The sequence below is a fragment of the Triticum urartu genome, chromosome 4A (genome assembly GCF_056163025.1).
Source record: "Triticum urartu cultivar PI428250 chromosome 4A, HENAU_Tu73, whole genome shotgun sequence".
NCBI classification, from domain to species: Eukaryota; Viridiplantae; Streptophyta; class Magnoliopsida; order Poales; family Poaceae; genus Triticum; species Triticum urartu.
In genome coordinates, this window is record NC_141876.1 from 47939838 (window position 1) to 48000785 (window position 60948).

A 60948-nucleotide genomic window follows, 5' to 3' on the forward strand; every position below is an offset into this window, starting at 1 on the left:
TTCCTAGTCGGACTACATTTCCTGTTGAAAGGGATGAGAATTGCCGTTCGATCTGGGAGCACCCAACGGTGCAGACGTATGATCCATGGGGTTTGGGTTCTGGCCAATCAGAACGCACGACTCAGATCGCACGCGCAATGAGGGGGGGCATCGGCCACGGTTTGGTAGGCACACGGCTTTCGTGTGTGAACCTTGTGCTATTTGAAAACAATTTTTTGGAGGGGCTATTTGAAAACATGTGCATGTGTTGTCGAAAGGGATGAGGATCGCCGTTGGATCAAGGAGAATCCAATGGTGCAGACGTAAGATCCGTGGGGCTTGGGTCCTAGCCAATCAGAACGCACGACTCAGATCGCGCATGTGGCAGAGGGGTGGGGGTGCATCAGCCACGGTTTAGTGGACACACTGCTTTCGTGAGTGAACCATGTGCTCTTTGAAAACATTTACATTACCTAACATCATATTTTTGTTCGATTGAAAACATGACTTCATCGTTTCGCCTTAAAAAAATTTCCATGGTAAGAAATCATGAGTATAGTGGAGAGTGTCATATACTAGTATCATGAATATACAGTACATATGATACTACCTTTAATTAATTATAGCTCATAGTATAATACATAGAGTATAGTATATCATATATATATCATATTTATTGCCATGCATGACACAAATTAGCATCGCATTTAACATGATACGGTATCTACCTACTATATGTTACTCTAACCCTCTTTATATATATTTAATTCTTTGCCACATTAGCATATATACTTGCTATTTCCGAGTGCATGACATCGTCGACTATGGTACCACCACTATGGCCAGCTTTATATAGGGAGTATCATATAGTACTATATATATAGTATCATGCATATGATACTGGTGTATGATACTATGTATGTACCTTTATAGTGCATATATAGTATCATAGTGTAGTACTAGCTCCCTCTGTAAACTAATATAAGAGCGTTTAGATTACTAAATAGTGACCTAAACTCTCTTATATTAGTTTATGGAGGGAGTATATATTATAGATGACCGTATTTATGGCCATGCATGACACAAAGTAGTATAGCATTTATTATGTTACGGTATCTACCTATGTTGCTGCTTCTTTGTCACATCATCATATTTTCCATTCCCGGGTGCATGATACCGGCTATGATACCCCCACTATGGCCATCCTAATAAGGTTGGTCGTAATATGGGAGTATCAAGCGGTATGATGCATGCCAGCTAGACTTTTTGGATGATGTGGCACACAGTTAGGGCCTCTTTGATTCACAGGATTGTCAAAATGAAGGACTAGGAAAAATGCAGGAATAGGATGCCATGTCTTATAGTATCCTACAGGATTTGAAAGAATGTTTGATGGCGCAGGAAAAACAAAGGAATTCTACAAAGAGGTTTGAGTGGATGGAAATATTCCTCCAGAATGTAGTACAAATGGATCCTATGGGAAAATTCCTAAGGATGTCAATCCTACGAATCAAACGAGCATCACAGGAAAAAATCCTAAGGGTCCAAATCCTCCAAAAATCCTATGCAATTCCTTTGAATCAAAGGATCCCTTAAATGATGAAAGAGAGGATGTGTGGTATCATATCATGATATCGTATCATATTAAATGTTGTGCTACTTTGTGTCATGCATGATAATTAATAAGGAACCTAAGATACTAACTCATGATACTATGCATGCACGCATTATGGAGATATTGCCGATCATATATACTCGTATCATGCATATATACTCCCTCCTTTCCGGTTTATAGACTTACCTCAAAATTTTAGTTTTTCATTTTATAAAGCTCAATTTGGTTGTTTTCCATCACATGTCCAGATTCCAAGGTGCATTAAATCATTGCATGCAAGTATTAAGAGAAAGTTGACAATACATGTACTTTATATATGCATGCATGTATTGCAATTAATACATTGGAAAACATAAATTTTTTAGGAAAACAAAAGCATTAATTGGGTGTTCTTGCAAACTATAAAAGGTATTCCACCACTCACCATCTACCTTGGTTGGTGAGATTTTTGAATTGAGCCCTATAAGGCTGGTTGTAATAGGGAGTATCATATATATATATATACACACACATCTGGGCTATTTTGTTACGCGTAACAGAATAACGCGTAACAGAATATTATTCTGTTACCCTACTTGAACTGATGAATTCAAGAGACTGAACTGATGAAATTCGACTGCATGAACTGATGCTTTATGTTTCTGTTAAAAATCGTCTTCTTTAGTTTTTTTTTTTTGCAATTTTTTTGTCGGAACGGGGCGTGTAATATATTGTTGGAAAACTCTTGACATCCACATTACAATTTTATGATTTGTTTTTGCAAAAAAATTATGGTTTAAGAGCAGTTTTGGAAAAAAGGTTTTGTTCAAAACCGAAAACGCAAATCGTATTTTGGACTTAATTTTCAAATGGTTTGTCGGAATTGAGCAAATGAGATGGCATTGGAAGGCTTGTGAAAATACGCATCTTCCATATATCTACTATTTTTTCAAATTCTCTATGATTTAAAAGTAATTTTAAAAATGGTGAAATTCTAGTCGAAACGTATTTTCGTTGTTTTTTCAAACGTTTTGTCAGATTGACGCAAATGATACGGTGTTGGAAAGCTATGAAAAATGTGCAACTTTTGCGTATAGAAAGTTTTTTCTAATTCCTTACGGTTTAAATACGAATTCAAATACGGTTAAAGTTGGTTTTGAATGTGATTTTGTTAAAAAGTTTATTGAAATGGTGCAAATAATATACCATTGAAAAGCTACCAAAAATGCGTAACTTAGTCATGTTAAACATTTTCTCAAATTCGCAATTGTTTAAGAGTAATTTTGAATACGGCAAGACGGATCCTGCTGTTTTCCCGTCTGAAAAACAGAGTACTCATACTGATATATGTGTGTGTTTGTACTGAGCTATTTTTTGTAGAGTAATTTTGAATTATTCTGAAAAAAGAGTACTTGTACTGATGTTTGCATGGGTTTGTACAAAGCATGTTTTCACTAACTAGACTTTGCTCTGTTTTTGGGTAATATTTTTGCTCGTAAAATTTCAACGATTTTTACTGTATCGTCGCCCCTGTACTTGCATGGTTTGTATCATCGAACTGAATGATATTTTATTCAAAAATAAAATGTTTTGTTTTGTTTCTTTTTTTGAACTCAACATTTTTTTACAATGATGTTCTGAACTTCTCTCATTTTACGACTTGTACTGAGGTACTTACTAAGCAGGATTTTCATGGGGTTTCTTTTTTTTGCTTGAACTTCTACAATTTGAATTTCTGCCATTTCTTTTATTCTGAACGAACCACCGTTTTTAACTCGTACTGAGGTACTTACTACACCCGAACTGGGGTGGCTGTTGCGTGTCTCGGCCAGGAAGAAGACGAAGCTTGGGGGCGAGGCTGGATTCGGCCGGCGGCTGGTCCGGTCGGTAGGATGCTGCGCAAGACGGGGGGTGACAAGCGCAGGGCGGCGGGGCTCGGAGTGCGGCGCATGGCGGAGGGACTCGAGGTGGCGGCGCGGGGCAGGGATGGCGGTGCACGGCGCCGGAGGGAAGCTGGGACGGCGCGCGGCAGCCGCCAGAGGCGAGGACGGGCCAGCGAGCTCGTCGGAGGGGAGGCGCGCGGGGAGGATCCGGCACCCATCGACGAGGAGGTGCGCGGGGAGGGGTCGGTGCCCGTCGAAGGTAAGGCGCGCAAGGAGGGGCCGGCAAGCCCGTCGGCGGGGAGGCGTGCGGACGGCTGGCCGGCGGCAGCACGTGGGTCGGAGAAGCGACCCGTCACGGCGCCGCGGGCTCCCTCGCTCTAGCTACCGCCGTCGCTCGCTCGCCCGCGGCGGCTGCCTCTGGCGGTAGGAGGCGGGTTAGGTTGGGGTCGGGTCGAGGAGTTTCTGATATGGCCTGCGCGTCGCGCCCTTATAGGGCCGAGGGGTAACAAAATAATATTATGTTACCGGTAACAGAATAGTCCAGTCCTATATATATACATACTCCCTCCGTTCCTTTATGTAAGGTGTATTATTTTTGACACAGTGACCAAGGCACATAAATATAGATGTGTTAGGACAGAATTACCCTTGGCAAATTTATTGATTAGTGGCAAGTAAATCAATGAGTGCAGGAAAGTAATAGATACATGAAATCGAGAGAGAGAGAGAGATTCTTTCCTTATTTTGCAACAAGGAGAGATACATGCAATCAAGAGGAAGATACATTTCTTTTTCTGGAGGACTAAAAAGGGAATTAGGAGGATTTAGAAGAAATGCACCTTACATTGTGGAATTTCATCAAAAAAACAAATACACCTTATATAAAGGAACGGAGGGAGTATATACTAGTAGTATCATGCATATATATGATAGTGTAGCTAGGAAACTAGCTACTTCCATAATGCATAGTATCATAAGTTAAAATCTTAGGTTGCCTTACTAATCACACAAAGTACGTAGTAGTACAACATTTAATATGACACGGTATCATGATATGATATCACATCCTCTTTGATGTGGCACATCATCCAGAAAGTCTAGTTGGCATGCATGATACCATTTATGATAATACCATTACAACCAACCTAGATAAACTCGAAAGGAGGGAGTATGAGACTAGCTAGCCACAATGGAGAGTAGTAGTACACTGGTAACATACACATATCCCTAGACTATATATGTTACTACCTTCATAGTGGGTAGTAACATAAGTGTAGTGTGATGCAAAGCTTCATTTCTTAGGTTACAGACTCATATTGCATTGGGACATGTGATGCTACAATAACTATCTAAGTTACTGAAACTATCTCTCTCCTCATTAACTTATTGCCACATAAGCAAGTTTGCTGAATTGGAGTCGGTGTTACTGCCAAAGTTACTCCCACTGTGGCTAGTCTGATACTAGCTAGTCATCTATGATATACTAGCTACCTCACTAAGAGCATGGTTAATAATATAACCAAGGTCGGCTATAAGAAGTTGACATGTCATATACAACCAACCTCTTAGCGGGTATGTACAATAATAAGTTTTATATACGTACTAGTTTATCAACAGTTGGCCCACCTTACATCCTCACAAAGTGTCTTGGGTCTCCTGTTGCAGCTGACTCTACTAACCAAGAGCCCGCTTCTCTTCTCTTTCCTCGAACTAATAAGCACATATATATTATTCTATTCCTTAGAGCCAGACTACCCACAGTGGGAGTAACATAGGTAGTAATATCACACATATCTAGATAAAATAGATGATGTGGCAAGCAATAAATGAAGAAATGGAGGAAGGTGGATATGTGTGATGTTACTACCTATGTTACTCCCACTATGGGTATAATCTTATACTATAGTATGAGACTACCCACAATGGGAGTAAGTAACATAGATAGTAACATCACACATATCTAGATAAAGTAGATGATGTGGCAAGCAATAAATGAAGAAAGAGAGGAAAGTAGTAACATAGCTAGTTACTAGTAGTATGAGTAATATCACATGTACATATCAAGGCAAGATGTGTCTATAGCCTAATAAATGAAGTGTTGCATGTTACCACACATATATGTTACTCCCCACTATAGAGGTAGTAACATAGACTAGTGTAATACATGGGCATGTTACTAGTCTATGTTACTACCCATTGTGGCTAGTCTGAATAACATCACACATCTCAAGGAAAGATGAGTCTATAGCCTAATAAACTACACATATGTTACTCCCCATTATACAGGTAGTAACATATACTAGTAACATTCTATGTTACTACCCATTGTGGCTAGTCTTATGTCACTCTATTGTGTACTTACTTGCTCTAATAATGCATAGTATCATAGAGTAGCTAGTATTATATGTAGTACTTTATTTATATTGTCATGCATGACACATAGTAGCATAACATTTATTATGATACGGTTTCATGATATGATACTCAACCCTCTCTTTCTTCATTTAATTAATTCTATGACAGCTCATCAAAATTGCCTAGTTGGCATGCATGATACTAGCTATGATACCCCCTTGCTATCAGCCTAGCAAAGGTGTACAGATCATTTGTGCGTCACTTTGTGAGTTTTCATCTGTTTGTTCGAGAAGCGGGGAGAAGTTTCAAACATTTCGGTCGCGAGGTGCGGCCACTGGCGTAGGGCTAGTTGGTATTTTAATTACAGAAAATTCAGATGGAGTTCGGACATCATCAAAATCGATGTGTGCCTGTGGCGTGCTCTCACGACCCCGTGGAAAAAAATTGGTAAAGTTTGGCACAAGTTTTGATGACCGCTCCTTCCAAACTGGAGCATCTCACATGAAGGATCATGGTTTTCCAAAAGGAGACGTGTCAATTCAAACTCCTGTGGCCAATGACTTCATCGTTTGGCCTCATAAAAATTTCCACGGTACGCAATCACCATTATACTACGGGTTTGATTTTCTGGCGCATTTTAGGTATCATTAGCTATATTTAAGACATTTTTTGATATTAAAGTGCATTTTGTGCATAAAAATAAAATTACAACCGGAACTGCATGTGTTGTCGAAAGGGATGAGGATCGTCGTTCGATCTGGGAGCATCCAACGGTGCAGACGTATGATCCGTGGGGTTTGGGTTCTGGCCAATCAGAAAGCATGACTCGGATCATGGGCGGGGTGGTGGCGGGGTTTGGTCGGCACACGACTTCCATCAATGGACCATGTGCTATTCGCAAACTAGATTGCATATTTTTGTTCACATACTGTAGTGAGATCGATTGAGTGTACTACCTCTATGATATAATAATAATAACAAAAATAGTTCATATTCATTGCCTGAGCTGACAGCATATCAAGGTCAACATATTAACGGTTCTTACATCAACATAAAACCGGGCATAACTCACAAATTCAGTACATGCGACAGTTCTAAATTGAACGATTAAGTTGCAGGGTAGGCATAAAGACTAGTCTTATAGATTAATTCCCATGTACATGGGGGAACTGGGATCATTAAGTTGACCCCGAATGAACTTGGGTTTTTTGATGATTTTAAACTTCTTCTCTGTTGCACTGGTGCGTGATCCATTGGCTAGCAACTCATCAAATTCATCGTACTCGTCCTGATCAGCAACATCGTTGACACCCAGTACCCTTCTCTTCCCATGCATCGCTAAATGGCCGTTCTTATGCAAGGGGTCTTCCACAAAGAAAATCTGGGTAGCATCGCTGGCAAGAATGAATGGGTCTGCGTGATATGCCATCGTTGTCCTGTTAACACATGCCTTCCTGTACTCATCAATCCTTACCTGACCAAGAGGGATCCATGCGCACCTGAATAATGCCACCTTAACTTTCACATAGTCAAGCTCCCAAATCTCTTTGATGGTTCCATAGTATACCCTTTTATCAGCTTCATTTGCAGTCGTGCATTCTATTCGAACAGAGCTGTTTTGATACGAGGTCTTCTTATCACGTTCCTCAGTGTAGAATGTGTATCCATTTATGTCATATGCTTGGTACGTCAGCACCGTAGGTGATGGCTTTTGTGCCAACCACGTAGCAATGTCATCGATGGATTCTTGTGCCAAACGATTCTTTAGCCATTCGGCGTAGTTCTTAGTGTGCTCCTTCATCTCCACCTTGATGGAGGCACCATTGGTAAGAATCTTTGGCGTATCTCCACCAAGTGTTCTTCGGCATAAGCGATGAGAACTGGGCTATTAAGCAGTACCGTCAAATGGGCTTTCTCTGCCAATTCTCTGGGTGCAGCCATTTGCGTGCCAGCAAGGACTGGCTTACCTTTCAGCCTTCCCTCATGGCGAGAGAGGGGTAAACCTATAGGTCTTTGTTTCATGTATTCGGAGCAAAACTCAACCACCTCCTCCGCAGTATAACCTTGTAGGATGCTTGCCTCTGGATGGTTTTGGTTCCGACAAAAGCGCTTCAGGATTCCCATGAACCGCTCGAAGGGATACATGTTGCGAAGAAACACAGGACCACAATACTTTATCTCGTCGACAAGGTGCACAGTGAGATGGACCATGATATCAAAGAATGACGGTGGGAAAAACATCTCTAGGTTGGACAATATTCTTGCAATATCATATTGCATATGATCCAACTCTTCAGGATCTACAACTTTCTGCCATAGTTGGTTGAAGAAATCACATAGGTCAATGAGTGTGTTTCTTATATCTTTGTCCATCAGATTCCTGATGGCCACCAGGAGGATTTGTGTCAACATTACGTGGCAATCATGTGACTTCATGTATCCCAACTTCATTTTACCTGAGCGCACATCCACGAGACTTCTGATGTTTGCGGAGTAGGAAGATGGTGTCTTAACTGACAACAAATAGGTGAAGAACTGTGTTGCTTCTTTTGTACTGAAATTGTAACTCTGGCGAGCTTTGATGAATTTATCATCATCTTCTGCTTCACTCTTGCGTTGTGATTGATCAACAAGCATATCGAGTCGTGAACCGTCACCATCCTTTCTTTTACCTTTAATCTTGAGCAGAGTACCAAGGGTGCTTTCACATACGTTCTTATCTACGTGCATGACATCGATGCAGTGACTTACACGTAGAATCTCCCAGTAAGGTAATTTCTAGAACACCGATTTCTTCTTAAACACTTGATCCTTGGGTGTTAGTTTCACCGTCAAAGGGTGGTTCTTGCCATGTACAACATTAATTTTTTTATCCATGTTGTGGACCACCACCCCTTCATAGGGTCTTGGGGCTGCAGCTGCCTCTGCCATACCATCAAATTCAGCTTTCATCTTTTGGTATGGGTGATTTTTCCGTAAGAACCTATGGTGACGCAAATACACTGTTTTGCGCGAGTTGGGAAGTCTTCTGCTAGCTGTCCTATCCATGCATGTGACACACCCTACTTCTCCCCTTGTTTTCTGCCTCGATGTGTTGCCTAATGCCGGCATATCTTGAATGGTGTGCACCAGCATGGCATGTAGATCGAAAATCTCCTTTTTGTAAGCATCATAACATTTTACAGCAGGCCCATCTATCCACATTGTCAGCAGTTCTTCTACCAGTAGCTGAAAGCAAATGTCGATGTCATTTCCAGGTTGCTTCGGGCCTTGGATAATCATTGACATCATAATGTATTTTTTATTCATACACAACCAAGGAGCTAGGTTATATATGCACAGAAGCACCGGCCATGTGTTGTGATTGGTGCTCATATCGCCAAAAGGATTCATCCCATCAGTACACTCCCCGAGCCTTATACTTCTAGGATCCTTGGCAAAATTTTCAAACTTTTTGTCGATTAATTCCCACTGAGCCCCATCTTTCGGGTGCCTCATATACCTATCCGCAATTCGCTCATCATGATGCCACCGCAACCTCTTTGCCTCTCTAGGGTTTGCAAACAAATGCCTCAACCTTGGAATTAAAGGCAAGTAGCAAACAACCTTGATCGGGACTCCTGTCTTGATCTCGTCGTCCAATTTGTACTTGTCCTTTGCTCTCCTGCACTTGTATCGTGCATGCTTGCATGTGGGACATGCGCGAAAATATTTGTACTCACCACGGTACAATATACAATCATTCACACAAGCGTGTATCTTCTGTACTTAAGGATGGCAATTTTACCCATGGACATGGATACCCATGGATATCCGACCCGAATGGATAGGGTTTGGATATGCTTTTGTGCCCATGGGTAGCGCCCAAACCCGACCCGATTGCTTGTGGACAGGGCATGGATCTAATCTTGTGCCCATGGGTATACCCAAACCCGACCCGATAGTATGATTTAATGGGCAAAATCTTCTATCCCTACCCCACAGTCACATGTCCCACTGCAATTTTCCACTTTGTTATCTAAAACACGCAAAAGAAATTGCATAATCCCCACCGTAACTTCTATTAGTTGTCATTCAATCCCTGTCGTAACATACTACAGGGTACCTTCCCTTATTTTTATCTCCTTGTTAAATGACTCGTCATTCTCATCTTTTAGAAAAATACTAAATGATATTAGGTTGTCAGTGGATGTTGATTTGCCACAAGTTGATGTTTACCATAAGTGATGCCTCGCCTGCCGTGAGGTGAAGAATGGAGGACCTTATGTTAACATTGTGTTATTTCTTATTTATATGTCTTGAGAGGACCCAGTGGATATCCAGCGGGTATGAATATCCATCGGGTTTGGACATGGACACAATTTTTCACCCGTGGATTTTTTCATGGGCGGGCAAAGACAGTCTTCATGGATATGGATATGGATTTGATATTGTTCAACCAGATCCAAACCCAACCCATTGCCATCTTTATATGTACTTCAAGTTCCAATGGGCAAACAATTTTCTTCGCTTCATTCGTGCTTCTGGGAGCACATTATCTTCCAGAAGAATTTCTTTCAAAAGACCTAACATCTCTGTGAAGCCCTTATTTGATAGACCGTTTGCTGCTTTAAATCTGAGAAGCGCCAGGGTGGCACTCAACCTGGAATATTTCTTTTTCCAACCTGGATACAATTCTTTCTTGGAGTCCGCATTAATGGTTGGCAGATCCTTGTACCCAATCACATGCTTATCTGGGCCCTCAAAATCTGCAATCATAGCAGCAAAATCTGGCATATCAAGATCATCGTCATCTGCGTCGACGTCTTGGTTTTCCAGTGGGCGTTTTGGCTTTCCGGTGTTCCATTGGTAGCTTGACACCTCTGCCCCGATGTTAGATTCAACATCCATGTGACACTGACCGGGTTTGGCATCTCGTTGCCCTGGGTATCTTCATCCATGACCTCCTCTTCACCGTGTCTGGTCCAACGTGTATATCCATCCATGAATCCCCTAGAGACTAAGTGCATCTAGACATCTGCAACTTTATGTGACTCTGTATTGGCACAATCAGTACATGGACACAGGATGTAATCCGCATCACCAATTCTCCTCTTTGTACTTTCAGCCAAATTCATGAACTCTGTCACGCCATTGATAAAATCTGCGGTTTTCCGATTCTTCATCCATCGAGATTGTTCCATCTACAGCACAAGAATGGTAATTAAAAACAAAACAACAACATTAATACATGGATTAACTGCTGTCCAAAGATGCGTGCATAAATTACAAGGTTTTTTTGATAATTACTGAGGACGCTCCATGTTGTTATCTAGACGTGCTATGACAAAAATTAATGGCCAGTCAATTTACACGCAGAGTACTAGTACAACACTACACTTAGGAATTGAATACCTAAATTTAGCCACTCACGAAAAGAATACCTTAACTAATTAGCCGTGCGGCGACCTCCACCCAGCAAACAGACAAGCGCGATGCGGCGGCACGCCGAGACAGCAGGGTCGAGGAGCAAAGATTAGTGCGGCTGCCACCTGAAGTTCGACCTCCACTATCCCACGCGACATCGATCACGATGGATGTGCTCGAATCACGCCGACGCCGACCTCGATGGTTGAGCTCCTCCTATCTCCCGCCGCAGAACAAGGATTGACCTCCTATGACACCGCCACCGCCCACCGACCGAGGATTGACCTCTTCTCCAGTAGCCGCTGCCTAGGCCGCCGCCACCATCTCTATATGCAGAGCGGCTGTTTTTTTACGGATATCCGCGGAGCGGCTGTTTACACGGTATCTCACCGTAACTCAATTATATGGACAGGGTAGTACATCACATACGGTTATGTAACGGCAACCGTGTCCAACCTACATTGTCTTCTCACAAGGTTTGGTGCGGAAATCGTGTGTGACGTTGTAATACCTAACACAAACGACATGTACAAACACTGTGTCATATACAACATATATATAGTGCCATTAGTAGTTCCCAACCGTTAGCTTATCTCCACGGTTTCCCCATTTCCCCCAAATCCCTACATAGCCTCCAAATTACCTCGTGTGGCGCTGACATTGGGGGAATGCGGACGAGTGGTGCTGATGGTTTCAGTGCAGCTGCTCCTGCTCGTATCGTCGCCACGATGGCAGTCGCCGCCGAGCACTTGCCTAAGGTCATCAGAAGGCAGGTGTACTACGGATCCTAATCGTCCTGTCAGGTTCCAATCTCCCTATCTTTTTTACCATGTCCAAAGTATGGCTCCTTGCCGTCCTGAATGACCCCCCCCCCTAGGAGAGCGATCTGTCGCCGGATCCGGAGCTTGACTCCAGACTCCCGCAACACGAGTTCGACTCCAAGTTTTGCGCCACTGAGAAGTACCAAAAGCTGAGTTGTGTGCACGGGCACACTACCGATCGACATGTATGCATGGAGGGATTCGACATTGGCAGGCGGTTTCTCAATTGCCCCTTAGAGGTTAGTGCTAATTAAGTTCATCATTTTACTTCAGTTAATTCCACCACTCATTTAGAATACTATTTAACATTGGCAGGGATATGAGGCTTGTGCCTTTGTTAACTAGTTGGATGAAGAATGGCATGGCAGGGCTCAGAGTGTTATCACCAAGCTCGCAGAAGATAACGTAAAACTGAAGAAGAAACTGGTTGATCTAGAATGTACAATCAGTACGATGAAGCAAGAAAGAATCATTCACAGGCAACAGATGAAAGCAATAGACAAGAAGGAACTAGCATGTGTAGTTGTGGTTGTCGCATTAGCCATGTTCTATGCGCTGTTTGCAATGATGATTAGGGGTTTTGTTTGACAGTATTGCTAAAGCACATCTAGATGTTCTCTAAGTAATGCACATCTAGGTCCTATATATGCCATTAATGTTACGCGAAGATTCGTGCATATATTTTTCTTTGTCTTGTTTCTTTTCCTTTCTAGTTTGATTATTACTGGCTTTATCAATAAGAAGAGCTCAATGTATTGCTTGCCAACTGTCATAATCTGTTCATACCGGTACCGGTGCATAATCCCAAAACTTGTTCCTTGTTTTTGTCCTGAAAAAGGAAATCAGCCAAATAGCCAATAGGAGTCCTGCGCAATCAACCCTAAAAAAAGGAGTCCTGCGCAACTCCGGGAATTTGGAGAGACTGGGTACAAATAATTGCGGTTGATTATATCAGCAGTTAGATAATACGTCAACCCTTGCTTCAATCCCCGCTTCAATTGGCAGTTCCTCTTATCTGCATACCCCGCTTAAGTGTCCACCATCTTCATCGTCCCCGGCAGGCCGTGCTACACACTGGCACACACTCTACAGCCATGTCGAGCGATAGCGAGGACGACAGTTCGGCCAGCATTCTGGCGCCCGATGATAGGTTAACATCGGAATCATCCCGCTCGTCTTCCATGAGTTCGGCGTCGAGCCCGGACCTCGATTATATCCGGTTCATGGAAGGGATGCCACCTCCAGAGTCGTCAGACGACAACTAGACGGATGAGGAGCCGTCGGAGGACGAAGAAGAGGACGATGATGATGAGGAGGAATGGTCGAACGAGGAGGAGGAGGACGACGAGAGCAACGAAGATGACGACGGTGGCGGCGATGAAAAGCCAACGGTCGGCGGCAAGAAGCGTCCTCGCCAAGACGATGCCGCGGGGCCATCCAAAAAGAACAACAAGAAGAAGAAGGACTAAATTAAGCAGACTGTATATATGTAACGCCCCATGACTGATGTGCCAGGTGTCCTCCAGTTATTCGCTGTTGTTGCTTTGTCATTGCTTGCGTGTCATGCATTGCATATCATGTCATCATGTGCATTTCATTTGCATACATGTTCATCTCCTGCATCCGAGCATTTTCCCCGTTGTCCATTTTGCATTCTGGCGCTCCTATCTCCTCCGGTGGTCCTTTCTACCTTTCTTTCGTTTGTGGGGGTTAAACATTTCCGGATTGGACCGAGACTTGCCAAGCGTCCTTGGTTTACTACCGGTAGACCGCCTGTCAAGTTTCGTACCATTTGGACTTCGTTTGATGCTCCAAAGGTTAACCGAGGGACCGAGAAGGCCTCGTGTGTGTTGCAGCCCAACACCCCTTCTATTTGGCCCAAAACCCACCTAAACCTCATCCATCATCTCGGTCGTTCGATCACGATCGCGTGGCCGAAAACCGCACCTCTTTTGGACTATCCTAGCTCCCTCTACCTATAAATATGTGTCTCCCTCCAAAATCCTCGCGCAGATCAAACCCTAGCTTCGTCCTCCTCGCGCCCGGACAAATCTCCCACTGCGCCGGACAATGTCCAGCCGCCGCCGCCACCTCACTCCAGCCAACCGGCGGCCGCCACGTCACCACCGCTCCACCCCGCAACGAATCGGTCGCCGCCACCTGTCCGCGCCCGCGCCCCACTTCGCCTCCGCGCCCGCTGGCCCGTCGCCGGCCCCTCCGGGCCCGAGCCGCCCGAGTCGCCCCGCCTGCCTCTCCGCGCGCCGCCTGCGTCGTCCGCCGCCGCCCGATCTGCATCCGCGCGCCGCCACCGCTGGGAAGCCCCGCTGCCCGCCGCCTCCGCCCTGCTCCGCCACAGCAGCGCTGCCCCGCCGCCGCTGGCTCCTCGCCGGCACCCCGCAAGCCTCGCCGCCGTCGCCGCCGCGGAGATCCCACCGGACTCCGGTGCCCCAACTCCTCCGGCGAGTCTAGCCATAGCCGGCGACCTCTCCTCCCAACTCCGGCCGCCTCCCCGTGCCTTTCTCCGGCGAACTCCGGCCAGATCCGCCGCCGCTTTGAAAACCGTGCGAAACCCTTGATCTGGGTGAGATATTTCACTAAGTCCCCGAAATTCCTAGATTCATATGCCCATGTTCATCATGTCGTAACTTTGCATCCGTAGATCCGTTTTGGGCGTGTAGCATATCAAAATGTTCGCCTCAGAGAGCACATCATTTCATCTCACTGCATCATTTTCATTTGAGTTCATCTTGATGCCCGAAATGCTGTTGGAAGAGAGCTATTTGAGTTAATTGTCAGATCTGCTGCACCAAATAGCTATTTGTCATTTTTGCCATGATTATTGTGTGCATGATATGCTCCTGAGCTGTACATGAGTTTTGTTATATGCTTTGCCATCTTTACAGAGGTGCTTACCATGTATTTTTGTGACATGTGTGGTGTCTATCACAAGCTTGCAAAGTAGTGCATTCGTTAATGCTGATTTCAGGGACTTAGAATTTCACCAAGTCCTTGATCTGTTTTTATCAATATGCCATATGTTCATGTTGTTTCCTAGTGATCCGTGCCTCTTTTGAGGATGATCAGTAAGGATGTTTTGTTAATCTTGTAGTGCTCTATCCATCCATGTCTTTGTTTGCATTTATGGAGCATCCTAGCTTGAGCCAATCGAGCTCTACTTTTGCTATTTCATGAATCTGGGCAGATTGTCTACTTGTTAGCGATTTTGCCGAGGATGTTGTAGTTGATCCGTGCATGCTATGTTGTTTTTCTCGCCATGTCTATCTTTTATTATGTGTATTCTTGATGGGTGTATGCTTAGATTGTCATGACATGCTCTGTAGTGAGTGCATCAAGCTCGTAAACATGCCTACTTGGTATCTGATTTGCATGTTCCAGTTTTTCTCCAAGTCTATGATCTGATTATGTTTTTGCCATGTTCACATGCTTGTAATTGTATTTTCTGATCCCTTTTGGCTCAAGGTCACTAAGGGACTTTTGTTAAGCTCTTTGAGTAGCTCCATGCCATGCCTTGCTTTGCCATGTTAAGTTCGTGTAGCATCTAGTTTTCTTGCTCCTAAGTGTGCTACCTGATCTGAAATTTCAGGCTTGTGTTAATTTCACTAAGTCTGAGATCTGTTTACCAATTGCACTTTTGTCATGCTTGTTTGAATCTGTTAATGGATGAATTAGCCGTAGCTCAGTGTTCATCTTTTATCAAGCATCTTGGGTGGATCCCTGCCATGTATTTTGTTGCCATGTTTGGGTGCTGTAGCATATTTATCTTGTTGCATTTAGATGGCTACTTGCTGTTTATCGCAGACCGGTGCCATATTTGTTTCGCTTGCCATTTCCAAACCGTGCATCCGATTCCGGCGATCTTTATATCGATTTCAACCGAAATCACCTCATATTTCTAGTGGCACTCTTGGATTTCCAAGTTGAGGCCAGGTTCAATCATTCCTTGTCAAATCATGCATATGCATCACATACCGCATCCCGCATATCATACCATGTTCATGTGTTGGTTGTTTACTATGTTGTGTGCTTCTTTCCGGTGTTTGCTTCTTCAGGTTGGATTCGATAACGTCGCGTTTGTGAGGACCCGTTCGTCTACGTCCGTTTGTCTTCATCATGGACTCGTTCTTCTTCCTTGCGGGTTTTCAGGCAAGATGACCATACCCTCGAAATCACTTCTATCTTTGCTTGCTAGTTGCTCGCTCTTTTGATATGCCTATGCTGCGATACCTACCACTTGCTTATCATGCCTCCTATATTGTTGAACCAAGCCTCTAACCCACCTTGTCCTAGCAAACCGTTGTTTGGCTATGTTACCGCTTTGCTCAGCCCCTCTTATAGCGTTATTAGTTGCAGGTGAAGATTGAAGTTTGTTCCTTATTGGAACATGGAGATGTTGTTCCTTGTTGGTACATGTTTACTTGTTGGGATATCTCAATATATCTTATTTAATTAATGCATCTATATACTTGGTAAAGGGTGGAAGGCTCGGCCTTATGCCTGGTGTTTTGTTCCACTCTTGCCGCCCTAGTTTCCGTCATATCGGTGTTATGTTCCCGGATTGTGCGTTCCTTACGCGGTTGGGTTATAATGGGAACCCCTTGACAGTTCGCCTTGAGTAAAACTCCTCCAGCAATGCCCAACATTGGTTTTACCATTCGCCACCTAGCCTTTTCTTTCCCTTGGGTTCTGCAGACTCAAGGGTCATCATTATTTTAACCCCCCCGGGCCAGTGCTCCTCTGAGTGTTGGTCCAACCTGTCAGCTGCCGGTGGCCACCAGGGGCAACTCTGGGCTGGCCTACCCGTACCTAAGACAATCTGAGTGTGCCCTGAGAAAGAGATATGTGCAGCTCCTATCGGGATTTGTTGGCACATTCGGGCGGTGTTGCGGGTTTAGTTTTACCTTGTCGAAATGTCTTGTAACCGGGATTCCAAGTCTGATCGGGTCTTCCCGCTAGAAGGAATATCCTTCGTTGACCGTGAGAGCTTGCTATGGGCTAAGTTGGGACACCCCTGCAGGGATTTGAACTTTCGAAAGCCGTGCCCGCGGTTATGGGCAGATGGGAATTTGTTAATGTCCGGTTGTAGAAAACCTGAAGTTGACCTTAATTAAAATGCATCAACCGCATGTGTTACCGTGATGGTCTCTTTTCGGCGGAGTCCGGGAAGTGAACACGGTGTTGGAGTTATGCTTGACGTAGGTTGTTCTAGGATCACTTCTTGATCATTGTTTCACGATCGTGCTTTGCCTTCTCTTCTCGCTCTCATTTGCGTATGTTTAGCCACCATATATGCTAGTTGATGAAGCTATGTACCTAGGGTAGGGGCATGGACCTGTCCTAAGTACCCTACCCAAGGACATCCCTAGAAGAAGTCACCTTTCAATCGACTTGGAGGTATCCCACTCGACGGATTCAAGACACTCGACCACGAAGCAATCACTCGACCAAGATCCAACCACTCGACTGCCAGGAGATCTAAAGTCACCCTACACGCAAACGGTCGGTCATTAAGTAGCTTTTATGGTCATCATAGCACTTTATTAGGGGCGTTACCAGTAACCCCCAGTCTTAATGTACTTTAAACCTTGCATTACTGAGGGCTGGAGGGGCCTGGCGAACTCTATATAAGCCACCCCCCTCCTCGGTATCAAGGGTTCGCACCCCTGTTATTCATACACACATAATTCAGTCGACCGCCTCCGGGCACCGAGACGTAGGGCTGTTACTTCATCCGAGAAGGGCCTGAACTCGTAATCCTCGTGTGCTTACAACTCCTCCATAGCTAAGATCTAGCCTCTCCATACATACCCCCCCTACATCACTGTCAGAGTTAGAACCACGACAGTTGGCGCCCACCGTGGGGCCAGGAGTCTTAGCGCCTACTTTGAGAAGTTGCGATTTTTTCCAATCTCTTTGATCATGGTTTCGGGCGGAGCTTTGGTGGAGGGCCGCGAGATCCGTCTCGGCGCGCTCACGTTCATCGTCGACGACTCCGCTTGGCTTCAGGAGGCTCCACTCGACGTCGACGCGCTCCCCGTCCGTGGGGCGACGCAATTTCGCGCATGCGTCCGTGGTGTCCTCCTGCGGCAGCCGTTGACCTAGTATCGGTCGGCTCCTGTGGCATCTCCCCGCCCTGTTTCTCGCTGGCGCAAGCACTCCGGTCGGTCGAGGCTTCAGAGGTGGGTGAGGCATGCGGTGGCCTGCCAGTCGGCCACCCCACAAGTCGCGGCAATCGAGCCCGACGAATCCCTCTACGGCCTGTTCGACCTGTCGACTGGCTCCGCAGAGACCGCATCCGAATGCGACAGCAGTGACCCAGCTGCAGAGGTTCTGGTGATCGATGGGCCACACAGTCCTCCCGGTTTCCCCCGCGCTGACGGAGGCGCGGATGGGGGCGACCCGTCGCGTCCTCACGAGGAGTATCTCCCCGAGCCTCTCACGTCGTTGCAGCGGGAGGAGCTTCACCGCCGGAACATGGATGCACTCCACACTCCTATCGTTGGAGAAACCCCCGAGGCCCGAGCCTTGGAGGACGCGCGCTTGGGTAACTTGGCCGAGCGCACTCGACTGGAGAATCTCCAGCGAATACTCGACGAGCGAGCGCATCCACGGGCTCCAGAATCCAGTCGACGTCAACTCTTTCCGCCCCCGCAGGTATATCGTACTCTGATTCAGAATTTGGCGGTTGTGGCCCGTATAGCAGAGTCGATTCAGCCCTCCCAGTCAGAGGCTGGCAGAGGCTTGTTGCAAATCAGAGCGTTGCTCCGGACAGCGGGAGACCAGAATTCCGCTGTTTCTCAGTCGCGGAACAGGATCCATAGTCGATCCGTTGCAGCGGATACAGTCCAGTCGGCTCACAGCCCAAGATCGCCTCCGAGGCATGAGGGATGTGGAGACCGGCGTGATCAGTACAGAAGGAATGAGCAGTATGATCACTGATTCGATCGTGATGATCGACGTCGAGTGCCAACCCCTCCCCCGAGGAGTGGATCATATGTGCCTCGACAGCAGGATGACAGACGCCCTCATAGTGTTGGGCGGAGAATTCTAGTCGACCCCAGGGAACTAGGCTTTGATGCGAGATCCATTCTCATTCAAGGTTTGGTCGACAGGAATAGAGCTCACCGAGAAGGCCACGACAGAGATGCGCCTACCAGTAGCAGAGTATATGTTTCAGGGCCGGAGTGTTTCAGTCGAGCCATCAGAGCCGCTATAATTCCTCCCAACTTCAGGTTGGCGACTGGAGTTAGTAAGTTCACCGGTGAGTCCAAGCCCGATACTTGGCTCGAAGATTACCGCGTGGCTGTCCAGATTGGCGGTGGGAATGATGAGGTGGCCATGAAGCACTTGCCTCTCATGTTAGAAGGCTCAGCCAGAGCGTGGCTAAATCAGTTAGCACCCAGCAGCATTTACACTTGGGAGGATCTCTCCCGAGTGTTTGTCACCACATTTGAAGGAACATGCAAGCGACCTGCAGGCCTTACGGAATTGCGGTCTTGCGTGCAGAAACCGAATGAAACTCTGAGGGATTACATCCAGAGGTGGATCACATTGCATCACACGGTTGAAAATGTACCAGATCATCAAGCAGTTTGTGCCTTTAAAGAAGGCGTTAAGTACAGAGAATTGAATCTGAAGTTCGGTCGAACCGGAGAGATGTCTCTGAATCGGATGATGGAGATTGCCACCAAATACGCTAATGGTGAAGATGAGGATCGACTCCAGAGTGGCAAGCATAAAGCAGTCGCCCAGGAAACCGGAGGAAATTCCAGTCGGAACCAGAAGCGGAAAGCCGAGCCAGCCGCTCCTGGGGAGGCCCTGGCCGTAACCCAGGGAAAATTTAAGGGAAAACCCAAAGGACCTTGGAACCCCAAGAAAGTTAAAGACCAAGATGGAAATGATGTTTTGGATCTACCATGTCACATCCACACCAAGAAAGATGAAGAGGGTAAACTCATTTACCCAAAGCATACCACTCGACAGTGTCGGCTTCTGATCCAGCAGTTTCAGGGCAAGCAGTCCAAAGATAAGGAAAAGGAGTCAGACAAAGTTGAGCACAAGGAAGATAGTGACGATGGGTACCCCCAGGTCAATTCCACCCTGATGATTTTTGCTGATGTTGAGAGCAAAAGTTGACTGAAGGTTATTAACCGTGAGGTAAATATGGTTGCTCCGGCAACACCCAATTATCTGAAGTGGTCCCATACTGCCATCACATTCGACCAGTATGATCACCCTACGCACATTGCCACCCCTGGGAGGCAAGCTCTGGTGGTCGACCCAGTTGTCGAAGGCACTCGACTGACCAAAGTCCTGATGGATGGAGGCAGCGGTTTGAACATACTATATGGAGAAACATTGAAAGGGATCGGCATTCCGATGTCCAGGCTCAGTACCAGTAACATGAATTTCCATGGAGTCATTCCTGGGAAGAAAGCCGAGTCACTCGGCCAAATTGCTCTTGATGTGGTTTTCGGTGATTCCAAGAATTACCGCAAGGAAAAGCTGACATTCAAAGTTGTGGATTTCCAAAGTGCTTATCATGCTATTTTGGGCAGGCCAGCTTATGCACGCTTCATGGCTCGACCAGGTTATGTGTATCTCAAATTGAAGATGCCTGGTCCCAAAGGTGTGATCACTGTTAAAGGCAATCGGAAGAAAGCAGAAGAGTGTTTTCAGAAAGGCTCAAAGATTGCTGACGCTCAGATGGCAGTGGTCGAGCTACGAGAGTATCAGAAGACTGCAGATCCGAGTGAGTTGCTACGAGCTAAGAAGCCTGCTTCAGAATCAGCTTTTCAGTCTTCCGGTGAAACGAAGGCAGTTCACATTCACCCGACCGATCCAAATGCTGCTCTGACTCACATCTCAACGACGCTCGACTCCAAATAGGAAGAAGCGCTCGTACAGTTCCTCCGTGAGAACTGGGACATCTTCACATAGAATCCTGCTGATATGCCTGGAGTTCCCAGGGGGCTGGCTGAGCACCGTCTATGAGTCGACCCAAAATTTAAACCTGTGAAAGAACATCTTCGATGGTCCGCCGTCCAGAAGAGGAAGGCCATTGGCGGGGAGGTGGCTCGGCTCTTAGCAGCAGAGTTCATCCGAGAAATTTACCACTCCGAGTGGCTCGCCAATGTTGTCATGGTCCCCAAGAAGGACAAGTCACTTCGCATGTGCATTGATTTCAAGCATATCAATCGGGCCTGCCCGAAAGATCATTTTCCTCTCCCCCGCATCGACCAGATAGTCGACTCGACTGCGGGATGTGAGCGTTTGTCTTTTCTAGATGCCTATTCCGGGTACCATCAGATCTGTCTGTACGGGACCGACGAGATCAAAACAGCTTTCATCACTCCATTCGGGTGCTTCTGTCATGTCACCATGCCGTTCGGCCTCAAGAATGCTGGAGCCACGTTCATGAGGATGATTCAGAAGTGTTTGCTCACTCAAATCAGTCGGAATGTGGAGGCATACATGGATGATATTGTGGTTAAGTCACGGAAGGGTTCCGACCTGCTGACTGACCTTGCTGAAACCTTTGCCAACCTCAGGAGGTATGATATCAAGCTCAATTCGTCAAAGTGTACATTCGGAGTTCCAGGTGGGAAGTTACTCGGTTTTCTCGTTTCCGAACGGGGAATCGATGCCAATCCTGAAAAAATTGGTACTATACTCCGGATGAAACGTCCTGTGCGTGTGCATGACGTCCAGAAGCTTACAGGATGCTTGGCCGCTTTAAGTCGATTCATCTCTCGCCTCAGTGAAAAGGCATTGCTTCTTTACCGACTGATGAAGAAGTCCGACAAGTTCGAGTGGACTCCAGAAGCTGATGCAGCGTTTACAGAGCTCAAAGCTCTGCTCTCCACCCAGCGAGTGCTTGCTGCCCCAATCAGCAAGGAGCCTTTGCTGCTTTACATGGCAGCCACAGGACAAGTTGTCAATACAATACTTACGGTCGAGCGGGAAGAAGAAGGAAAGGCCTTCAAAGTTCAGCGCCCAGTATATTATGTTTCTGAAGTTTTGACTCCTTCAAAGCAAAGATATCCTCATTACCAGAAGCTTGTATATGGGATTTATATGACCACGAAGAAGGTTGCACATTACTTCTCTGATCATTCCATTACAGTCGTCAGTGACGCTCCACTATCAGAGATTTTGCACAACAGAGATGCAACTGGTCGAGTGGCCAAATGGGCGATTGAACTTCTTCCCCTAGATATCAAGTTTGAGGCAAAGAAAGCTATCAAGTCCCAAGCAATTGCAGATTTCGTCGCCGAGTGGATCGAACAGCAACTTCTGACTCAAGTTCACTCGGAGCACTGGACCATGTTCTTCGATGGATCTAAGATGCTGAATGGTTCCGGTGCTGGGGTAGTATTGGTTTCCCCCCAAGGAGATAAGCTCAGATATGTTCTCTAGATTCACTTCGATTCCTCCAATAATGAAGCAGAATATGAAGCACTTTTCTATGGGTTGCGCATGGCCATTTCACTCGGCGTCCATCGCCTCATGGTCTATGGCAACTCAGATTTGGTGGTTAATCAGGTGATGAAGGAGTGGGACGTCAGAAGTCCAGCTATGACTGGTTATTGCAATGCAGTGAGAAAGTTAGAGAAGAAATTCGAGGGGTTAGAGCTTCATCACATCCCCCGACTGAAAAATCAAGCGGCTGATGATTTGGCAAAGATAGGCTCCAAGAGAGAAGCCATCCCCAGCAATGTGTTTTTGGAACACATCCACTCGCCATCAGTCCAAGAAGATCCTTTTACAGATGAAGCCCCGCAGCCAAAGAGTGCCACAAATCCGACTGAAGTTGAAATTCTGGCAGTGGTCCACCTAATCATGGAAGTTTTGGCAATCACCCCCGACTGGACGATACCATACATCGCGTATATCCTGAGAAAGAAACTCCGGGAGGACGAAGAAGAGGCTCGACAGATCGTCCGTCGATCCAAGGCCTTTACAGTCATAAAGGGACAGTTGTATAGAGAAAGCGCGACTGGAGTCGGTCAGAAGTGTATAACACCAGAAGAAGGTCAGATAATCCTTGATGATATCCACTCGGGGACCTGTGGTCATCATGCATCCTCTCGGACCATTGTGGCTAAAGCATACCGAGCGGGATTTTACTGGCCAAGAGCGAATGAAATGGCAAAAGAGATAGTCGACAAGTGTGAAGGGTGTCAGTTCTACTCCAACATGTCGCACAAGCCTGCATCAGCCCTGAAGACCATTCCACTCATCTGGCCCTTCGCTGTTTGGGGACTGGACATGGTTGGCCCATTGAGAACAGGCAGGAGCAGTTTCACACATGTGCTTGTGGCAGTCGACAAGTTTACCAAATGGATTGAAGCTAAGCCTATCAAGAATCTTGATCTTGCACTGCTATCAGTTTCGTCAGGGAGTTAACATTCAGATATGGAGTCCTGCATAGCATCATCACCGACAATGGGTCAAACTTTGATTCAGACAAGTTCAGAGCTTTTTGCGCCTCTCAAGGCACACGAGTCGACTACGCATCGGTCGCCCACCCCCAGTCGAATGGACAAGCAGAAAGGGCAAATGGTCTGATTCTCAAAGGACTAAAGCCTCGGCTGATGCATGATCTCAAGCACGCAGCAGGCGCTTGGGTCGACGAGCTTCCGTCAGTTCTGTGGGGATTGAGGACCACCCCGAATCGGTCGACTGGAAGAACTCCGTTCTTTCTGGTTTACGGAGCGGAAGCAGTCCTGCCGAGTGATCTACTTCATAATGCACCCCGAGTCGAGCTTTATACCGAAGATGAAGCAGAACAAGCCCGGCAAGACGCAGTCGACCTCCTGGAAGAATAAAGAGAAATGGCTATGATCCGATCGACCATTTATCAGCAAGACCTGCGTCGATTCCATGCCAGAAATGTGAAGAGTCGAGCCTTCCAAGAAGGAGATTTGGTCCTCCGAATGGATCAACAGAAACCACACAAGCTCGCTCCTACTTGGGAAGGTCCCTTCATCGTCACCAGAGTCCTCCACAATGGAGCGTATCACCTTTACAATGTCGATCGCCAGATCGATGAGCCACGAGCTTGGAATGCGGAACTGCTCCGCCCCTTTTACACTTGAATTCTCACTCGAATGAGATGTTATAAGAAAAACTTTTGTAGTCTATTTATCAAAGACAAGAGTGTTACAATTTTTCCTATAATTGTTGTCGCCTTTGTTTGCGTGTGAAATCCCCCAGTGGGTGGCTTAGCTACGAATCCGTTTCGCCTGAATTTGTAAAAAAAAATCCTACCAAGTGGTGAGCCAGACTCCCACTCGGAGGCTTAGCTGCAGCCCAGTGCTCGCCTAAGTATTTAAAAATCCTACCGAGTGGTGAGCCAGACTCCCACTCGGAGGCTTAGCCGCAGCCCAGTGCTCGCCTAAGTGTTTAAAAATCCTACCGAGTGGTGAGCCAAACTCCCACTCGGAGGCTTAGCTGCAGCCCAGTGCTCGCCTAAGTATTTAAAAATCCTACCGAGTGGTGAGCCAGACTCCCACTCGGAGGCTTAGCTGCAGCCCAGTGCTCGCCTAAGTGTTTAAAAATCCTACCGAGTGGTGAGCCAGACTCCCACTCGGAGGCTTAGCTGCAGCCCAGTGCTCGCCTAAGTGTTTAAAAATCCTACTGAGTGGAGAGCAAACCTCCCACTCGGAGGCTTAGCTGCAGCCTAGTGCTCGCCTAAGTGTTTAAAAATCCTACCGAGTGGAGAGCAAACCTCCCACTCGGAGGCTTAGCTGCAGCCCAGTACTCGCCTAAGTATTTAAAAATCCTACCGAGTGGTGAGCCAGACTCCCACTTGGAGGCTTAGCTGCAGCCCAGTGCTCGCCTAAGTGTTTAAAAATCCTACCGAGTGGAGAGCAAACCTCCCACTCGGAGGCTTAGCTGCAGTCCAGTACTCGCCTAAGTTTGAAAAAATCCTACCGAGTGGAGAGCAGACCTCCCACTCGGAGGCTTAGCTGCAGTCCAGTACTCGCCTAAGTTTGAAAAAATCCTACCGAGTGGAGAGCAGACCTCCCACTCGGAGGCTTAGCTTCAGTCCAGTACTCGCCTAAGTTTGAAAAAATCCTACCGAGTGGAGCGCAGACCTCCCACTCGGGGGCTTAGCTGCAGTCCAGTACTCGCCTAAGTTTGAAAAAAGCCTACCGAGTGGAGAGCAGACCTCCCACTCGGGGGCTTAGCTGCAGTCCAGTACTCGCCTAAGTTTGAAAAAATCCTATCGAGTGGAGAGCAGACCTCCCACTCGGGGGATTAGCTGCAGTCCAGTACTCGCCTAAGTTTTTAAAATCCTACCGAGTGGAGAGCAGACCTTCCACTCGGGGGCTTAGCTGCAGCCCAGTGCTCGCCTAAGTATGGAACACATCCCAATCCGCAAGGACGACGAGGTGCAAATCGACTGCTACCTTCTCCTTCGGAGCTGCACCACAAATACAAAGTTATTTCGAGTGAAGAACAAGTTCCACTCGACAGATAATTCATGAAGATATTCAACGATAAATCAAGTTCAGATAAAATCCAAAGGTCCTAGACCGCAGATCAAAGTACTCGAGCCTCCAGCTCGACAGAGTTTAACGGTTACAAAATCCACTCGGCATTCCGAGGCAAATTTAAAGTGAAGCATAAAAGTTTTTATTCCTCAGGCGGAGGACTGGAAGGGGCGACGAACTCATCCAAGTCGATCCTGTCTGCAATGCGAGTGGCAGCAGCAATGAAAGTCTCCATGAAGTCTTGAAAGTTGTGCTTCCTGGTATTGGCAACTTGGATAGCGGCCAACTTTTCTTCTCGCGCCTCCTTGCAGTGGACGCGGACCAGAGACAGAGCGACGTCAGCGCCACATCTAGCAGAAGATATCTTCCATTCCGCCACTCGACCTGGGACTTCATTCCGTCAAGTCATCAGGGACTCGAGGTCATTCTGAAGCGTCGTCCTAGGCCAGAGCGACGTGTCGATCCGCGACATCGCAACCTTCAACCGAGCAAGATAGTCAACAACGCCGACAACACGAGATTCCAGTCGGAGCATGTTCATAGCAGCCTCGTCCTTCACTGGAGAATTGATGGGGTCCAAGTCTGTCTCCACTCGACTGGTCTCCTCTTTGAAGTTCTGGAAGAATTCTGTAAACACAATTCAAGGATAAGTCAGTAGCTCTACGCAGGTTTGGTAACTGCAAGTCAGTCAGGCCGGATTAATTACCCTCGAGCATGACGAACAGCTTCTTGGCGAGTCCACCGAGATAAGCCTCCAGATCGTTCCTCTTCCCCGCCAGTTCACTTGCCTTGTCATTCAGAGCTATATTGCCATTCTTCAGACGGCTGACCTCTCGATTAGCCACGTCGAGAGCAGTTTTCAGCCTGGAGTTTTCCTTTTCAAGAGTACCGACTGAAGCCAGTTTTTCTTCAGCAAGCTTCATTTTGTTCAGGGCCTCCTTCTGCGCTTCGGCAAGGTCTTGATCCTTCTTATTCAGAGCCTCCTCCATTTTGTCTGCGAAACAACAAGTGAGATCAACATCGAGGACGGCCAGAAAGAAAGGACAGTCGACAAAAGCTCACCAGCCATACCTTTTGCTTCGTCCCTCGCCTTCTGCAAGTTCTCCTGAGCAAGCTTCAAGTCAAGGTTCAGCTGGATCTGTTTGTTCTCCAACTCAGTGTAGCGAGCCACAAGTTCGCAGGATTTCTACAAAAAATCAGTCGACAGACATCCAAGATAAGTTGCTTCCGAGTAACCAAGAGACAATGATGGCATTTCTAAGACTACAGCCGAATCAAAAACATTCGACAGTAGTCTCGGGGACTACACCCAGTGGGTGCACTCAGCGTGCCCCCACTGGTTCGACCAAAAAAAATCGACTGCCCGCAGTCGACCGTGTACAGTTCCATTCGACATGGCCTGACCAGACCGAGTGAAGAAGTTCAACTAAAGCAACACAATATAAAGACTACAGTCGACTGCCAGCAGTCCACCGTAGTCTCGGGGACTACACCCAGTGGGTGCACTTAGCGTGCCCCCACTCGTCAAAAAGATTAATAGACACACCCAGTGGGTGTACAGATATAAAGATCTTCGGAAAAGAGATTCTTCAGATAGCATATCCTAACAGAACAAGCAGTGAATCGACTGACCTGGATGTTGCTCTGAAGAGCTGAACTCGCGTCATAAGCTGCTTGGCTGGCTTCCCGAACCACCTTCACTTGCTCCATCATGATCCCCGCCTGGCGTATAGCCTCTTTAGCGGCACCCACTTGGTCCTCAGGGACGTGATGTGTGGCAAAAAGCGAAGGCGGATTTGCAGTCGACGTCGAAGGCCGGACACTCGTCAGAGGTTCAGCGAAGGTCACAGAAGCCCGAGTGGTATCACCACCCTCCCGGACTACGGCCTCAGGCGCCGGAGTGCTTTGTGGGGTCTTGCCAGCCGGCGCCCTCCTGTTCCTTCACGCCCTCAGCGGCGCTTCGTCGTCATCATCAGGGAGGTCAATGACATGAGGAGGAGCTACAAGAAAAATACAATCGACCGGAATTATAAGAAATCGTCAGTCGACTAAAAGCAGAGCATCAGTAATCGTACCGGGTTGGAGGTAACAGTGTCTTCCATATCTTGATCATCGTCCTTGGCGGAGATCTCCGAGGTGGCAGCACTGCAAATTTCGAAAGTCAGTCAGCTTATTCAATGAGTCGACCAAGAGTCCGTCACATTCAACAAAGGAAAACAAATTCTACTATTACCCAGAAATGGTGGGGACATTCATCTTCATCTTGGGCAGAGCCTTGGGCAGCTTGGACAGTGTTGCGCGTGGGTGCTTGGGAGCTTTTTCTGTCGGCACTGGAGATGAGGTCCGAGGGCGCTTCGACGACTGCCCAACAGGGACAGTCGCCTTACCACGTTCCCGTGCAGGGTCGTGTGTAAGCTTGGATCGCCGTTCCAAGCGGGGAGGTTCGACTTCTTCCTCCTCCTCTTCACTGGAGTCGTCGTCGTCATCCCCCTCTCCTTCGCCGTCAGATTCCCACTCTTCTCTCTCGTCTCCACTTTCGCCTCCACTCGCCTCTCCTTCCTCGGCCTGCTCCTGTGCGCCATTGGGTGTCGAGTACATCTCAGTAATGGCCTAGAGGATAGCAAACAAGACAAAAGTCAATCGACTGATCCAAAGAGAACAAATAAAGAAAGCAAGATCACAATCGGAAACGCAAGGTCAGACCTTGTCCACTTCGTATGTTTGGTCGAGTGGAGGAATCCTCCTGGCTCCTTGGGGGTTGTCCTTGTTCCCTGTGATACTCGACAGCCACCCTTCCAACATATCGTCAGTGACCTCCTCTGGGTGAATCCGAGTGGTGTCTTCGAGACCCGAGTATAGCCACATCGGGTGGTCACGAGCCTGAAGCGGTTGGATGCGCCTCCGAAGGAAGACTTCCAACAAGTCCATGCCAGTCACACCCTCGCGGAAAAGCTGAACCACTCGACCGACCAGCACCTTGACTTGCTCCTTTTCCTCTGGCGTCACTTTCAGAGAGGCGGTTTTTGCGCTCGATTCAGAGAAAAAGGGGGAAGCCCAGTCGACTGTCCTGGGGTCACCTGGTCTTTATAGTAAAACCAAGTCGACTGCCACCCGTGGACTGACTCGGGAAAAGTGATAGACGGAAAGGAACTTTTTCCCCTCATCTGGATCGCCAGGCCCCCGCACAGCTAGATCACCTACGTCTGTTCGTCACTCGACTTGGCCTTCTTGACCGACTGAGAGCAGCAAGTGAAGATGTGCTTGAAGAGTCCCCAGTGGGGGCGGCAACCTAAGAAGTTTTCACACAAGGAAACGAAAGCAGCAAGATACACAATAGAATTGGGAGTAAAGTGATGGAGCTGCGCTCCGAAGAAGTTCAAGAAGCTCCGGAAAAAAGGATGAGGAGGCAGAGAGAATCCGCGATTGATATGGGTGGTGAGGAGGACGCACTCACCATCAAGAGGCTGGGGTTCGACTTCTTTCCCCGGGAGACGCGCAGATTCGTGGGGAATGAATCCCCCCTCGACCAGATCATTGAGATCATCCTGCCGAATCGCCAACGGCATCCAGTCGCCCTGGATCCAATCCTTGGGCAGAGCAGTCCTCGAGGAAGATCCGCCCCGAGCGGACTTCTTCCCCTTCCCCTGCACCGCCGCCTTCTTCGCGCGCTCCAGAGCCGACGTCTTCTCCTTCACCATCGTCGTCGGCGAAGCTCGAACAGACCTACGGCACCAAGGTGAGAGCGGAGGTGGCGGAGGATCTTGTGAAGGAAGGGGGAAAAGTGAAGGCGCACTGTTCGGGGGTCCCGAGCCGACAGCTTATAAGAGGTCGCTTCCGAGTGGCTGACTGGTAGGCCCAGGCAATCCCGTCAAATCCCGCAATAGGCGCGCGCGGTACGTGGCAAAAAAGGTGGCACGGGGATCGAGGAGCTTCCGTCCTATCCCATCCGATTACTGCGGCCGCCCCCATCCCGCGCGCTTCCCGAAATTCAAATCCCGCAAAATCCGCGGGCTGTAGAACAACTCATCAAACAGAAGATCCCTTTCACACCGTCACTCGGAACTTCACAAGTAAAGAAATTCACTCGACAAGAGGCCAAGAATGGATCAAGGCGACTGAAAGAAGTTGACGACATCATCCGTGACAATTGATCCAAAACAAGACGTTCATATAACATGAAGAACCAGTCAGAAAGATCCCCAACTCCTTCCCCACTCGAACCTCGATCCATTCGGGGGCTAATGATGAAGCTATGTACCTAGGGTAGGGGCATGGACCTGTCCTAAGTACCCTACCCAAGGACATCCCTAGAAGAAGTCACCTTTAAATCGACTTGGAGGTATCCCACTCGACGGATTCAAGACACTCGACCACGAAGCAATCACTCGACCAAGATCCAAGCACTCGACTGCCAGGAGATCTAAAGTCACCCTGCACGCAAACGGTCGGTCATTAAGTAGCTTTTATGGTCATCATAGCACTTTATTAGGGGCGTTACCAGTAACCCCCAGTCTTAATGTACTTTAAACCCTGCATTACTGAGGGCTGGAGGGGCCTGGCGAACTCTATATAAGCCACCCCCCTCCTCGGTATCAAGGGTTCGCACCCCTTTTATTCATACACACATAATTCAGTCGACCGCCTCCGGGCACCGAGACGTAGGGTTGTTACTTCCTCCGAGAAGGGCCTGAACTCGTAATCCTCGTGTGCTTACAACTCCTCCATAGCTAAGATCTAGCCTCTCCATACATACCCCCCTACATCACTGTCAGAGTCAGAACCACGACACTAGTCGCTTGCTGCAGCTCCACCTCATACCTTTACCTTACCCATAAGCTTAAATAGTCTTGATCGCGAGGGTGCAAGATTGCTGAGTCCCCGTGACTCACAGATACTTCCAAAACCATCTTGCAAGTGCCGTTGAACCATGCAGATGACGCAACCAAGCTCAAGGAGGAGCTCGATGAAGATCTTGTCCTTTGTATTGTTTCGTTCTAGTTGATCAGTAGTGGAGCCCAGTTGGGGTCGATCGGGGACCTTTGTCGCCTTTGGGGTTCTTCTTTTATTTTGGTTTCGTAGACGGACCTTGATTGTATTTGGATGTTGTAATGCTTTATTCATGTAATTGCGTGAAGTGGCGATTGTAAACCAACTATGTATCTTTTCCCCTATTGTATTACATGGGTTGTTTGCGAAGATTACCTCACTTGTGACATTGCTTTCAATGCGGTTATGCCTCTAAGTCGTGCTTCGACACGTGGGAGATATAGCTGCATTGAGGGCGTTACAATATATCTCTGTTTATCCTATCAATCTCATCGCACCTGGTTAGTAATATGTATTCGACAGAGATCTTCTACATTATCGCCAACAAGTTGGTTTGTTGAAATGTGTGCCCTGACGAGCACACAATTCACAAAAAAAGTCTGTATGGGCTGTCTATAATGATCGCACACAATTCTGATTACCGACCTGTTTGCCGGGTATCACACACATCTTGTTATGCTGAATCGTTTGTGTTCACCTCACTCATCGCAAACAGTTCATCGGACCGAACTGTATACCGTATATCGCACACACCTTGATCTAGCTGCCCGTTTTTGTTGTTTTGTCTCATCACAAATATTTCGTACAGATCAACCGTATGCCCCTCATCACACACGCAACTATAGTCTGAACCGTGTTTGATGTATCATTCATCGCAAATGTTTGCATCATTTCTGACGGTTTTCATACAGCACCGTTTGTGATTATTGCATCGCACATAGTTTCTCGAAGGGTCTCTGATTGTAGTGTCGCGTTAGCAGCATCCTGCAGTAGTGGAGGTACTCTCCTTCACCTCCTTTGGACGAATCTTGCCAATAGACAAGTCTTGGATTGCTTCCGAGGGGTCTTTGTCTCCTACATCAATTGGCAATTGCTCTACTTGCAAGCCATTAGATTCATCAAACTTCACATCTACCATCTCTTCAACCTTTCGAGTGAAATTGTTGTAGACACGGTAAGTGTGAGACTTTGAGCCATAACCAAGTAGGAAACCCTCATGAGATTTAGGAGAAAATCTAGAACAACGATGCTTATCAAGAATGTAACACTTTGAGCCAAATACTCGAAAGTATCCAACTTGGGGTTTGTTATCGGTGAGGAGCTCGTATGCCATCTTGCCGAGTAGCTTGTGAAGATACAAGCGATTTGTTGCATGACAAGCCGTCTCAACCGCTTCCGCCCAAAAGTGTTCTGGAGTCTTGTACTCATCAAGCATCGTTCTTTCCATCTCGATAAGAGTTCGGTTCTTCCTCTCAACAACTCCATTTTGTTGAGGCGTGTACGTAGCCGAGAACTTGTGTGAAATCCCTTCTTCATCAAGAAAGGTATCCACATTTGCGTTCTTGAACTCCGTTCCATTGTCACTGCTAACCTTCTTGATCTTCACTTCAAATTGATTTTGGGCCTTCCTAGCGAAGTTCTTGAAGATCTTTTGGACCTACCATTTATCATCAAGAAAGAACACCCGCGTAAATCTTGAAAAATCATCGACTATAACTAGACCAAATGAGTTTCCCCCGAGACTTTTGTAGGCATTGGGACCAGATCCATATGAAGTAGCTCGAGCGGTCTCCTCGTGGTCATGATGTTCTTTATAGGATGACTTCCTCCGACTTGTTTTCCTGCTTGACAAGCACTTCACAATCTATCCTTGTCAAATATAACATCTTTTACTCCAAGTATATGATTACCTTTAATAAGCTTATCAAGATTTCGCATGCCCACATGACCTAATCTTCTATGCCACAACCAACCTTTAGAAGATTTAGCAATTAAGCAAGTTCTAGGTTGAGCCTTTTTAGTGAAATCAACAATATATAGATCACCTCTACATATACCGGTAAAGACCATTTTATGATTATCTCTACGAAACACTTGGCAATCTACTTCAATAAATAGGACATTGAAACCAAAATCAGCAAGTCTAGATACGGAAAGTAAATTGTAGCCAAGAGATTCAACGAGCATAACATTTTGTATGGAGCTATCATGTGAGATGGCCACCTTACCAAGGCCAACCACCTTACCCTTTGAGTTATCACCAAAAGTGACGTACTTCCGAGGGTCGTCGTTTTCAGCAAGCTCACAAAACATATCCTTGTCTCCGGTCATATGATCAGTACATACACTATCAAGGACCCATTCCTTTCCTCCAGCCATGTAGCCACGAAGATTAGCCATAAGACCAAAGTGTCTCATAGACTCATCGATATCAAAGTCACTATCATCATCCTCATCATAGTACCCATGTTCAACATCATCTTGTGATGGATCAATTCCTAGAGAGGGAAATTCATTAGATAAATGGTCATCACAATAGTCATCTTTATGAATTCTAATGGCTTCGAAGATGATATTGCTAATGATTCCAACATCTCCTTTGGCACGTGTAAGATTAGTAAGCTCGAATAGACCATCACCAAATTTGGGATCATTGGAACTCATCTTACTCAAGGCAATAGACTTATGAAGGATCTCATCTAAGTTTTTCAAGGAATATTTTGGAAATGTTCCTCAAGAAATCTCCATATGGTGTAGGCACAATCAAGAGCAGGCAAGCTAGCAAACAAGTTTCTAGGCAATCCTCTAGTGATTAAATTGACAGTTCTAAGATTGCGGATCATGTCAATAGAGTCATCCAGGGTAGGATGCAAAGGATCAAAATGAGGTGCACAAGGGCTAGTAATATACTTGTTCAAATGATATTCATTGAAAATCTCAAGCATCTCAATTTTCTACTCACGAAAGAACTCTCCATCAAGTATAGGCACTTTACGTCTAAGACTCCCCAGCATAGACTCATCCGTCTTCCTCCAAAGGTGTTTAAACCAAAGCAATGGAGACCAATGCTCTAATACCAATTGAAAAGATCAAGAAGAGGTGTCTAGAGGGGGTTGGATAGACTCTTAACAAGAAAAGGTTGCAGTTTTTATTTTCTTCAAGTTAAGGTAGAGTTTTAGCACAAGTTTAAACATTCACAATACATATCAAGCAAGCATGACAAGAATATATGAGCAGCAGAAAGTAAAGCATGCAATTTGCAAGAAAGTAAAGGGATGGGATTGGGGTGTGCAAACGCAATTGAAGACACGGAGATTTTTGGCATGGTTCCGATAGGTGGTGCTATCGTACATCCACGTTGATGGAGACTTCAACCCACGAAGGGTAACGGTTGTGCGAGTCCATGGAGGGCTCCACCCATGAAGGGTCCACGAAGAAGCAACCTTGTCTATCCCACCATGGCCATCACCCGCGAAGGACTTGCCTCACTAGGGTAGATCTTCACGAAGTAGGCGATCTCCTTGCCCATACAAACTTCTTGGTTCAACTCCACAATCTTGACGGAGGCTCCCAAGTGACACCTAACCAATCTAGGAGACACCACTCTCCAAAAGGTAATAGATGGTGTGTTGATGATGAACTCCTTGCTCTTGTGCTTCAAATGATAGTCTCCCCAACACTCAACTCTCTCTCACTGATTTGGATTTGGTGGAAAGATGATTTGAGTGGAAAACAACTTGGAGAAGGCTAGAGATCAAGATTCATATGGTTGGAATGGAATATCTTGGTCTCAACACATGAGTAGGTGGTTCTCTCTCAGAAAATGAATGTTGGAAGTGTAGGAATGTTCTGGTGGCTCTCTCCATGAATGAAGAGTGGGTGGAGGGGTATATATAGCCTCCACACAAAATCTAACCGTTACACACAAATCACCAAACTCGGTGGGACCGAATCAGAAAACTCGGTCGGACTGATTTAGTTCATAATGTGACAGTTAGGCATTTCGTTGGGACCGATATGATCAACTTGGTGGGACCGATGTGCTAGGGTTAGGGTAAAACCTCATATCGGTTTGACCGATTACGCAAACTTGGTGGGACCGATTTTGGTAATAAGCTAACCAGAGAGTTGGTCAGGCAAACTCGGTGGGACCGATTGCATATCTCGGTGAGACCGAAATTATTGCAATAGGCGACAGAGAGTTTGCAAGACCATCTCGGTGAGACCGAGATCCCATCAGTGAGATCGAATTGATTAGGGTTTGTGGCAGTGCCCATGTCATGAGAACTCGGTGGCACCGGATAGAAAGTTTCGATGGGGCCGAGTTCGACTTTTTGGTTTGGGGCATATGTGGATATGGGAAAGTGGTTGAGGGTTTTGGAGCATATCACTAAGAATTTTGAGCAAGCAAGCCATTAAGCAACACCTCATCCCCTTTTAATAGTATTGGCTTCCCTATGGACTCAATGTGATCTTGGATCACTAAAAGTAAAATGTAGAGTATTGAGCTCTTGAGCTTGAGCCAATCCTTTGCCCTTAGCATCTTGAAAGGGTTCCATATCCTCTTGTCCACGCCACTCCATCTGTTGAACATGTCTGAAATATACTAAATGAAAACATTAGTCCAACAAGAGATATGTTGACATTAATTACCAAAACCACCCAGGGAGCACTTGTGCTTTCACATGTGAACGTCGACTACATGACACTTCACCATTGTTTGGGCCTAGGGGAAAGCATTGAGAAGTAATAAGTAGATGATGGGTTGCTAGAGTGACAGAAGCTTAAACCCTAGTTTATGCGTTGCTTCGTAAGGGGCTGATTTGGATCCATATGTTTCATGCTATGGTTAGGTTTACCTTAATATTTCTTTTGTAGTTGCGGATGCTTGCAAGAGGGGTTAATCATAAGTGGGATGCTTGTCCAAGTAAGGGCAGTACCCGAGCACCGGTCCACCCACATATCAAATTATCAAAATACCAAACGCGAATCATATGAATGTGATGTAAACTAGCTTGATGATAATTCCCATGTGTCCCCAGGAGTGCTTTCCTTTATATAAGAGTTTGTCCAGGCTTGTCCTTTACTACAAAAAGGATTGGTCCATCTTGCTGCACCTTATTTATTTTTATCACTTGTTACCCGTTAGAAATTACCTTATCACAAAACTATCTATTACTGATAATTTCAGTGCTTGCAGAGAATACCTTACTGAAAACTTCTTATCATTTCCTTCTGCTCCTTGTTGGGTTCAACACTCTTACTTATCGAAAGGACTACGATAGATCCCCTATACTTGTGGGTCATCAGCATCCCTGTGGATTTCGTATTTATATGCTGCAAGAAAACAAAGACACATCAGCACACATATGAATATTGGCCCCAGTGTCAATCCACCAATCAGTGGACTAACAAACTGAAAGTACGGTAAATAGATTATCATACCCAAATGCCCCATCATTGTTGCTTAGCATGACATTGACAGACTTGGAGAACTTTTTACCCAGTGCACTTCACGTGTTGTAGAGTTGCCTATGCTCTCTGCAGACTAGTTATGTCACCAGCGTCTACTAATAATCTGTAAAGCTTCTCGATCATTCCTTCTGTAATGTAGGGCAAACAGTGACTGCTTCTTTCTGCAAAGTGGTAAGACCAACTAGACCCACTAATGCAGCAATTTTCCTTAGACACATTGACTCCTTTTGTGCAGTTCAACTAAAATCAAAGTCGGAATAAAACCGAGCTTCAATTTTGATATCCCTGTAAGTAACAATAGGTATAAGGGAAACAATTACTGAGAAATAATGGTTGGTGACTTGTACTCCCAGAAGAAAAATATCTACTGATCTACCTTATCTTAATGGAAAACAAAGCAGGAGAGTAGCAATTCTCAATCAGTGTGATTCATTCATATTAACTGAGACATTATCTTAATAATGCCTTCTTTCAACATGTATAAAGAACGACAAAGCAGAAAAGTACCATTCCTAAAACAATGCGACTGATTCATTTTAACACAGACATTATCTTAACAATACCTTGGTTAAACATGTAGAAAGAACTACAAAGTAGGATAGTACCATTTGTAAAACAATGTAACTGATATATAATAACAGAGACATTATCTGAACAATACATTTCTTAAACATGTACTCCGGTCGATCCCTAACAGAAATGGTACTCCCGCTGATCCCTAACAAGTGTTGCAGTTTTGAACTAAGATTCAGTAGTTAATTCTGAGGAACGTCGGTACTGAAAGTCGGTACTGACCTTTTAAGACCAAGATTTGAAACAACTCGTGAGGAAGACCTGAAAGAGATCTCGACACATATAAAGGGGGTGATGTAGAGTTTGTTGTAACAAAGCAACAAGCATCATGTCTGAGTTGGTCCCAGTTTTGTTCACTACTTAATGGGAAAAGACAGCAATACAATAGCTTCAATTCAACATTTATTTAAAACAGTACCAATACAAGTAGCACAACATCTCAAAGCACACTGCACAATCATATGGATGAAGGCCTGTACTGACCTTTCATGAGACGAACAAGATAAAATACGAATCTACGAAGACGAATAGGAAATCCAATCTCCTTTTGTGTAATTGCACTGAAATCAAGCAAAGGTATCGATGTGACATTTAAGTTCGCTATAGCAACAAGTTGAATATATATCTCTGTTTTAACAGAGGCAAAAAAGAAAACAATTACTGGTCAATAAAGGAGGATGAAACAAACGGCGACAAAAAAAACATCTAACTTATCTTGATGAAAAACAAAGTAGGACAGTAGCATTTCTAAAACGGTTGCATTGATTCATATTAACAGAGACATTCTCTGAAAATAACATTCGTTAAAAATGCAATTTACTTTTAACAGTGGCATTGCTTCAATTTTCCAGTGGCATTCTTAGATTAATAACAACAAAATAGTTGTATGGGACATGGGACATGGGACATGCCAGCACCATGTGCGTCCACACGTATAAATTGGTGATGCAGAGTATGTTGGCAAGCAGCATATCTGCGTTGGTCATATATTTGTTCTCTTTGAACCTTTTTCCTATGTGAGAGCAGCAAATCTAGTCCTGCGCAAACTATCCGACCCCCCAGTTTTTTCCTTTTCAACAAAAAGATTGGTTCCTTACAGATGTGTGTACTGGGTTACCCCTTTTTCCCTATTCGACCAACAAAGCGGCTGGATAGCCAGTCTATACTATTTTCGACCAATGTTTTTTCAAATAATTATTTGTATAATTTGTTCGAATACATATTAACTATTTTCTAAATACATAGTAATACATTTTTCTTAAAGATAAGCAATGTTTTTTAAACATATGGAATATTTTTAAATTGTTTAAACATTTTTATAAGTATCGCACAAATATTATTGAAACACGTGAACATTTTTTAACCTAGCATACATTTTTCTAATAGTATGAAAACATTTTCTTAATTACATGAACATTCGTTTCATGTTGTGTAAACATTTTTTTTAAATGTCATGTGTTTTTTAAGGCTTGATCATTTTTTTCATGTCACAAATATTTTTTGGGATGCTATCAACGTATTTTTAAAACAACTGTAATTTATTTTACATTGTGCTAACATTTTCAATTTCAAGATTTTTAATTAAATGTAAATTATGGAATATATGTTTTTAATTTTTTTGAAACAATGGAATAAAAAACCCGAAAGAAGCAACAAAGAAAAATGAACTAACCTGCGGGAAATCCGCAAAAAAAAAAAACTAACCTGCGGGAAGCTACTTGGACCAGCCAAATAGTAGCGAGACATTTCCCTGTCACAATTCCTACTTGACGTTATAAGCGCTTGTTCTTTCACTAACCGTAGATGATGCTTACATCTTGCTTACATATACTTCCTATACGGGCCGGCCCACGTTGGTTCTTTCCCCACTGGTTTTGGGAAATTTCCAAGGTTCCCACCGGTTTTTTATGTGGTTTTAAAGGACAAGTCTACTTTGTTTTTTTCACCTTCCTTTTTTTTCGCTCTCTCTTTTCCCTTTTCATGTTTCTTTTTTTTGATTTTTTGATTTACTCGTTTTCTTCAAATGTGTGTAAAAATATTCATAGTAAAAAATATTGTCAAATTTGTGATATTTTTTCCAAAATCAAAAAATTTCTCTCAGTTTGTAAAGTTTTAATGTTTGTGAAGTTACCTCAAATTCGTGATGTTTTTGCAATTTTTTGAAAATTCAAAATGTCTTTCAGTATTGGTGAATTTTTATCAAATTTAGAATTTGTGTTTTTACATGAACTTTTCTCCGAATTCAAAATTGTTTTTTTCATATTCGTGACCTTTTCTCAAATTTGTGAAAATTTTAAAATTCACATTATTTGCAAAAATTTGATCTTTTTTCAAATTCGTGAACTTTTCTCAAATTTGTTAATTATTTTCAGTTTAGTGTAATTTTTTGCAAATGTTTTACTTTCAAATTTGAAAACTGTTTTTACCATATTCTTAAACTCTTTCTCAAATTCATGACTTTTTTAAAGTCTACAAACTGTTTTTCATTGTGTGGACTTTTTCAAATATATTATTTTTCACAGATTCAAGATTTTCTTTAAAGTCAAGCAACTATCGGTCAATGGTTAACCGTCAACCGTCGAGCAAACGAGCTAGGGACGAAAAGATGAGAGAGATAGTAACCCGCATTTCGGTGGTCCTGCCCACACGAGAGAGGCTAGGGAGCACAAGTGCCCAAGCGAGTGCCACAAGTAATTAAAGTATTGGAGGTTGATAGTTTATTGATTGAGAATGAGTCAATCCTTCTCTTCTCACTTCAAGATGGTGCATTTATATGTTAGAATTATCATGTGTATTTAAATACGGCAGATCTGCTATGCCAGCCGGTTATGGCTTTTGGGCCTATTGTTTTTGGTGTTGTGACTCTTTATAAGTCTGCCGTTATTTTGTTTTCAGACTATAAGACCTTGTTGAACCTCTTTATTTATTTATAAATGTGGCCGTATGCATTGTTCTGATGCAGAGGCTGGGAAGTCCCTCCTTTTTTAAAAAAATACAGCAGATCTTAGTGAAGGCTTCTCGGATAAATACATACTTTCTTTTACCCATATTGCTCATAAGTGGTGGCTCTCTTTCCCACGTGGCTTGGATCCATAGAAGTGTGTGTGTGGGGGGGGGGGGGGGGGGGGGGTGTCGGGTTGACGACAAATCCCACGTAGAGGGGAGGTGAAGGTGTCAGTCTACGCCACAGGCTAATTTCTAAAATTTCTAAAATATAGCCTAGCATAATTTCCCACGCCCCGGGCCACTAGCTGGTGGATCCTATTTACCTCGTACCGCGGCAAATGGGAATGAACGCACAACCTGCCAAACGCTGGTTGCTACATGGCCTGGTGCATCTTACATTTTTTCCAAGTGTGAGCTTCTCACTTGTTTCTAGAACCTTCTTGAATGTTTTTTTTGTTTTTTTCTGTGGTTCTTTTTCTTGGTTTTGTTTTGAGTTTTTTGGTACCCTCATTTTCTTATCTTTCTTTCTACTTTTCTCTTTTTGTTTCGCGAACATATTTTTGTTTTTTTAATTCAAGAACATGTATTGAATTCATGAACATATTTTGAATATTCGGACATGTTTTCAATTTCTAGAACATTTTCCGAAATATCGGACATTTTTTGATATCACAGCCATTTTTATAGATCACAAGCATTTTTTGATTCATCCACACTTTCAATTTTTATTTTTTAATTCATTTAAAAAATTGAAGTCATGTTTTTTTTGAAAAATCAACAACATTTTTCATAGTCATGAGTTTTTTTAATCCGCGAATATTTTTTGAAACCATGGACCTTTTCTGTATTCGTGTTTATTTTTCTAAAATACATGAATATTCTTATAAATAGTGATTTTTTTAAAAAGTGCGAACATTTTTTAAACTTATGAAAATGTTTTATATTTTGGCAGTATTTTAAAAAAATAACAGGTTGAAGTAAAAAAGGCTGTCCGAAAATTCGATCAGACAAAAATCGCTAGTGCGCACAATACCGCAGTGGGCTGGTCCATTTTATGTTCTGACACGCGGAGGGGTGTGCGTGATTGGTGACCTTCCAGCGCACTGCACGCGGAGCCTCTCTGAGAGGTACTGAACCTGAACGTTTTCCATTTGTATTTCTATTTGAATCAGATAGAAAATGCATTTGCGAGGATGCTTCCCTGGCTGCTCTAAGGCCTTGTATGATGGGAGGTGTTTAGAGAGATGCTTAGGAAAATAAACCGAGTTTTTCTGAAGCATCGGTGTCTATTTTTACAGAAGAGGCGCTTTATTAAGCGTCTATCCTGTACAAATAAGCACCGGTGGTTAAAGAAAGCTTGGTTTATTTCTCTAAGCACCTCCTCTAAGCATCTTTCATTGTACAAGACCTAAATAGTTTCTGCATGGCACTTGGGAAAGTGATCAGTGGTGCTGCTTAATTTGCGAGTAACTAAGACAGTCTCCTCATTTTCTTTTTTTTCTTTCTATTTTTTCCTTTTGTTTTGTGAGTTTTTTAATTCAAGAACATGTATTGAATTCATGAACATATTTTAAATGCGTGAACATGTTTTCAATTTCAAGAACATTTTCCAAATTACCGGACATTTTTTTATATCAGGGCCATGTTTATACATCACAAGCATTTTTTGAATTCATCAACATTTTCAATTTTGATTTTTTTTTAATTCATGAAAATAATTTCAATTCATGTTTTTTCTAGAAAAAATAAACAACGTTTTTCAAAATCATGAGTTTTTTGAATCCATGAATATTTTTTGAAACCATGGACCTTTTCTGTATTCGTGTTCATTTTTCTTAAATACATGAATTTTTTGTAAATGGTGATTTAAAAAAATTGCAAACATTTTTAAAACTTATGAACATATTTAAATAATTTGGCAGTATTTTAACAAAACAACAGGTCGAGGTAAAAAAGCCAGGCCGAAAATTCCATCAGACAAAAATCGCTGGTGCGCACAATAGCGCAGTGGGCTGGTCCATTTTAGGTTCGGACACGCGGAGGGGTGTGCGCGATTGCTGACTTTCCAGCGCACTGCACGGGGAACCTCGCTGAGAGGTGCTGAACCAGAACCTGAACCTTTTCCATTTGAATCGGATAGAAAAAAGCATTTGCGAGGATGCTTCCGCTCCCTGGCTGCTCTAAGCCTCTAATTAGTGTCTGCGTGGCACTTCGGAAAATGACCGATCAGTGGTGCTGGTTAATTTGGGAGTAACTAAGACAGTCTCCCGCTCGTGTCAATCCCTAGCGCTTTGCTGCCACCTTTCAACTGAGATGAATCGCGGCAGCACACGCAAGAAGACGCCGCGATCTCTTCACCAAATCAAGTGAAACTGTTAGCCGCTTCTTATCCGAAAGTGGAAAAATGGAGAGCACGCACTGTTCGGGTCAGAGAGCGCGGCAGATCCGTATCAGTTTAGTCTAAGACGTACGCTGACTGATAAAAGCGATAGCAAACTCGACCCCTCCATCTCCATGCTCGAAGTCAATGAAATCGCCACGCCAGAGATTTCATTTCCCTATATAAACTGTCTATGTTTCCATGGCTCTGCCAACTCAAAGCACACACAAAGACAACGCTACACGAAGCCATTATGGTTTCCGCCATGAAGCTGTCGGTCACCCTCGTCCTCCTCCTCTCAGGTGCGTCCATCGTAAATTCTTACCCATAATCCCGTGAGAGATGGGTTCTTTTTGACAATTTTTGTATGCGTGTGCTGGCCGGATCAACCCTGCAGGGCTCGTGGTGTTCGGGGAGATCGTGGACGCCAAGGCCAAGGCGCCGTGCGCCGTGGTGTGCTTCCAGGGAGGGCACATCACCTGCGACAACTACCCCGGCCAGGAGCTCGACGGGTGCGACTGCGAGTGCGCGCCGGCCGACGGCAAGGGCTGCGTGCTCCACCTCGACGACGGCGTGACCCACACCAACTGCGGCACGACCAAAAAGTTCTAGCTGAATTGTTGGTTTGAATCTGAGTTCAATAAGGCTCTGCAAGCTTGGTGTCGAACAACGAAAATGTTCGCGTGTCTGTGGTTTGGCAGTGTAATTCAACTTTACACGCTTCGAATAAAATTTCCGAGCAGAATGTGGTAAAACTCATAAAAGTACGTACGCGCACAATAATATTAGAGATTTAATAATACCCTGATATTTCATAAGGGCATCTTCAACGACAACCCACAAATTTCTTCCGGCGTCCGTCCGCAGATACGGATGCGGGAGGACGTCATCCAACACTAGCCGCATATATTTCATATTGTTTTCAACTAACCGGGTGAAATTCATGCAAACTTGGCCGGATTTCATATAGACGTGACAATTTCATACAAACCAAACGAAAAAGTTACATTTTAGACATATTTTAACAAAAAAGATAAAACTATATGCACTTACAGTCACGCGCTCCACTCCCACGACACGGATACAATACACTAAGCTACTCAGGCCTCGGCGGATCCTTGTGTCTTCCTCATGTCCGGCAGCCCGCTAACCGGACTACCGAAAGTCCCGGAGGCATATTCTTTCCCCCTATCTTCCCTATGTCCGGCCACGCGCACTCTTAATGGTAACTTATTATGGCCAGTTTGGGTAATTGGCACGTCCAGATAAGAATGCAATGGGTATGTGTGGTACACTAACTCTTGACCAGATCCAAGGTTGCTATCTTTTTTATGTAGTTGTTGCACTGAACCTAATTGCAAGACACGGGTTAGGCGGGTTACTTTCTCTTTAGAAGGCCTAAGGGGCAGAACAGCCCAACTGAACTTTTGGTTAATCCATTTTTTATTTTTTATTTTTTGGAGGAATACTGCCGATCTATTCATTTTTAATCATGGCAGTACAACAAACACCAAAAATAATAAAAATTATATACAGATCCATATACCACCTAACGATGACTACAAACACTGAAGCGAGTTGAAGGCGCGCCGCCGTCTTCGTCACTCTCTCGCCGGAGTCACGCAAAACTTGTTGTACTAAATAGTCGGGAGGTCGTCATGCTAAGACTTCATAGGACCAGCGCACCAGGACAGCAATCGTCGCCGTTGAAGAGTATTGTAGATTGGAAGGATCCGACCCGAAGACACACGAATGTAGACGAACTACGACCACATCCGAGCAAATTCACCAAAGACAGACTTGCCGGAGTCACACCTCCACACACCCACCGATGATACTAGATGCACCACCGGAACGGAGGCTTGGCGGGAAGAACCTTATTCCATTTTCAAGGATCCACCATCGTCTCGTTTTCCTGAACAGGACACAAACCCTAACAAAACTCGAAGAAACATCTAACAAGCGAAGCCCTCCCGCCGGTAAAGGCAGGGATCCATCGCACCGCCATGGCCCTAAGGCCACTGGAGACGAGGTGGACCAGCGATAGCGACAGCAGGCGGCAAAGGAACCTTAGTTTTGTTTGGGGAAGGAGGCGGCTGCGTTTTGGGAGCGGGTTACAACGGTGTCCTTAAACTAGGAGTACTTTATTAAATCAGTTTTGCGTGATCTCAAAAAAGAAGATAAGTTTTGCATGATCTAAAAGAAAGACATAAGTTTTGCATGGCGCAAAAGAGAAACAACAAAGAAGCAGCATAAGACACTTGCTAAAATGTGAAGCAGAACAAAAAATAGTCTAGGGTTGTGAAGTTTTAGACCCAAGTGGGAGCATCACAACCGCCACAAAAGTACACCTGTGATAATGTTGCAGGCCACAAGTTCAGGCATACGCAGTTCATTCAGAACCCCAAGAGCACAACCATCATCGTAATGGCTCGCGGGAGGAGCACTGATACTCTTTCAATCAGTAGACCCCCCCCCCCCCAACCACCTGGAGGATGTAGCGATGTGATGGAGCTAGCATTATGAAACAAAGCAAAGGGTTATTCACCATGGATCGATTGTGCAGTTTCCTTATCTTTTGGTCCATGCATCTCTGACTTACATAATTGTTATCTTTACAAAAATTGAGGTCATGGAAAGCTTCGGAAACCATCAAGAGATTATTGAAACAATTATTTTGCAATCCAAAGGTTTAGTGGTCAAAATATGAGGCGTAGGTGCAAGTCTGTTTCACATAGAGGATCGATGGTGGACCAGTGGGGAGCACCTACTCCTGAATGATGCGTGCATGAACATAAGCGAAGAACATGTGCTCGATGGTTTCCTCTTCTCCACCGAAGATGGACACAACCGACCAAGGTTGCACCTATGATGGAGGAGGATGACACATGGTAGACGATGACGATGACATGGCCAAATGGATAATTTGCACCGACTAGGGGCGAATAAATGCCAAATGTGAGTGGCAAAGTTGTCGACAGGGTGATCACCCATGCACAGAGCATAAGCATCATGTGAAGATAACGTGGCCCGAGAGATGGCAAGCACATGCTCATCGGGGATGTCGACAAGAAATGTGATCATGCAGCTCCCCGTTGTGGAGCATCAAACTCCCTTATTACGGAGGAAAGCCGGGGTTATAATAGAGTAGCTCGACCAAAATAACCTTAAGAATGTAGATGTTGGGGTAGAGGACATTGGTGAACTGGGCGGAGTTTATGTATTGCGTTTTCGATGTTGGAGTTTATGTCAGTTCCTCACCGATGGAGTTCATCAAAATCAGCGTTCATTTGCAGAAGTTATAATAATTTTGGTCTTTTTGCATTCAATTGTTGTGCTTGGGCAAGTTTACAGCACCTTGGCGGTAGTACCGCTCAGGTCCATGGTAGTATCGCTTAGGCGTTATTTCCGCAGGCTGGTGCCGCTCCAACTTTTGCTTGGGAAATGCCTTCTATTGCTATTTGGATTATAAGCGGTAGTGACACGGTAGTACCGCTTGTGCGGTACTTCCACTCTAGTGTGGTGCTGGCTACCGTTGGTTCCTCTGTAACCCTTCGACAATTAGTGGTAGCACTGCTTGTCAGAGGCAGTAGTACTGCTCCGACGGAATTGTCGTTCTAGTACTTCTATACTCATTGGGTTGCGTTGACCGGGCTAAGCGGTAGTACCGCTTGAGCACAACAAGTGCATATAACGATTGGATTTGTCCTCCCACTATAAAAAAGGGGTCTTCTTCCCCATTGCCCCCAACGACTTTGGCCAAGATTTCTCCTCCATTGTTGACCTCCAAAAGCTTTGCCTTCTCTCCATTCCTCCAATGAATCTTGAATCTTTTTGTGGGAAAAGAGAGAGATATCTAGATCCACATTCTCCACCAATCCATGTCTCCTCTTAGTGAGGGAACCTTGTGGATCTAGATCTTGAAGTTCTTTTTGTGTTCTTCCTCTCATATTCCTCCATAGCTTTTGTTGCTTTGGTGAGATTTGAGAGTGAGGGACTTGAGCACTTCGTGTGTTCTTGTCATTTCATTCGTTGCACCGGTTTGAGTTTTTCACGATGGTACGTGGAAGTGAAAGTTGAGAAGTTTATTACTCTTGGGTGTTTGGGCGTCCTAGATAGTTGCTGGTGTTGGGGAACGTTGCAGAAAACAAAAATTTTCCTACTCGTTTCACCAAGATCATCTAGGAGTTCATCTAGCAACGAGTCATTGGATGCATCTACATACCTTTGTAGATCGCGCACGGAAGCGTTCAAAGAACGGTGATGATGTAGTCGAACACGACGTGATCCAAATCACCGATGACCAAGTGCCGAACGGACAGCACCTCCGCGTTCAACACATGTACGGGACGGGAGACGTCTCCTCCTTCTTGATCCAGCAAGGGAGAAGGAGAGGTTGAGGAAGATCCAGCAGCACGACGGCGTGGTGGTGGATGCAGGGCGTCACAGTAGCAGGGCTTCGCCTATACTACGAGGAAGAGAGACGTAACGGGGAGAGAGGGAGGCGCCAGGGGCTGTGTTATGAAGTCCCTCCTCCCCCCACTATATATAGGAGGGCCAAGGGGGGGTGGTGCGCAGCCTAGGAGATCTGATCTCCTAGGTGCGGCGGCCAGGGGGAGGATTCCCCCCCCCCAAGGCACCCAGAAGTGCCTTCCACCACTTGGACTCCTCCCCCTTGGAAACCCTAGGCGCATGGGCCCAGTGGGGCTGGTGCCCTTGGCCCATGAAGGCCAAGGCGCACCCCCTACAGCCCATGTGGCCCCCCGGGACAGGTGACCCCACCCGATGGGCCCCCAGGACCCCTCCGGTGGTCCCGGTACAATACCGATAACCCCGAAACTTGTCCCGATGGCCGAAACAGCATTTCCTATATATAATTCTTTACCTCCGGACCATTCCGGAACTCCTCGTGACGTCCGGGATCTCATCCGGGACTCCGAACAACATTCGGGTTTCTGCATATACATATCTTCACAACCCTAGCGTCACCGAACCTTAAGTGTGTAGACCCTACGGGTTCGGGAGACAAGCAGACATGACCGAGACGACTCTCCGGTCAATAACCAACAGCGGGATCTGGATACCCATGTTGGTTCCCACATGCTCCACGATGATCTCATCGGATGAACCACGATGTCGAGGATTCAATCAACCCCGTATGCAATTCCCTTTGTCAATCGATATGTTACTTGCCCGAGATTCGATCGTCGGTATCCCAATACCTCGTTCAATCTCGTTACCGGCAAGTCACTTTACTCGCACCATAATGCATGATCCCGTGACCAGACACTTGGTCACTTTGAGCTCATTATGATGATGCACTACCGAGTGGGCCCAGTGATACCTCTCCGTCATACGGAGTGACAAATCCCAGTCTTGATCCATGTCACCCAACAGACACCTTCGGAGATACCCGTAGTCTACCTTTATAGTCACCCAGTTACGTTGTGACATTTGGTATACCCAAAGCACTCCTACGGTATCCGGGAGTTACACGATCTCATGGTCTAAGGAAAGGATACTTTGACATTGGAAAACTCTAGCAAACGAACTATACGATCTTGTGCTATGTTTAGGATTGGGTCTTGTCCATCACATCATTCTCCTAATGATGTGATCTCGTTATCAATGACATCCAATGTCCATAGTCAGGAAACCATGACTATCTATCGATCAACGAGCTAGTCAACTAGAGGCTTACTAGGGACATGTTGGTGTCTGTTATTCACACATGTATTACGATTTCCGGATAACACAATTATAGCATGAATAAAGACAATTATCATGAACAAGGAAATATAATAATAATGCTTTTATTATTGCCTCTAGGGCATATTTCCAACAGTCTCCCACTTGCACTAGAGTCAATAATCTAGTTACATTGTGATGAATCGAACACCCATGGAATTCTGGTGTTGATCATGTTTTGCCCTAGGGAGAGGTTTAGTCAACGGATCTGCTACATTCAGGTCCGTATGTACTTTACAAATCTCTATGTCTCCATATTGAACATTTTCACGGATGGAGTTGAAGCGACGTTTGATGTGCCTTGTCTTCTTGTGAAACCTGGGCTCCTTGGCAAGTGCAATAGCTCCAGTGTTGTCACAGAAGAGCTTGATCGGCCCCGACGCATTGGGTATGACTCCTAGGTCGGTGATGAACTCCTTCACCCATATTGCTTCATGTGCTGCCTCCGAGGCTGCCATGTACTCCGCTTCACATGTAGATCCCGCCACGACGCTTTGCTTGCAACTGCACCAGCTTACTGCCCCACCATTCAAAATATACACGTATCCGGTTTGTGACTTAGAGTCATCCAGATCTGTGTCGAAGCTAGCGTCGACGTAACCCTTTACGACGAGCTCTTCGTCACCTCCATAAACGAGAAACATTTCCTTAGTCCTTTTCAGGTACTTCAGGATATTCTTGACCGCTATCCAGTGTTCCTTGCCGGGATTACTTTGGTACCTTCCTACCAAACTTACGGCAAGGTTTACATCAGGTCTGGTACACAGCATGGCATACATAATAGACCCTATGGCCGAGGCATAGGGGATGACACTCATCTCTTCTATTTCTTCTGCCGTGGTCGGACATTGAGCTGAGCTCAATTTCACACCTTGTAATACAGGTAAGAACCCCTTCTTAGAATGATCCATATTGAACTTCTTCAATATCTTATCAAGGTATGTGCTTTGTGAAAGACCTATGAGGCGTCTTGATCTATCTCTATAGATTTTGATGCCTAATATATAAGCAGCTTCTCCAAGGTCCTTCATTGAAAAACTTTTATTCAAGTAGGCCTTAATGCTGTCCAAGAGTTCTATATCATTTCCCATCAAAAGTATGTCATCTACATATAGTATGAGAAATGCTACAGAGCTCCCACTCACTTTCTTGTAAACGCAGGCTTCTCCATAAGTCTGCGTAAACCCAAACGCTTTGATCATCTCATCAAAGCGAATGTTCCAACTCCGAGATGCTTGCACCAGCCCATAAATCGAGCGTTGGAGCTTGCACACCTTGTCAGCATTCTCAGGATCGCCAAAACCTTCCGGCTGCATCATATACAATTCTTCCTTAAGGAAACCATTAAGGAATGCCGTTTTGACGTCCATTTGCCATATCTCATAATCGTAAAACGCGGCAATTGCTAACATGATTCGGACGGACTTTAGCTTCGCTACCGGTGAGAAAGTCTCATCGTAGTCAACCCCTTGAACTTGTCGATAACCCTTAGCGACAAGTCGAGCTTTATAGATGGTCACATTACCATCCGCGTCTGTCTTCTTCTTAAAGATCCATTTATTTTCTATGGCTCGCCGTTCAACGGGCAAGTCAGTCAAAGTCCATACTTCGTTTTCATACATGGATCCTATCTCGGATTTCATGGCTTCCAGCCATTTTTCGGAATCCGGGCCCGCCATCGCTTCTTCATAGTTCGAAGGTTCACCGTTGTCTAACAACATGATTTCCAAGACAGGGTTGCCGTACCACTCTGGTGCGGAACGTGTCCTTGTGGACCTTCGAATCTCAGTAGGAGCTTGATCAGAAGTATCTTGATCATTATCATTAACTTCCTCTCTAGTCGGTGCAGGCACCTCAGGAACATTTTCTTGAGTTGCGCCATTTGCCGGTTCAAGAGGTAATACTTCATCAAGCTCTACTTTCCTCCCACTTACTTCTTTCGAGAGAAACTCTTTCTCTAGAAAGGACCCATTCTTGGCAACAAAGATCTTGCCTTCAGATCTGAGGTAGAAGGTGTACCCAATAGTTTCTTTTGGGTATCCTATGAAGACGCACTTTTCCGACTTGGGTTCGAGCTTCTCAGGTTGAAGTTTCTTCACATAAGCATCGCATCCCCAAACTTTTAGAAACGTCAGCTTAGGTTTCTTCCCAAACCATAATTCATACGGTGTCGTCTCAACGGATTTCGACGGAGCCCTATTTAAAGTGAATGCGGCAGTCTGTAAAGCATAGCCCCAAAAAGATAGCGGTAAATCGGTAAGAGACATCATAGACCGCACCATATCCAATAGAGTGCGATTACGACGTTCGGACACACCATTACGTTGAGGTGTTCCAGGCGGCGTGAGTTGTGAAACTATTCCACATTTTCTTAAGTGTGTACCAAATTCGTGACTCAAGTATTCTCCTCCACGATCTGATCGTAGAAACTTGATTTTCCTGTCACGTTGATTCTCAACCTCACTCTGAAATTCCTTGAACTTTTCAAAGGTTTCAGACTTGTGTTTCATTAAGTAGACATACCCATATCTACTTAAGTCATCAGTGAGGGTGAGAACATAACGATAGCCACCGCGAGCCTCAACACACATTGGACCGCACACATCAGTATGTATGATTTCCAATAAGTCGGTTGCTCGCTCCATTGTTCCTGAGAACGGAGTCTTGGTCATTTTACCCATAAGGCATGGTTCGCACGTGTCAAATGATTCATAATCAAGAGACTCTAAAAGTCCATCTGCATGGAGCTTCTTCATGCATTTGACACCTATGTGACCAAGGCGGCAGTGCCACAAGTATGTGGAACTATCATTATCAACCTTACATCTTTTGGTACTCACATTATGAACATGTGTAGCATTACGTTCGAGACTCATTAAGAATAAACCATTCACCATAGGAGCATGACCATAAAACATATCTCTCATATAAATGGAACAACCATTATTCTCAGATTTAAATGAGTAGCCATCTCGAATTAAACGAGATCCCGATACAATGTTCATGCTCAAAGCTGGCACTAAATAACAGTTATTGAGGTTTAAAACTAATCCCGTAGGTAAATGCAGAGGCAGCGTGCCGACGGCGATCACATCGACCTTGGAACCATTCCCGACGCGCATCGTCACCTCGTCCTTCGCCAGTCTCCGTTTATTCCGCAGCTCCTACTGTGAGTTACAAATATGAGCAACGGCACCGGTATCAAATACCCAGGAGTCACTACGAGTACTGGTAAGGTACACATCAATTACATGTATATCAAATATACCTTTGGCGTTGCCGGCCTTCTTGTCCGCTAAGTATTTGGGGAAGTTCCGCTTCCAGTGACCCTTCCCTTTGCAATAAAAGCACTCCGTCTCAGGCTTGGGTCCATTCTTTGGCTTCTTCCCGGCAGCTTGCTTGCCGGGCGCGGCAACTTCCTTGTCGTCCTTCTTGAAGTTCTTTTTACCCTTGCCTTTCTTGAACTTAGTGGTTTTATTGACCATCAACACTTGATGCTCCTTCTTGACTTCTACCTCCGCTGATTTCAGCATTGAGAACAACTCAGGAATGGTCTTTTGCATCCCCTGCATGTTGAAGTTCATCACAAAGCTCTTGTAGCTTGGTGGAAGCGACTGGAGGATTCTGTCAATGACCGCATCATCCGGGAGATTAACTCCCAGCTGAGACAAGCGGTTATGCAACCCAGACATAGTGAGTATGTGCTCACTGACAGAACTATTTTCCTCCATCTTACAGCTGAAGAACTTATCGGAGACTTCATATCTCTCGATCCGGGCATGAGCTTGAAAAACCATTTTCAGCTCTTCGAACATCTCGTATGCTCCATGTCTCTCAAAACGCTTTTGGAGCCTCGGCTCTAAGCTGTAAAGCATGCCGCACTGAACGAGGGAGTAGTCGTCAACACGTGTCTGCCAAGCGTTCATAACGTCTTGGTTCTGTGGGACGGGTGGATCACCTAGCGGTGCTTGTAGGACATAATCTTTCTTGGCAGCTATGAGGATGATCCTCAGGTTCCGGACCCAGTCCGTATAGTTGCTGCCATCGTCTTTCAGCTTGGTTTTCTCTAGGAACGCGTTGAAGTTGAGGACTACGTTGGCCATTTGATCTACAAGACATATTGCAAAGATTTTAGACTAAGTTCATGATAATTAAGTTCATCTAATCAAATTATTAATGAACTCCCACTTAGATTAGACATCCCTCTAGTCATCTAAGTATTACATGATCCGAGTTGACTAGGCCGTGTCCGATCATCACGTGAGACGGACTAGTCAACGTCGGTGAACATCTTCATGTTGATCGTATCTTCTATACGACTCATGCTCGACCTTTCGGTCTTCTGTGTTCCGAGGCCATGTCTGTACATGCTAGGCTCGTCAAGTTAACCCTAAGTGTTTTGCATGTGTTCCGAGGCCATGTCTGTACATGCTAGGCTCGTCAACACCCGTTATATGTGAACGTAAGGATCCATCACACCCGATCATCACGGCGTGCTTAGAAACGACGAACTTTAGGAACGGTGCACAGTTAGGGGAGAACACTTCTTGAAATTTTTATGAGGGATCATCTTATTTACTACCGTCGTTCTAAGTAAACAAGATGCAAAACATGATAAACATCACATGTAATCAAATAATTAACGTGACATGATATGGCCAATATCACATAGCTCCTTTGATCTCCATCTTGGGGCTCCATGATCATCTTGTCACCGGCTTGACACCATGATCTCCATCATCATGATCTCCATCATCGTGTCTCCATGAAGTTTCTCGCCAACTATTACTTCTACTACTATGGCTAACGCGTTTAGCAATAAAGTAAAGTAATTTACATGGCGTTTCTCGATGACACGCAGGTCATATAAAAGAATAAAGACAACTCCTATGGCTCCTGCCGGTTGTCATACTCATCGACATGCAAGTCGTGATCCCTATTACAATAGCATGAACATCTCATACATCACATATAGATCATTCATCATTCATCACAACTTTGGCCATATCATATCACAAACCACTTGCTGCAAAAACAAGTTAGACGTCCTCTAATTGTTGTTGCAAGTTTTACGTGGCTGAATTAGGGTTCTAGCAAGAACGTCTTCTTACCTACGTTAAAGCCACAACGTGATTTGTCAACTTCTATTTACCCTTCATAAGGACCCTGTTCATCGAATCCGCTCCAACTAAAGTGGGAGAGACAGACACCCGCCAGCCACCTTATGCAACTAGTGCATGTTAGTCGGTGGAACTGGTCTCACGTAAGCGTACGTGTAAGGTTGGTCCGGGCCGCTTCATCCCACAATACCGCTGAAGCAAGAAAAGACTAGTAACGGCAAGAAGGTTGACAAATCTACGCCCACAACAAATTGTGTTCTACTCGCGCAAGAAGAACTACGCATAGACCTAGCTCATGATGCCACTGTTGGGGAACGTTGCAGAAAACAAAAATTTTCCTACTCGTTTCACCAAGATCATCTAGGAGTTCATCTAGCAACGAATCATTGGATGCATCTACATACCTTTGTAGATCGCGCACGGAAGCGTTCAAAGAACGGTGATGATGTAGTCGAACACGACGTGATCCAAATCATCGATGACCAAGTGCCGAACGGACAGCACCTCCGCGTTCAACACACGTACGGGACGGGAGACGTCTCCTCCTTGATCCAGCAAGGGAGAAGGAGAGGTTGAGGAAGATCCAGCAGCACGACGGCGTGGTGGTGGATGCAGGGCGTCACAGTAGCAGGGCTTCGCCTATACTACGAGGAAGAGAGACGTAACGGGGAGAGAGGGAGGCGCCAGGGGCTGTGTTATGAAGTCCCTCCTCCCCCCACTATATATAGGAGGGCCAAGGGGGGGGGGTGCGCAGCCTAGGAGATCTGATCTCCTAGGTGCGGCGGCCAGGGGGAGGATTCCCTCCCCCCCAAGGCACCCAGAAGTGCCTTCCACCACTTGGACTCCTCCCCCTTGGAAACCCTAGGTGCATGGGCCCAGTGGGGCTGGTGCCCTTGGCCCATGAAGGCCAAGGCGCACCCCCTACAGCCCATGTGGCCCCCCGGGACAGGTGACCCCACCCGGTGGGCCCCCGGGACCCCTCCGGTGGTCCCGGTACAATACCGATAACCCCGAAACTTGTCCCGATGGCCGAAACAGCATTTCCTATATATAATTATTTACCTCCGGACCATTCCGGAACTCCTCGTGACGTCCGGGATCTCATCCGGGACTCCGAACAACATTCGGGTTTCTGCATATACATATCTTCACAACCCTAGCGTCACCGAACCTTAAGTGTGTAGACCCTACGGGTTCGGGAGACAAGCAGACATGACCGAGACGACTCTCCGTTCAATAACCAACAGCGGGATCTGGATACCCATGTTGGTTCCCACATGCTCCACGATGATCTCATCGGATGAACCACGATGTCGAGGATTCAATCAACCCCGTATGCAATTCCCTTTGTCAATCGATATGTTACTTGCCCGAGATTCGATCGTCGGTATCCCAATACCTCGTTCAATCTCGTTACCGGCAAGTCACTTTACTCGTACCGTAATGCATGATCCCGTGACCAGACACTTGGTCACTTTGAGCTCATTATGATGATGCACTACCGAGTGGGCCCAGTGATACCTCTCCGTCATACGGAGTGACAAATCCCAGTCTTGATCCATGTCACCCAACAGACACCTTCGGAGATACCCGTAGTCTACCTTTATAGTCACCCAGTTACGTTGTGACGTTTGGTATACCCAAAGCACTCCTACGGTATCCGGGAGTTACACGATCTCATGGTCTAAGGAAAGGATACTTTGACATTGAAAAACTCTAGCAAACGAACTATACGATCTTGTGCTATGTTTAGGATTGGGTCTTGTCCATCACATCATTCTCCTAATGATGTGATCTCGTTATCAATGACATCCAATGTCCATAGTCAGGAAACCATGACTATCTGTCGATCAACGAGCTAGTCAACTAGAGGCTTACTAGGGACATGTTGGTGTCTGTTATTCACACATGTATTATGATTTCCGGATAACACAATTATAGCATGAATAAAGACAATTATCATGAACAAGGAAATATAATAATAATGCTTTTATTATTGCCTCTAGGGCATATTTCCAACACGCGGAGCTCAATAATTATGGTGTAGAACTCTGGGCAAGCTTCGGTCTCTCTAATTAAGTTGTGAAGATTCCCCCGAGCAATTTGTACATGTTCGGCGACTGCCCCCAAGGTTCCATTTGTACGGGTTCGGTGACTGTACCCAAGGGTCGCCATTTGTACGGGTTCGGTGACCGCCCTCAAGGGTCCCCAAGTGGAATCATGGCATCTTGCATTGTGTAAGTGCGCGAGGAGATTACGGTGACCCTAGTGGAATTTTGGGGAACATTGTGCCTCCACACAACTTCAAACGGAGATTAGCATCCGCAAGGGTGTGAACTTCGGGATACATCATCATCTCTGCGTGCCTCGATTATCTCTTACCCGAGCCATTTACTTATGCACTTTACTTTTTGATAGTCATAACGTTTCATGTTATATATCTTGCTATCACTTAGTTGTTTATCTTGCTTAGCATAAGTTGCTGGTGCACATATATGAGCCTAGTTGATTTAGTTTTTGTGCTTGATAAATTAAACTCTAGTTTTATTCCGCATTTGTTCAAGCCTAAAGCGTAATTATTTTAAAGCACCTATTCACCCTCCCTCCTCTAGCGACATCCACGATCTTTCATCCTTGTTTCGATCTTTGGTGCTCACATACCGGCGAGCCCTAGGAATGAGGTAGAGACAAGAGAAGAAATTGTTGCACAAGAATAAGAGAGAGAGAGAGAGAGAGAGAGAGAGGGAGAGAGGGGGGAGCAAATGAAAAGGAATAAGAAAGACATCGCACAATATGCCAGGACTTTTCATTGGCCATGACAATGAAAAGGAAGTTCTTGCTGCAGTAGACTACGAAGACGATAACTGCGGGTAGGTGGAACGAGCGCGGGGGAGAGGGGTGGTTGTCGATCACTCTTCGTTGCGGTCAGCAACGAAAAGTCTCTCTCCGTCTGTGGTGGCCTCGGAAACTCCATCTTCATCCGAGGTAGCCACGAAAACTATCTCTTCGTCCTAGTCGGATATGAAAAGCGGCTCTTCGGTGGCGGCAACTACAACAAGATGATACAATCATAATTTTTGAAATTGGGATCATATTTTCGGATTTCATAAAAAAAGATCCACGCGATTGATGTGAAGTACCCAGTTGGGCTGAAGGGGTTTCATATGGTCATCTTGCTGTCAATTGTCCGTACTTCAACTCTCTTTTCTCTTTGAAACTTCTGATCTATTCATTATTAACCATGACAATACAAATAACCTCAGAGATAATAAAAATTACAATCAGGTCTATATACCACCTAGCGAGGACTATAACCACTGGAACAAGCTAAAGACGCGCCATTGTCATCGCCCCTCCGTCACTGGAGACAGGCAAATCTTGTTGTTGTGCCAAGCTCCCATAGGACCAATGCACCGGAGCAACAATCATTGCTGCTGAAGAAAGTCGTAGACCGGAGGGGTCAAATCTGTAAACACCCGAACAAAGATGAACGAACACAAGATCCAGAAAGATCCACCGAAGACCAGCACCGACCGGGTCTGCGAGATCTGACTACGACACACGTCCACACGTCCTCCGATGAAGCTAGACACACTATCGAAATGGGAATCGAATGTGGGAGACATTATTCCTACCGAGGGACATCACTGCCGTCACACAACCCTAATGAAGACACTAAACCAAACAAAAGCGGGAGTAGAGTCCCTCCCGCGGGTGGGGGCTGAGGTCCTCCACTATTATTTGGCCCATAGGCCATAGCAGACGGGGTGGACTGGCGGCAGTGCCGATGGGAGGAGGAGGAAAGACTGAGATCTTTTTTTTTGTAGAGGAGGAAAGAGGCTAGCCAACTGTTTTGTAAAGATCCAAGTTGAGCCTCCATACTTCAACTCGAAGCAGTGAACCTGCCATATGCGTGATGGTCGATGGACCTCGATAAGCAGCTCTGGAAATAAAGAAATGTAATGGTGATGATTGTTTGACTGGACCATTTTGGATCCAGAGCACAATGTTGAATGCAAGATAACTTTTCAAGCTCAAAGAAGTAGGCCGAAAGCTTTGCAGGTCACGTCCCACTGTTTGTGATCTGTGAACTCGACGACTGAGACTTTTGAGCGGTACGTCAACCCGATCCACATCGAACAAACAGTGGTACGGGTTGGCCGCTGATCCATCCAGCACGGCAACACCTCACAAACCAAGAGGCGCTCGACCAAGTCGGCAACCTCCTCTGACTTTCTGCCCTCAATCGGCCGGACAAATCATGCTGCCTGAGATCGACGGGAAACGTGGCCATAGTTCTGAAATCCACGAAGCCGCCGTCGACGCAAGCACGTACGTATTGGAGCACATAGTATCGCCTGCCATGTGATCTTGTTTCAAATCCCCGGTGAACCTACGTGGCACAAAGTCAGAGAGGGCGGCGGATCCAGCATGCAGTTTGGCTGAGCTGAACCGAAGCCTCCCTATATAAACGCACCGGCACCGCGCTGCAACCACAGATCGCACGACGCACAGAGACGAACGCGCAAGCATGGCCGCCACCATGAAGCTGTCACTCACCTTCGTCCTCCTCCTCTCCGGTAAGTCTCCATTCGCATCCTTGCTTGTGTTTTCTATGATCAAGCATCACTCCCTCTCACGATTATGTATCCTTGCCTGTGTTTGTTGTGGATCGAGCAGCGCTGGTGGTGTTCGGGGACGCGCAGGCGACCTGCGACAACATCCGGTGCATCCAGGGAGGGTACATCACCTGCAAGAACTACCCCGGCCAGAAGCTCGACGGGTGTGCCTGCGTGTGCGCGCCCGAGGACGGCAAGGGCTGCGTGCTCCACCTCGACAGCGGCTCCACCAACAAATGCACCAAGTACTGAACCGGATTACACGCGTTCGTCATTTTCATCTCTGCTCTCGTGTTTGAGTTCGAGCTAAATAAAGCTGCACGTGTGTCGTACGTACATGGAGTAAATAACGAATGGAATGTAAGTTTGTGTCGTGGAATGAAATGGAATGCAATCCGTTGATCAAGTTTTGTAGCAGGGCTAAGCACCGGGGAAAAAAGCATTAGAAGGAAAGAAACTGAAAAAACACAGACCTAGCTCAGTTTTTGGACCCCGGTAGTTGGCGAACTCGTTTGCTGTGAGGGATGACATTTGCGAACGTTTTTCTTGGCAGATTCTTCAGAGATGCATGCCATTTTCTTCAGAGACACATGGCTGGGAAGAATAAAATTTGACGCAAAAACGAGCGGAAACTGTTAGCGTTTGATCTCGCGTCGCAACTAAAACCATCAGCAAGCGTTCGTGGAATAACCGAGGAATGGAATGCTAGATTGTGTCGTGCAAATATGCAATGGGTAACAGGACAAAGCACATACAAAAAGAAAGAGAAACAAGCATCGCTAGTAAGAAAAAGAAACTGAAAAAAAAAACAGAACTAGCTAGCACTTTTTTTGAGGATCTCCAGAACTAGGTAGCTGTATTTGAAACAACTAAGCGAGCGCACATGATCAGAGCATTGCACTAACCCAGGTCCAGCTGGATTGGGACGAACTCCTCCGTGACGTCCATAGATATTGCATTAGAGTATCTCCAACATTAACCTCTAAGACGGACATTGTATTTGTCCGCGAAATCATGGGAAGACAAACTCGAGCTCCACACCTGCTCCTGAGCTGCTGAGGCTTGAGAGGAAGCCTCATTGCAGAAGGGGGCGATGTCAGCATCCCTGATAGAGCAACCCTACTATCTAGTGACCAAGACAACTCGTTGCGAGTTATGATCGTCTCTGCAAGGCTAACCAGGGTCACTGGGCCTACTAGGTGTGCGAAGGACCGACCCATCCTCAACACTACTAAATGCCAACTGCAAGATAGAGGGATATCGAGGGGAACTCCTATTCGACACCTTGTGCGCCCGCTACCAAAGTGACACTCATGCGCCAACTCGCATGGGCTGGCCCAACAACAGTCATTCATGCGCTCGTGCGTCTCGGGCTGCTCGCTCGCTCTCATGGTTGATCAATTGACTGTGAATTTCAAATATAGTTTACGAATTTGAACAAAATAGCGAAATTCAAAAAAAAATGTTCATGAACTCGAAAAAAGTTCACAAAAACTTAAAAGTTCGTGATTTTTAGAAAATATCGTGAACTGAAAAAAAGTTCATAGATTTGGAAAAAAAATCATGAAATTAATTTTCTTTCATGAATTTCGCAATATTTCACTATTTAAAAAAATTATTCGCAAATATGAAAAATGTTCATGAAATAAAAAAAGTTCTCAAATAGGACATTGCTTGTCATTTTCAAAAACATTCACGAACTTGAAAAAAGTCCATACAAATTAAAAGGAAAAAGAAAAAACATAAAAGAAAGAGAAAAGGAAATAAAAAAGAAATGTGAGGACAAATGAGAAAACAAAAAACACGAAAACTGAACAAAACTGGTGAAATGCAAAGAACAAAAAAGCCCGGCCATAATAAACATGAAGAGAACCTTCTAGAAGATTCCCAAAACTGGTGCTGGGAAGAGACACTTTTCGTCTAGTCCATTACGCTAGCCAAGAGATCGAGCATAGGTGCGAGTTAATAATAAGCCCGTAATTGGCGCCTTAAGAGAGACCCTTAGGCCCCTCGCCCCTCGCATCGCCCCCGCGGGCGACCCGGGGGGAAAACCCTAGCCGCTGCCCCTCGAGTCTCCTCCTCCTCTCCCCCTCCTCGCCGCCGTCCATAGAGCCGCCGGGCGAAGCCTGGCCGGCTGGGCGGCGGCGGGGCTTCTCCCCATCCTCTCCGTCTTGGCTGGCGCGGGACAGCGGGATTCAGAGGAACGTGGGGTCCGGCGGCGCGGCGGGCGGGTCTCCCATCGGCGTCGTGCGCGGCGCGGCGGAGGCGACCCGCGTGTCGTGAGGTGGTGGCTGCATTGTCTTGACCGGTGGTCGCGGGTGCCGCCGGATCCAGATCGGATCCATCTGGATCCTTTCTTCGGACTCCGTCGGCCGCCGCAGGGTGGTGATGATCGTCGCTGACCACGTCGGATCGTTGGATTCGGCGTTTGGAGATCTACAAGGAGTTCTTCTCGATCCTCCTTTCCGGTGGGTTGAGCCTCATGGCCCTTTCATCTTCGCGGGTTTCGGATCATGGCTTGCTGGATCCGGAGTACACAGAGGTTTGGTGGCATGGGATGGGGACCGGAGGAAACTTTGGTCGGCGTGTTCGGCCCGGCATCGGCGACGTCACTTGACGCCGTTACCCTTCCTGGAGGCGAAGCCGAGGCCCCTCCTATCCACCCCTGAACCCCTTCCGGACGAAAGTCCAAAATTCAGTCTGGATTGGGCGGCGGCGGCGTCCTGCGTGTCGTATCCTCCATGGAGGCGCTGTCTTGGGAGGAACTGTTGTTCGGGGGAGAGATGTTGTGGATGGTGGGCTCCGAGTAGCTCCAGCAGTGGTGATGGTGTGGAGGTTGCCAGGTGGTGCGGTGTTGTATCTACCGTGTCATTGACGACGAGTGGTGGCGGCATGGTGCAGCTGCATATCGACGACGGATGCGGCTGGATGGACGAGCGCAGGGTGGTCGAGCTGTTTGGCGCCATTGTGGCGTCGACGGCAGGTCTGGCAAGGTTTGTGCGTCAGTACCTGCTCTAGAGATGGATCGGTGGAAGAAGGTGGCGACAGCCTCGGTGAGTGCGCCGGACCGGCATGTGACCCAATCCCGGTATGTGGCTAGGATGGGGCATCCGGCATTAGGTGTTAGGATTTGGTGTGATGTCTGTTTGGTATTAGGCTCGGACATTCGGCACCACTGCATCAAGGGGTAGGAGTAGCGACATATGTTGCCTAGATGGTGACTTCAGGCTTACTGATGTACTACTTTGTAAGGTCTTTTGTGCTTAATAATTAATAAAGTGGTCGTATGCATCGTCCAGATGCAGAGGCCGGGGGTGCATCCTCCTTTTCTAAAAAAAACTGGCGCCTTAAGCGCTGAATAGGATCTAGGTTTCGAGTTGATCAGGTGAAACGACTACGGCACCAGCGACTTCTCTTCTTCGTGTTCATCTCCTTCCACATTCCTTGCATGTAATTGCTACTAGTTACTCATATCAAGAGAGAGAGAGACTACTAAAGAAAACATTATACACAGAATCTTAGCAGCAGCGCGGCACAAAAAGAGGCGCTACTGCTAATTAGCAGTAGCGAGGTTAAGAGAAACACGCTACTGATGTAAATTTAGCAGTAGCGCGTGATGTGTAAACCGCGCTGCTACAAAAATCCACCGACAGTACCAACAACCTAAGTTTACTAGCAGCACGGCGTCGCGATGCGCGCTAC

The 60948-nt window shown here is 45.8% G+C and overlaps 2 protein-coding genes across 2 annotated transcripts; both read left to right on the forward strand.

Annotated features, from left to right (window-relative positions):
- Positions 1 to 41903: 41903 nt before the first annotated feature.
- On the forward strand, positions 41904 to 42523 carry LOC125553485 (uncharacterized). Its single transcript, XM_048717259.2, has 2 exons — positions 41904 to 42061; positions 42157 to 42523. The coding sequence occupies exons 1-2, from the start codon at positions 41953 to 41955 to the stop codon at positions 42369 to 42371; spliced, it is 324 nt and encodes a 107-aa protein (XP_048573216.1). The 5' UTR covers positions 41904 to 41952; the 3' UTR covers positions 42372 to 42523.
- Positions 42524 to 57049: 14526 nt separating this feature from the next.
- On the forward strand, positions 57050 to 57652 carry LOC125553484 (uncharacterized). The gene is made up of 2 exons (XM_048717258.2): positions 57050 to 57207; positions 57308 to 57652. The coding sequence occupies exons 1-2, from the start codon at positions 57159 to 57161 to the stop codon at positions 57496 to 57498; spliced, it is 240 nt and encodes a 79-aa protein (XP_048573215.1). The 5' UTR covers positions 57050 to 57158; the 3' UTR covers positions 57499 to 57652.
- The last annotated feature ends 3296 nt before the right edge of the window (positions 57653 to 60948 follow it).

What these genes read in the sequence shown, in the direction of transcription:
- LOC125553484 (XM_048717258.2), top strand. Translation starts at nt 57,159, where the DNA reads ATGGCCGCCACCATGAAGCTGTCACTCACCTTCGTCCTCCTCCTCTCC. An exon ending in CTTCGTCCTCCTCCTCTCCG is followed by an intron (nt 57,208 to 57,307) that starts GTAAGTCTCCAT and finishes TGGATCGAGCAG; the next exon opens with CGCTGGTGGTGTTCGGGGAC.
- LOC125553485 (XM_048717259.2), top strand. Translation starts at nt 41,953, where the DNA reads ATGTTTCCATGGCTCTGCCAACTCAAAGCACACACAAAGACAACGCTA. An exon ending in CCTCGTCCTCCTCCTCTCAG is followed by an intron (nt 42,062 to 42,156) that starts GTGCGTCCATCG and finishes TCAACCCTGCAG; the next exon opens with GGCTCGTGGTGTTCGGGGAG.